At 37.5% G+C, this 72,089-nt stretch overlaps 2 protein-coding genes, 2 long non-coding RNA genes and 1 pseudogene across 4 annotated transcripts; 4 read left to right on the top strand and 1 right to left on the bottom strand.

Moving 5' to 3' along the window:
* Positions 1 to 8,853: 8,853 nt before the first annotated feature.
* LOC148210744 (uncharacterized) lies at positions 8,854 to 10,081 on the top strand (annotated as a pseudogene).
* Positions 10,082 to 19,328: 9,247 nt separating this feature from the next.
* Positions 19,329 to 23,058, top strand: LOC111019911 (uncharacterized). Its single transcript, XR_002602597.2, has 5 exons — positions 19,329 to 19,831; positions 19,970 to 20,070; positions 20,729 to 20,800; positions 22,629 to 22,718; positions 22,827 to 23,058. It is a non-coding gene; the product is annotated as an uncharacterized LOC111019911 (long non-coding RNA).
* A 5,297-nt stretch (positions 23,059 to 28,355) lies between these two features.
* On the top strand, positions 28,356 to 29,006 carry LOC148210743 (uncharacterized). Its single transcript, XM_088125168.1, has one exon. It carries the CDS (start codon positions 28,356 to 28,358, stop codon positions 29,004 to 29,006), a length of 651 nt encoding a protein of 216 aa, XP_087981294.1.
* Positions 29,007 to 38,854: 9,848 nt separating this feature from the next.
* Positions 38,855 to 44,602, top strand: LOC111019897 (putative serine/threonine-protein kinase PBL28). The gene is made up of 7 exons (XM_022296416.2): positions 38,855 to 39,396; positions 40,429 to 40,452; positions 41,079 to 41,519; positions 42,272 to 42,387; positions 43,054 to 43,314; positions 43,868 to 44,068; positions 44,534 to 44,602. The coding sequence occupies exons 1-7, from the start codon at positions 38,952 to 38,954 to the stop codon at positions 44,600 to 44,602; spliced, it is 1,557 nt and encodes a 518-aa protein (XP_022152108.2). The 5' UTR covers positions 38,855 to 38,951.
* Positions 44,603 to 66,929: 22,327 nt separating this feature from the next.
* On the bottom strand, positions 66,930 to 69,394 carry LOC148210742 (uncharacterized). The gene is made up of 4 exons (XR_015791840.1): positions 68,857 to 69,394; positions 68,569 to 68,753; positions 68,444 to 68,478; positions 66,930 to 67,204 (listed from the first exon to the last, which is right to left on the bottom strand). It is a non-coding gene; the product is annotated as an uncharacterized LOC148210742 (long non-coding RNA).
* Between the last annotated feature and the right edge of the window lie 2,695 nt (positions 69,395 to 72,089).

Raw genomic sequence — 72,089 nt, 5'->3', positions numbered from 1 at the left:
TAAAAAAAGGAAATAAGTTTTCAAGTTTGTTATCTTTTCTCTCTGTCAAAATGTTACGTGGCTTTCTTCTCCCCCTATTTTCTCTAAGCTTTTTTGACTACAATATTACCGTTGGATTCTTTTTCCTGGTATTTAAGGAGGAGAAGCAGTACAGAGAACAGGGACACACCAGTAGAAAACAAACAGCAAAAATTAGAGTTTATTACTTTTTCTCTCTCTTCAAAGACCCATTTTCCTTTTCCTTTTTATTTTTTCTTTTCTCTCTTTGCCCTCTTTCTCTCTCTCGAACTCATCTTCTTCCTTGGTCTTCTTCCTCCTTCCCACACTCAAACCCCTCTCCCAAATTCACATCCCGACGAGTATATCCTAGGCACCAGCGACCCATCAACTTCCCACGGCGGCAACGTGAGTTGCAGGTTGTGTAACTGCGGCTCCTCTCAAAACCCCGACGGCCGGTGACGCCTTGACGCGAGCTATTCTTCCGGCGACACCAGATCTACACCAGCCACGAAAGGCGACACGTTCCTGGTAGGTGACGAGCGGTGGCGCAATCCCCCAGCGACCACCCCTGTCGGTCCATTTCGGCGACACCCGTAGCTTCCGATGACCGAGACTCCGGTAGCACGACGGCAAAGCCTCCGACACCGGCAGCCCTATCGACGCCATAGCAAACCAGAGAACCCCGACACCGGCACGATAGGACTTCGGCATAGTCGTTCATCTTTTGGGCTACCCATTTTCTGGCTACAGTGGGTTTTGAAAGAGAAATCCTTTCTTTGGAAAAATTTTATTTTAAATAAGGTATATAAAAGATGATTTTATTTTAACTTTTAAACTTGTTTATTAAAATGCAAATAAAGCACAAAAATAAAAGGTCTTTTAAAAATAAGCGGAAAGTTTTTTAAATAAATTTCTGAAAAAAGATAGAAGAGTAAAATTCTTTTTTTTAAATTTTGTTTTAAATGTAACAAGGTGAATTTTAAAATAAAAGTTTATTCTAAAGTTTTATTTTTGTTTTTTTTTTTTTTCTTTCTAAATTTCTTTTTGAATGATGGTGAAAGAACTTGTTTTGGTTTTTTTCTTAAAATAAATGTCTTTAAATTAGTAAATGAGTAAAAATAATTTTTTTTCAAGAAAAGTCTTAAAATTAAAATATTTAGAAAAGGTAAGGTTTTTTTAAAAAATAGGACTCTGTTTTAAAACAAAAATAGATTTTTTTTAAATTAAATTTTGTTTTAAGATAAAATGAATTTTAAAAATTTCAAATCGTTTGAAAACCGTTTATCTTTAAAAGGATTTCATTTAAAAAAATCTTTAAAATAAATTTTTTTTTTAAAAAAAATAGAAGATTTGTATTTTAAAAAAGAAAACTTAATTTATATCTTTAGGTGTTGGCAAAATGACAATAGACTTGTTTGTTATCATTTACAATCCAAGTTTAAGCCCTTTTATGCCCCTTAATTTTTATTATTTTTTAATTTTTCATTTTACTAAATAATCATTTCAAAAACTTCAATGACGAGAATTGGAACCTTCCAGTATTCTCAAGGTGCTTAATTTTTGTAATGGCTTTCGTGCCACTCATACCTATTAATTCATATCTTATTACAAAATGTGAATTAATATAATATGAGACATTTAAAATAAAATAAAAACATTTTTCTTTGGACCAAATAAAATAACGGGATAATTTTTGACAAAATGTGGTACCGTTTTCAAATGGGTGTCGTAGGGTGCTAGCACCTTCCCTACGCTCAGTCGACTCCCGAACCAACAATCTGTTTTCGCAGACCTTGTTTTTATTTTTAGGTAACCAATCACACCTCATAGATGATTGGTGGCGACTCCAAACCCTTATCTCGAAAGAGACCCTTCAACGGATGACGTCGGCGGCTCCGCGTCGCGATGACGTTGCGACAGATGGAACCGAAGTAATGTAGTTATTGATAAAAATTTTACTTATAATGTTGTTATTGACATTTTATCCGAAAGTGAGGATTCTGAACCAAAATCTATCAAAGAATGTCAACAAAGAAAGGATTGGCTTAAGTGGAAAAAAGCAATCCAGACAGAATTAAACTCACCTTCAAAACGTCAAGTCTTTGGACCAGTAGTCCGAACACTAAAAGATGTTAAGCTTGTAGGATACAAATGTGTATTTGTAAGAAAAAGAAATAAAAATAATGAGGTCACAAGATATAAAGTAAGACTAGTTACACAAGGTTTTTCGCAAAGACTTGGTATTGTTTATGAGGAGACATATTCGTCGGTAGTGGATGCGATTACATTGAGATATTTAATTGGTCTGACTGGGTTTGAAAGTCTTGACATGTATCTTATGGATCTAGTCACAACATATTTATATGGATCTCTTGATAATGACATTTATATGAAATTCCCTGAAGGATTTAAGATACCCAAAACATATAATCCAAGTTCTCGGGACTTGTATTCAATAAAGTTACAGATATTAAAACAATCAGGACGAATGTGGTATAATCGCCTTAGTGGATATTTGTTGAAATAAGGATATCAAAATAATCCAATTTGTCCTTGTGTTTTTATAAAGAAATCACAATTGGGATTCGTTATTATAACTGTGTATGTTGATGACTTGAATACAATTGGAACTCCTGAAGAGCTTTCAAAGGCTATTGAATATCTTAAAAAATATTTTGAGATGAAAGATCTCGCAAAAACAAAATTTTGTCTTGGCTTGCAAATTGAGCATTTAACCACTAGTAGAAAGTTGTCTTCCATGACAGTTGTGAACAGTAAAAAAGTTTGGATGAAAAAAAAAACTGTCTTAAATGATGGGAGCCCGTTTTTTACGGGAAAAAACGCTATTTTTCAGATTTTGTAAGTTTTATGACAGTTAAAAACTGTCGCGAAAATCGAAATTTCAATGACAGTGGAAAACTGTCACGAAATGGTGGAGGCGCGATTTTGGAGGAAAAAACGACAATTTACGAAAATTTTCATGCTTTTATGACATTTTATAATTGTCAATGAAAATAAAAAAATTTCAAGTATTCCATGATAATTACCTAGACCATCTTGAGAATGTATGACATACAAAAACAAATGATTTTGAGCGCGTTTCATTTCTGTCGGAAAAATTGCAGCTTTGTTGACGATATTAATTCTTTCGGGATTGTCCGGTCGCATCGAGTATAGATTTATGCTTAATAGTTTCCCCAAATACTCTATGAAACAAGTAGAAAATGATATTTGTTATAGTAGTATGCTTATCCTGCGTAATTGTGCCCTTCCTCTCTTCGGTCCCGAGTTTGAGCCCTATGAATTTAAATTATTTTTTTCAACCCTCTATTAATATATTTTTATAAAAAAAATAATATAAGTTAATTCTAGTTTCACCAAGCATTCCGTAAATAAAATATTTATATTTAAATTATACCCTGATTTTTTTTATTGGAATGAAAGGTAGTCAACTTAATCGAATGGTTAGGAATTAATTTGAATTTAAATTGGAACTAGTTAGGTTCATGAAGTTTTAAATTTTTATAACATAAAATTTTGAAGTTTAGATAGAATTTTTTTTAATTAAATCTTAGTCTTGAGAATTTGTTTTTTTATTAGATTCTTGTCTAAATTTTTAAGAATATTAATAGTAACTTTTTGAAAGAAAATAGAAACCAGTCAATAAAATGAAAAATAAAAACTTAGTAAATATTTCTTTTTGTAAAATATATATATATAATGATAACATATTTAGTTACTTGTGTGAATTGAACGCTCAAGACCACTGAGACTTATGGACACATGTGTACACCAAACACCAACAAAATAAGCTGATTTTATGAAATGTTCAAGTATAATATTAATATAGTAATCATTTTTTCATTGTAGGTAATTGCAATTAAAATAAATTAAATCAAACCACGCCATTTTGCGAACTTCTTCATCTGTTTTCGATGTTCTTCTAAAAAAACCAAAAGTTCATTATCTTCCTCACGCCGTCGTTCAAGATCCGTTACCTAGATGACGCAAATTCACATAATCAATCGCCGACACTACAAGCGATATGAGTTTTTTCCAACGCTTTTATTCTCGACGCTGGGCAAACATCTTTTTCCCGATTAAAGAATAATAGTTGAGACTCTGCCGACTATTGACTAAAATAATCAGGAAAGGAATATATTTTTTACGCTTTTATTATCGACACTGGGTGAAGTTAGTCTTACCGACACTTTTGCCTAATAGTCGAGTAAAATTTCGTTTTTATATATTACCACTCCCGACGACGATTTTTGAAATAGTCGGGAGAGGTTTATATATACCCGACTATTTTATTATATAGGAGCACAAAATTTGTTCTTGATTTTTTTTAATTACCACTCCCGACTATTTTTAGAAAAAAGTCAAATAGTGGACTTTACATCAATATTTTAATAAATTGTTGTGCGCTATTGTTTTTAATTTTTTTTAAATATTACAATTCCCGAAAATTTTCGAAATAGTCGACACATATTAATATTCCTGACCATTTTAAAATAGCATAAGTAATATTTTTATTAAAAATTACAACTCCTGACTCTTTTGAGAAAGAGTCAGAAAAAATGGACTTTCCCAGTAGTTGTCTAGCAATATTGTTTTATTTTTATAAATATTATTCTAAATAGATGGGGAAAATTGAATCTAGCCTATTTAATTTATAAAAGTATACTTTTGTTTTTAAATTAAAAAGTTTTTAAAAATTTTGTCTTTTTAAATAATTATAATTACAAAACTAAAAATTTTTACCATTTTTTCTAAATGAACAATTGGGAAAGGGATTTGAAATCCCTAATCCTCTTTTCTTTTCCCTCCTTGTCTCCTTCTCTTTTTTCCCTCCTTGTCTCCTTCTCTTTCGAAGCCGCCAAGTCAAATGGTCTGTCGTCCGCCGCTTTCGAAAACTGTCCGCTACCGTCGCACTTTCGTCTGCCGTCCAGCGCCATCGCTCCGTTGTACTGCCCATTTCTCACGCTCTTTCCTTCGCCTGCTTCTTCCTTCCTAGGTATTGTCTCAAATCGTTTTCTTCTTAGTTTGGTCTGTTTCTGCTCTACAATTTACGCCCAACTTGCCTCTACTGCCGTCGATGAAACTATGTTGTTTCTGCTATACAATTTCTGCTCTACAATCGTTTTCTTTTTTGTTCTTTGCTTGTTTACCTTATTGATGAAACTATGCTATTTTGTTTTTAATTCATGATAGGTTTTAGTTTATGAAACTTGTGTATATTCAAGGTAGGTGTATTTCAGACCTAGTTTTCGATTTCATACTTCCCTTTTTTTTGAAATTCCAAGTTAGGGCTTTGATTTTGTGTGATGATCCATTAGAGCGTATGAGATCGATTTTCAGTGTTGTTTCTTTGAGATCCTTTTTTTCTTGATTTCATTTATTTGTAAGTTAATTTTAACGTGTTCTGTTGTGGAGGGCCATCATTCATTATTGTGATTAAGCTATTTAGTTAATTGGTTATGGCTGATTGTGAAAAAGCATTGCTTATGTCATTTATTTAATGTCAGGGCCCTATTGGAATTGGTTGCAATTACATGTATCATGTTGAGTAACTTGTCCACTCGTTCTTCTATCTCTCTTATTCTTTCACTCATTTATTGTGTTAAGTCTAGAAATGACTCATGTAACTTGAATATTTGTTATGGATTTTTCTTCATCTTTTTTATGGTAGCACTTGGTTATAGAGTTAACTATGTCTTTTTTATGGTAACACTAAATCATTATAAACTATAACATTCATCAACTACTTTAAATATAGGGACTTAACTATGTCTTGGCCCAGGAATCTAGCTTAACTAATCATGTTAAGTATTTCTAGAATTTGGCTTACCAATTATGTTAAAAGTTCCAACTTCTAGAAATCTAAAATGCGTGTATTTGTCCTGGGTTAATAGTTTCATCTTCTTATGTTGGGAGTCATACAAGACATGTCTTTCTTTTTTCGTCTCTTTTTCTTTATTTGTTTGGTGGTTTGTTTTCATTTTTCTATCTCTCATCGATGGAAAGTTCGTTTCTTATTGAAAAAAGAAAGGTAGGGTTGCAGATGTTTGTTACTGTTGTTATTAATATAGCTTAAGCACAATAATGAATGATGGTCCTTCACAACAGAACACGTTAAAATGAACTTACAAATAAATAGAAACCACAACAGATCTGTTGTTTCTTTGAGGGGTTTTAGTCAGTGTAGCTGGTTTGATCCGATTCTTGTATAGAAATTTGAAAAATATTATCGAACTATTTGGCCTAAGGATATTTTTGGCAGTCCATAATCTTTTTTTCTATCGGTTTTCCACCACTACTAAAACCTTTGCCTATTTCTTAGTTATTCTTACCTATTACCTTGTTATTTTTTTCATGTTAGTTTAGTTCAATTATACCTTATGAGAGTTGTCTAATTGTTAGACTAGCCAAGTTAAATACTCTATTTAGATCTTTGCTAACCTCCATATCTTTGCAAGTTTGTTTGTTTCTAGGAAACTTCTCATTTTAATGACCATTATACGTCATGGTAGTTTCTTTATTGGGATGATCCTCCCTACGATGCCTTTCATTGGATGATCTCCTGCTCTTGCAGTTTGACGACAAGTTTAATCATACTGTCCATATTTGATGCACTTTGAATAAACCTTAAAATTAGTCTCGACCTGTAGTTTCTATCTTTTCTATATTATCATCAGTAAATTGTTTACGTCATCATTTAATAAGTTGCCTAATATTAGGACAATGGACAAATCATGGATGAAAAAAAATAGATTGTCTGAGGATTATGAGTTAGGAGTCGAGTTATTCATTGAATTTGGGTTCCATCATGCAAATGGTTCTAAGGTTATACGTTGTCCCTGCTTGAAATGTGGAAACCGTATAGATAAGGATGCTCAACCATTAGAAATCACTTGTACGAATACGGTATTGATCAGACCTATAGGGTATGTTTCTGGCATGGTGAAGAACATGCACCTAGAACAGATTAGGATAGGTTGAATGGTAAGTTCAATAAGAATCACGAAGATGATAATGATTTGTTCGATGTGATTGACATGGTTCAGACTGTTTATGATGGAATTCACATGTACCGAAATCGTTTGAAAATATGTTTGATAATGCTAAGAACCCATTATACCCTGGATGTAAAAAGTTCACGAAGTTGTCAGCTTTAGTAAGATTATACAACCTGAAAGTACGATATTCATGGACCAATTCCAATTTTTCAGATTTACTATCTGTAATTAGTAACCTCCTACCAGAATTGAATGAAATGCCGAAATCCATGTACGAGGCGAAAAAAACATCGTGTTCTCTGGGTTTGAATTATGAGACAATTGATGCATGTCCTAATAATTGTTGCTTATATAGAAAGGAATACACACGTATGAACCGATGTCCTTATTGTAGTTTGTCTAGGTGGAAATTAAATAAGGATACAACTAAGGAGGAAGAAGGAGTTCCCACAAAGCAGTTGTGGTACTTTTCGATAATTCCAAGATTCATTAGACTATTTAGGAGCTCCGATCATGCTAAGAATTTGGCATGGCACAATAGGAAACTAGATGGGGTTTTGCGACATTCAGCCGACTCTCCCTCTTGGAGGTTAATAGATCACCTTTGGCCGGATTTTGGTTTGGAATCAAGAAATTTATGTTTGGGCCTATCAACGGATGGTGTTAACCCATATGGGGATAGGGACAATAAATATAGTTGTTGGCTATTGATAACTACAATATATAACCTTCCACCATGGTTATGCATGAAGAGGAAGTTCTTGATGTTGACCATGTTAATTTCAGGACCGAAACAACATGGGTACGATATAAATATATATCTAGCTCCGTTGATTGAGAACTTGAAACTTTTGTGGGAAGATGGAGTTCAGTGTTATGATGCGCACAAACAAGAATCGTTTATTCTAAAAGCTGTCTTGTTGTGGACTATTAACGACTTTCCAGTATATGGAAACTTATGTGGATGCACTATGAAGGGTTATAAAGCTTGCCCGATATGTTGCACTAATACTTCTTCAATACGATTGGTTCATGGGAAAAAAATGTGTACATGGGACATAGAAGATTTTTACCAAGATATCATCCATACAAAAAACAAAAAAAAGCATTTAATGGTAAGCAAGAGCGTGCAAATGCTCCGCAACCTTTGTCGAGAGATGCTATTTTTAGAATACTTACTGACATGAACTTCCCAAGGGGCAAGAAAGACGACAATAAGTTGAGTTGGCAAACTGCCAATAGGTATTGGAAGAGAAAATCTGCATTCTTTCAACTCCCATATTGGAATAAGTTGCATGTCAGACATTGTCTGCATGTAATGCATATCGAGAAGAATGTGTGTATGAATATCATGGAAACATTATTGGACATTCCAGGAAAAGGTAAAGATGGAATAAATGCTAGGCTTGACCTGGTTGAGTTGAATATTCGCACTGAACTTGCATCAGTAACGAAAGGGAAAAGAACTTATATACCTCCTGCCTGTCACACATTATCAAGCGAGAAGAAAAGAACTGTATGTAAGACTTTGTATGATGTCAAAGTTCCTGAAGGGTACTCCTCGAACATTCGAAGTTTTGTCTCTTTAGAAGACCTGAAACTCAACCAGTTGAAATCTCATGATTATCATGTTTTGATGCAACAACTACTTCCAATCGCGCTACGCTCAGTTCTACCAAAGCATGTGCGATATACTATTATCAGGTTGTGTTTATTCTTCAACCGAATATGTTCTAAAACTGTGAATGTTGAAGAATTGGATAAATTGTAAGATGATATAGTGGGTATATTATGTCTATTGGAGAAGTACTTCCCACCTTCATTTTTTGATGTAATGGTGCATCTTACTATTCACCTTGTGAGAGAAGTTAAACATTGCGGGCCTGTCTATTTAAGGTGGATGTATCCATTTGAATGATATATGAAAGTATTGAAAGGATATGTGCAAAATAGAAATCGTCCTAAAGGAAGTATTGCACGTCATATATAGTGAAGGAAGCTGTTGAATTTTGCACTGAATTTCTTTCTGGACTAGATGCAGTTGGACTGGGCTCTCGAAACAATGTAGAAGAGAGTCTCCGTGATAGACCTTTTTCAGCTGGATCATACGTAAAGCCGAGTGTTGAACATCTAAAAGAAGCTCATATTTATGTATTGGAGAACACTGAAGAAGTGGAACCATATCGAAGGTATTAAGATTTCAATCTCTTAAGTATATTTCAGTTGAAGATTTTCATAACACTCAACATTTGTTGCAGACAACACATGAAACACTTGAAAGAGGAAAATCCAAGTAGGTCAAATAATATGAAGTGGCTTCAGAATGAACACACCAGAAGCTTCGACAACTGGATACGTGATAAGGTGAACAATGTCCATGATTCAGATATCTTATACACTTGATAGGCATGCAGTATAATCAGATGTGTCTTTTTTTTTCCTTTCCATAGGTGATGAGCGAAATTACAGACGGTAAATGCATTTTGGAAACCTTGCGCTGGATGGCTCATGGGCCTAACCCAGAGGTTAGGATGTATGACGGCTATAGGATGAATGAATGTTCTTATAGCACAAAACAACGTGACAATATTAGAAGTTTTCAAAATAGTCGGGTAAGCTTAGTTGTCACGACAATTCTAGTGTCTAGTGCAAAAGTTAAGAATCCAATAGTTGGAGACATGTCATTCTATGGGGTCATTCAAGAGATATGGGAGATTAGCTACAACACATTTAAACTTCCACTATTTAAATGTGGTTGGGTTGAAAACCACAACGGTGTTAAAACAGATGAACTTGGATTTACACTAGTTGATCTGAATCGTATTGAACACACGTCAGATTCATTCATACTGGCATCACAAGCTAGGCAAGTTTTCTATGTAGAAGATCCAAGTGATGTACAATGGTCAATCGTAGTGACACCCCCACTTAAAGACTTCAGTTACACTTATTCTGAGGATGATCTTGATGATTCTTCGCTGCACTATACTTCAATCTCGAAGGACACACCATCAACTGAAGTTGATGAAAATAGCTCACTATATACAAGAGAAGATTGTTAAGGCACATGGGTTGATATTTAATTATGTATTGAGTACGTATATACAATATTTTATAATTTTTAATTTGTTGTTGTGTAAATCAAATGCTAACACGTGTGAACTGTTGTCTTTTTGTTTTCCGTAGGCAATCGGCTCAAGGGGATATACTAGAAGGCCTTGTTTTAAATTATTTTGTTATCATGCATCACTTTGTTCACATTTAGACTATATTGAGTTCACGTATTCTGTTTACATTTGTTGTTTGCCAATGTAATATTAGTAATATTACTGAGTTTTTATTTTATTGTCTTATTTAATGTTCAATTACTATTATAAGTTATCTTTACATTGAATTCTTTCGGTAGTGCAATTTTCCAAGTAACTAAAGAGAATTTGTACCAGAACGACAGAATGACAGATGTAGGCGAAACCAGCAAGACGAGGAAGAAGTGTGGACCTACGGGGTTGCACGAGATTACACGAATTAGTAGCGAAGGTCACCGGCGGGTTATTAAGTATAACGTGAAAGGGCAACCGATTGGATATAATGTGACGAAATTGAAGACTTTTATTGGAATAAGTGTACGACACCATATTCCCATAATATACGAAACATGGAAATCGGTTCCATCCGAGACGAAGGAGAAAATCTATGACTTGATACAGGTATCTTTATAATTTTTTAACTAGTTATACTTGGTTTACATATGAACACTTATGTTAAACGATTTGTATTGGCCATATAGGATGGATTTGTAGTTGATCATAGAACCAGAAAAAATGTAATTCAAGTGGCTGGGATTGCTTTTAGAAACTTTAAGTACAGGCTCACAAAAAAGTTTATTAAGCTATTCATAAACGATCCAGATAAATTAAAAGCTCCTCCGGAAGACTACTCGCATATTTCGCAAGAACATTGGGAAGTGTTCGTGAAATCTAGATTGACTGAAGACTTTGAGGGACGGATAAGAATATGGATACTTTGAACATCATTTATGTATGTTCTATATCAAAAAATGTAGTACATTGATGCATTAACACCTTTATGCAGAGACAAAGTGAGACGAACAGAGAAAAGTGTAAAAAGCACGTGTATAACCATTGCATGTCGTGGAAGGGTTATGCAAACCTTGCTGAGGAATTGGTACGTTATATATTTATTATAACATTTTAAGCAATACTTATTAACTAAATTTAACTATGTGTGTAGAAAATTGATGCATCACATGAGAGACCATCAGATCGTTGCATCTTATGGAAGAAGGCTCGAACAAATCGCGAGTGGAAGATTGTGCATGGACCGACACAGAAAGTTGTAGAGCGCATAGTAAGTGTTATATTAATGGTTAAGCACGAATAATAATTGTTTGAACTTATATTTGCTGTTACAATTATATGATGATCTCATGATAACGCAAGACTTGGAAGAAGAGAACGTAGACAGAGATGGGGATTTGTTATCCATCGCACTAGGCAGTCGGGATCGGCCCGGACTTGTTAGAGCAGTAGGTCGGGACATAACAAAAACCCAGTACTTCCATAATCCAACCAAACACTCACCGCCCCCAGTAAGAAAGAAAAAGGTGGACATCGAAGAGTATTATTGAATGACAGCTCTTGTGAAACAACTTCAAGCGAAACTGAAGAAGCATGAAACAGGTTCCCCAAAATCAAAACATGGAACGCCGGCTAAGAAGACTCCAAAAAAATCTCCTAAACCGAAGCGTACCACACCATCTAAAAATGCTCCAAAGAAACCTCCTCGGTCGAAGCATACCACACCATTTAAAAATGCTTCAAAGAAATCTTCTTAGTCAAAGCGTATCACACTATCTAAAAACGCTTCAAAAAAATCTCCTCAATCAAAGCTTGGTACTTTATCGAAGCATGAGCGAGATGAAAATGTTTTAAAAAAATGAGAATATAGATGAGGTAAATGTTTATGTTTACCAAGTTTTCTTATAAGAAATGTAATACACGTAGTTACCAATACTTAAATGATGTTACTTTATGTGTCCACTTGAAGATATTGGACAGGGAAGAAACTTTGGAGTTCAAGGTAAGTGTTCACTAGCTTTTCAATTTAAAGAAACAAGAAATATAACATTGTTAACTGCTTATAAATATTGTTTTCGATACAGGAGGGAACTCATTGTCGTCTGGCACTTGGGTCCATCGATAATGTTGTCGCTACGGGCACTATATTTGAATCTGGGAGGAATGATGGAAATGTGAAAGTGTCCATAGACGTGGTGGTTGATGACGACTCTCGACTTCCAATTCCGACGCATGGAGGAAATGATATTCTCTCGCAAGAAATAGGTTCACATATATTATGGCCACAAGGTCTAGTCATATCCGATAAAGAAAAGGTAACATCTCGTAGTTGATTGTAATAATTCATTAGTTCATCGTTAACAACCATATTATCTTGAATCGAAGGAAATAAAACATTAGAGGGAGTTGTTCAGTTTGGCAACTGGAAAATCTCCAACACAACCTGCGCCCGTTAGTCTAACATGTTTAACTCGTGAGATAAACTACCTTGGAAGGGCAATTCAAATGATTATATCGAATGATGTGTTCGGTCATGAACATAAGTTGTTTATCATGGTGGAGGATGTATAGAAGTTGTTTCATATGGAACCGACAACTACTTCGTGCATTGATGCCTACACAACGTAAGCTAATTGCTTTCAAGTTGATTTTCTATTGGTTGTAGAGTACGTTATGTTAATCAATATATTGCTTTATTAAATACTGAACTTTCAACGCCTTTGTGTAGGTTCTTACATAGATCGTTGGGCAATGAAAATGAATAAAGTTCGTACAAGTTTCTGGATGCTGGGGCCACTTCTATAACTAATATGTCTAAAGAAAACCGCGTGCAAGTATTGACTAAAAGATTATCAGAATTGGAGTTGAACCACCTGCTGTTGTTTTCATATCATTCCGAGTAAGTTTTCGTATTGGCCATAGATAAATATTTCGTACGTGCCAATACGTAATTATTAACTTGAATTTGTAGAGATCATTGGACGTTAATAATGATGTCTCCCGCAAAGAATATGACATATTTTCTTGACTTGATAAGAAATCGCCTGATAGACGATATTGTTAGTGTCATCACCATGTAAGTGTACTGCATGCCTCCTCATGTAGTATTGAATATTTCTTAGAATATATAATGATGAAATATCTTATATGAGTCACTTGGTGTAGGGTTGTAAAAAATATACAGAAAAAACCATTTGCTCTGAAGTGTGTACCGATAAAGCGTTTTTCGAGTTCAATTATTTGTCTAGATATATATGTAACTTATTCATTGCAGTGTATTATTTATATGTTATATTCACAATTCCCAAAACAACCGAATGCAGTAGAGTGTAGATACTATGTCATGCGGTTCATGCGTGACATAGTATTCGCTCGTAACACAACAATCCTAAAATGCGTACGTATATAACATAGTGTGAATATTTGAATAATAATATATATTCTCATATTGCATTGTTTTGACTTTGATATAAATATGTATAGATGAAAGAGGCACCGCAGTGTTACACAAATGAGCACTTGGATGTGATTAGGAGGGAGTTGACAGAGTTCATACTCTCGCACATATACTTTTCGTAGTATATGTGCTATCTAACCCAACATTAAAACCAAAGTATAGCAGTTGTTCATATTCTTTTATTTTCAAATATGTACTATTTTCTTGACTGAATTTAAATTGTTGCAATGCTTGTAAAACTATTTGTTGGTAGGAGGTGTGTTTAATGTGCAAAACTTCTTTCACTTTAGTGGCTAAGTCAGTGAGACTATATTGATCACTTTGAAAGAAGGTAGATACCCTTTATATATAACTTATTGTGTCCATCTACTCTTAAAAGTTGCTCTATTCTTGATATAATTTTTTAGTTTAGCTCAATATAATTTTTGAGTTTAGCTCTATCTTTCACAATCCCAATTTCAAGGTTTAATGTATATTAGTGTGCGTCGATGTTTCAATGACCTCCAATAAAATCAACTATGAATATGGATCAAGGTTCAAATCTCGCATCTTGTCTCATTTATTTCTTTTTTATCCATTTGTTTCTTTATTCTTTCCTTGTTAATTTCTTGATGTTTGTTGTTTAAACTTCAATAAGACTATCATTTAATTTCACTAGTAGCAAGTTGGTCTTCCATGACAGTTGTGAACAATAAAAAAGTTTGGATGAAAAAAAAATTGTCATAAATGATGGGGGCACGTTTTTTGCACGAAAAAACGCTATTTTTCAGATTTTGTAAGTTATATGACAGTTAGAAACTGTCGCGAAAATCGAAATTTCAATGACAGTGGAGAACTGTCACGAATGGTGGAGGCACGATTTTGGCGGGAAAAAATGGCACTTTACGAAAATTTTCAGGCTTTTATGACATTTTATAATTGTCAATGAAAATAAAAAAATTTCACATATTTCATGACAATTACCTAGATCATCTTGATAATGTATGACATACAAAAACAAATGATTTTGAGTACGTTTCATTCTTGTCGGAAAAACTGCAACTTCGTTAACGATATTAATTATTTCGGGATTGTCCGGTCGCATCGAGTATAGATTTATGCTTAATAGTTTCCTCAAATACTGCATGAAACAAGTAGAAGATGGTATTTGTTATAGTGGTATATTTGCTTAGCGTAATTGTATCCTTCCTCTCTTCGGTCCCGAGTTTGAGCCCTATGAAATTAAATTATTTTTTCAATCCTCTATTAATATATTTTTATAAAAAAATAATATAAGTTAATTCTAGTTTTACCAAGCATTCCGTAAATAAAATATTCGCATTTAAATTATACCCTGGTTTTTTTATATTGGAATGAAAGGTAATCAACTTAATCGAATGGTTAGGAATTAATTTGAGTTTAAATTGGAACTAGTTAGGTTCATGAAGCTTTAAATCTTTATAACATAAAATTTTGAAGTTTGGATAGAAATTTCCAATATTAAATCTTAGTTTTGAGAATTTGTTTTTTTTTATTAGATTCTTGTCTAAATTTTTAAGAATATTAATGGTAACTTTTTGAAACAAAATAAAAACAAGTCAATAAAATGAAAAATAAAAAGTTAGTAGATATTTCTTTTTCTAAAATATACATATACATATACATATATATACATATACAAATATATATATATAGTGACTTGTGTGAATTGAACGCTGATGTAACGCCCCGAGTCCCTCAGGTTAGTTAGTCTCGAATCAGGAGATTTTTCATTTAATTTTCAAAGTGAATGTTAATTGAATTTATTTACATTTATCGGGCTCTAAAATCCAATTAAATTAATATTTACCGGATCCCGTGTGGTGGGTCTTGTTTAGGAGGGGGGTAGATTTCTTATCTTTGGGCTTGAACTTATTGGGCCTCCTTTGAATTATTTTGGTTGTAAAACAAAGCGAAAAAAGAAAGAAAACAAAAACAAAACCCTAGCCCAAATTCCTTCTTTTCTTCTTCCTTTCTTCTTCTTCTTCTCCCTAGGCCCCCCCCCCCCCCCCCCCCGTTCTTCTTCGTTCCCAATTCCCGCCGCCCCTCCCTTCGTTTTCCGGCAGCCCCTCCGACGCTCGACGCAACACCGGTGCTGCTAACCACTCCGACCGGGACGACGACTCGTAGCAGCGACTGACGAAGAACCACGCGCGGCGGCCGGCGACTGAATCTGAAGCAACAGCAGCAAGCGGCGCGACCTCGACGTTCTGGCAACCTGCAGCAGCGACGGCGCGTTTTCCCCAGCGACGGCAACGAACCAGCGTAGCTCCTCTCCCTGGCAGCACACGGCGGCGGCCCAGATCTGCGGCGGCGCACGGCGAACGGGTGTACAGCGGCGAACCGGCGGCGGTCGGCTGCTACGATCTGACGGACAGCAACTCGAGCGACGGGATTTGTACGTTACAGCAGTGTTTAAGACATTTGGCGGTGACCCACATCCGTTCGAAGCTCGACTTAGGCTACCCACACCTTGGCAAGCTAGATCTAGGTGACCCACATCCATACGAAGTCGGTTTTGTGGTAATGTGTCATTCGAACCCTTTTAGAGTTGAATTTCGGAAGCCAAATAGGTTGTGTAATGTGCTGTATTTTCTGTTTCGGTGTGCTTAGGTGTGGAGTCGGCGCAACATTTAAGGACGTGGTTGTGTGTAAGTAGCACGGGGGCGGGTGCGTGCGTTGATGTTTGTTATTTGGTTGCCGATGTGCTGTTTATGACGTTTAATATTGGTTCTGATACGTTGTTCTGCAGTGTAACTCTCGTTTATGTTGGTTTGTATGCCTGGGTAGTGTTGAATGTCCGTCGGTCATAATAGTGGGAATTTTGTATTGATGAGCTGTTGAGATCTGTTGTAGAATGATGTATGTTTATAGGGAATGTTCGTTAAAGTGGATTTATTTTGGGAATGTTTGTTGTCTGAATTTGTATGAAGTGTTTGGCGTGTCTCATGAGTCGTTTATTATATCTGGCAATGATTATTGGATATGGACGTTGGATATTAAGTGTTTGGATGAATTGTGTTGGGCTCCAATCGTTTGCAATTTGTTGACTATGCTTTGTTATGACTAAACTCACTGTGGCGCGGTTGTTAAGAATTGATACGTTGTGAAAGCATGTTTGGTTTATTGTTTTGCTATTAGAATGATGTTTATGTTGTGGAAGCATGTTGAATTGTGTTGGTGAGCTGAGAGATGCATTGAAATCATACTAGTGGTGGTGTTGTTGATGGGCGTTGTGGTGGTTGGAGTTACTAGGGGAGTAGTACTGAAATCTTGGTTGGAGGCTAGAAATGTTATGTGGAGTTATGAAAGTTATGAAGTGAATGAGTGAGTGTCAGGGCCTCGGGTATAAATAGTCGAGGGCTGATACGTCACTAATTGGGTATCGAAGCCTCGGGTATAAATGGTCGGGGGTCCATGCGAGGAGTCTTTCGAAAGGAGAACTATTGGGGCCTTGGGTAAAAATGGTCAAGGGCCAATAGTTGAAAATACATCGAGGCCTCGGGTATAAATGGTCGAGTGTCGATGCGCTAGTGTCGGGGCTCTGGGTATAAATGGTCAGGGGCCGACACTACCAACAGAATGACATTGGAAAGCTTGAATAGCTGAGGTGAACATAGATGTATTTGAGGTGTTAGGGAGCCAAGTGGACGGTAGTTGTTTTTATATGATTGTGGTTAGCATCGGGTCTTATAGAGCATGTTTATGGTTGAATGTATAGTGTAATAGTAGAGCATGTCTATGGTTGTTCGCATACTGTAATGATAGAGCATGACGATGTACGTTTCCTTTATAGTTATGAGCATGATGTTTGTGTGTGCTTGGTGAGGGCTACTTACGGAGTATATTTTATATACTCACCCCCCCCCCCCCCTTCTACAATGATTGTTTCAGGTGAAGGAGTCGTGGGTGACCATGGTGATGGGACGGAGGAGACATGACGAGTGAGGACCATAGGCTGCTTAGTTATTCCTGTTTAGTTTAAGTCATTGGTTAAGACCTTATGTTGTGGCCAATAAACGGTTTATTTGTATTTGAATAATTGTGAGATTTCTTTTTCCTTGTGGTTAGTTTTGCTTCAGGATAGGTGCCTATTTAAGTTTTATTCCATTTGTTTAGTTTCATATAGATTGAATAATAAACTTGCCTCGTGAAGTGGTTCACGAATGTTGTTGAATGTTATTCCATGAGATTGATTTATCGTTAAATTGATGAGGATTGAAACTTGATTTTATAAGTTTGTGTGCATAGAAAGTTGGCAAGATGTAGTCGGGGTTAAATTTGATTATTTGGGTAGTTAACGTGACCTAGAGGTGTGCAGAAAATTCTGGGTTGTTACAGCTGAAGACCACTGAGACTTATGGACACATGTGTACACCAAACATCATTTTTATGGACACATAATCGATCGCCGACATACAAGAATTATGAGTTTTTTCCAACGCTTTTATTCTCGACGCTGGGCAAACATCTTTTTCCTGATTAAAGACTAATAGTCGAGACTCTGCAGACTATTGACTAAAATAATCTGGAAAGGAATATATTTTCAACGCTTTTATTATCGACACTGGGTGAAGTTACTCTTACCGACGCTTTTGCCTAATAGTCGGGTAAAATTTTGTTTTTATACATTACCACTCCCGACGATTTTTGAAATAGAAGGGAGAGATTTCTAATCCCGACTATTTTATTATATAGTCGGTCAAAATTTATCTTAATTTTTTTAAATTACCACTCACTACTATTTTTAGAAAAAAAATTGGAATTGTGGACTTTACACCAATATTTTTATAAATTGTTGGGCGCTATTGTTTTTTAATTTTTTAAATATTATAATTCCCGACTATTTTTGAAATAGTCGGGACATATTAATATTCCCGACCATTCTAAAATAGCGTCGGTAATATATTTTTTTTAAATATTACAATTCCCCCGACCCTTTTGAGAAAGATGAGACTTCTAATGTTAGGGAAGAAGATATTGAGAAAGATGATTTGTGTAACATCCCAAGTTTTCGAGTTATTTTTATTTTAAGATTTAAATTGTGCATTTGGATTTTCCCTTGAGGATAATTAAATTACTGGATCTTCTAATTTAAGAGATCTATTTTTGCGTAAATTAGAACTTAAAGTCCAATCTCTCGTTAGATTGAGATGAATTAAGTTTTAAATTTTTTTTAAAGTGATTTGTTTTATTAAATCTTAATCCAATGTTTAGGGAATTCAATTTTTCCTTTTGTATTTCATGGTTGGGTTTTGAAAGTTAATTATTTTTCCCAAATCCTTTTTAGAGTGGGATTTTTTGTAACATAAAGAATTATAATTTATTTCAAATTTATTCTAAATTATTTCCTTTCATTTCATTTTGTTTTTTTTTTTCATTTTATTTTATTCTGGATTGACGTGAGTTTGTTATGAATTTTAATTCTAATTGTTTTGGTGTTTCCGGGTAACGCCCCCAGTTTTCAGGTTAATTTCTTTTTAAGATTTAAATCGAGCCTTTGGATTTTTCCCTAAGCAGTTAACTTAAATTCTTGGATTTTTCTAGTTTTCGAGTTCTAAGTTTTTGTAAACTAGAATGTAAAGTTAATTCCCTTGTGGATTTAGGATATTGGATTTTAAAATTTAGTTAAGCTCTCTTTTAAATTTTCCCAAAACCTTTTTAAAGAGAGTTTCCTTTTAATAAAAAGATTAGGAAAAAAATTTCCTTTAATATATTGGGATATTCTATTTGGGAAATAAAAAGAAAACAAAAATAACCCTAGCCCATCTTATTCTCCTTACCTTTCCTTTCTTGCCCTAGCCGCCGTCACCCCCCACCCCCTCGTTGAGTTTTCTTCTCCGGCGACCACACGTTCTCCATCAACGGCGCGACCCCTCAGCGGCCCAATCTCCATCGACGCGACCAGCAGCGGCTCGGCGACTCGGCGACCCAATCTCCATCGACGCAACGAGCAGCGGCGCGACCCCTCGGCGACCCAATATCCATCGACGCGACCAGCAGCGGCGCGACCTCGGCGACCCAATCTCCATCGACGGCACATTCTACTCTGCGCCAACGAATCTATACGAAGCAGCGGCGGCGTTCAATTTGTGTCAGTAGTGGCAGCGTTCCGGCGTCGTTCTGCTCAGCAGTAGCGTCCCAACGGCAACCCACGAACCTCGAACACGCGCGCCATCCTCAATGTTCCTTTGGTGACTGACTCGACCCGCGGCAACTTCTGAACAGCTCGACTTTAGGTGCGTTTTCTTCCTTTGCCTTTGACCCATACCAAAACGACGTCGATTTGTGATACCCACCCCCTTCGGCGTTGGTTTGACGCTTACCCACTCCCAAACAAAGGTCGATTTGAGCTAACCACACCTATTACTGTGTAGGACCAGCAAGTTCGAGCTCTTTTTGAACTTAGTTTTGTAGTGGCGAACCCATTCCACATCGACCCCCCAAAGACCCAAATTGATTCAGCGAGATTTAGCAGGTATTGAATATTAAGGTGTTAATGATGCGTTAGGACCCTTTGGTTAGTAGTTCTTACTTGTCCATATTTGCTCTTGAACGTATAAGTTGCTTGGTTGTTTGGTTGTTTGGTTGCCTTTAAACTTTATACTACACTTGCTATATTGTTAATGAACGGTTGGATACACATGTTGGTTCTTGTTTAGTTCTGAACACGTGGGATTGAATACTGTTTTCTGGAATTGATGGATGTGTTTCTCAATGGTGTTAACTAAGTTGCTTGCTTGGTTGTGTTCCTAAGAACTTATTGAATATTTGTGATGAGGTTGTAGGGCTGAAGCATGCTGAGTTTATGTTGGTGGTTGTGGCTTTGAAAGATTGTTGTTATGTTGGTGGTTGTGGCTTTTAAAGATAGTTGTTATGTTGTCGTTTACTTGGTTGTGTTTGAAAAGCATGCTGAACTTTTGTAAGAAGCCTGTTGGATATATGTTCGTCGTAGGAGAGGTTGTGTTTCGTTTTGAAAAATTTACATGTTTTGGTTATGGAAATATGTTGGACTGTTATGAGCTGAATATTGGCCGTTCTGAGATTGATGATGTGCTTCGGGCTAGTTGAGTTCATGGTTTCAACAAGAAGGTTTTGTAATTAATTTCTCATCATGTTATTATTTCATAATATAGGCTTGGTGCAGTCGATGTCAAGGATTTAGAAGTAAATGTCTACCTAATATTGAAACTTTGACAACAAGACATGTAAGTGCTTTCATTCTTCTCAATTGAATAATTATTGGTATGAGTTAATGTGTAATTGATTATTTTCCCATTTCATTTTTTATCTTTTTTAGGTGGACTGAATGCATAGATGTAATTGTTATGCAATCTTAGTTCATGGAAGTTATGGTTTTTAAACATAGGCTAACTTTCACCTTAACAATTTTTTGTAAAAATATTGGCTGCTAGTTTTATAACTCTAAAGCATCTGTTGTCTAGTATTGTTTCATTAAGAAATGTTAGAGTTTACAAATCGTTCCATACATAAGGCTGCCTACTAAACTATCATATGGAACTAACAAATGGTTCTTCAATTTCATATGATGTAGAAGGAAACTGTCATGTTGACAACTTAAAATGTTGGGCTAATGTAGTTTTAACTGTCTTAGCAGACTCCAAATGGAAACGTTTTATCACCTTGTTCAAGTATTCAGCCTGTGATATAAACAATATGAGTTTTTTGGACAACCTCTACGAAGCTCCATACCCAGAATTTTCTTGCCTTGGCCCAAGTCCTTCATCTCAAATTCACGTCTAAGTTCATATTTTATCTTCTCAATCTTGCTTTTATCTTTAGAAGCTATCAAGATGTCATCGACATAGAGGAGGAGTAGAACAAAGACATCACTAGTAATAACTTTCTTATATATAAAACAATCATAATAATTTTTCTTCAATCCCTTTGCTATATTTACAAGGAAAATGAGTGGGGAAGAAAGAAAAAAAACAAGTGCGTGTATTTGCTATATTTTAGGGAATATGAAATAGGAATAGGAATAAGAATAGGAAGGTTTATATTTTTTCCATTTTAGTTTAGTTAAATTATACCTTATGAGAGTTTTCTAATTGTTAGACTAACCAAGTTAGATACGATATTTGCTAGCCTTCATATCTTTGCAAGTTTGTTTGTTTCTAGTAAACTTCTCCTTTTAATGACCATTATACGTCATGGTAGTTTCTTTATTGGGATGGTCCTCCCTACGATGTCTTTCATGGAATGATCTCATGCTCTTGAAGCTTGACAACAAGTTTAATCATACTGTCCATATTTGGTGTGTTCATATCTTGTTTCTGGTTGTCTTTCTCTCCCATTTTGGATACTTATGTGGTCTCTTTTGTCAATATCGTGCATTGATTTTAGGATTGACTTGCTTATGTAAGATTGTGCAAATAGCCAATTACGACTTAGTGTTTATATGTGTCATGCATATAGTATATTGTATCGTTGGATAATTGTGTGGTTTAAAGTTTAGTTGGATAATTGTGTGGCTATCCTGCAGCAAAGATAGCCAATTAAGACTTATTGTTCATATTTGTGTCATGCATATAGTTGAAAGTCTAGTTGGATAATTTTTTGGCTATCCTGCAGCAAAGCTAGCCAATTAAAGTTTAGATAAGTAGATTGTTTTTGTTTGTTAGTGTTCAACATCTATGTTGTTCCTAAATCAGTTTTATTTGGGTAAAGTCTTTAGTATTTTGAGAATTTCAAAAACCGTTTGATATTGTCTTTTTGCGTCTTTGTTTTTGTGAAAGTAGGGTTTTGTGTGAGTGATTTGAAGGAAAGAAAAAGATCTTAGGTGCGTATTGTGATTGTTAGCTCTCTGACACTACATAAAGGCTATGAAAGTGTGTTGATTCCGAAGGTCTGAAATATAATTTTCTTTTCTACTATGTTGACCTTTACAATGAGTAGAAAGCGGAAGTAAACTCAGTGTAAGAGATTTGAAAGTTTAGGTTTTCCACTTTTGTGTATATTTGCCGAAGTTAGATTCGTGTTTTCTTAATTGTTTGTTTTGAATATGTTGTTCAGCATGTGGGAGCGAGGGTTGAAGGAAGCAGAGTCGAGCGTTTCTATAATATATTAGCTACATTTTGTAGTTTGACCTTTCACGTTTACACGGTATGAACTCTAACAACATATAATAGTAATATGCTACCTACATTTGTTGTAGTTTGACCTTTTGCATATACTATTGTGAAATATTTGAGGTTTTCGTCCATTGCTTAGGTCTTCCAAGAAGAGCCTGGAGAACCATGGTAGGTAGCTACTTGGAATATCTAAAAGATGACTGTTGGACAATTTTTTGTTGGGTTAGTAATTACTTGGTATAGTTTGTTTATGTATGGGGTTGATGGACATGAAAAACCTTCGTTAATGTATATATAATTTACTATATGTATACACTTTATATTTGTAGGTGGGTTGGTGTACTAATGGATATATGTTTTTGTATGTAAAATACGTCACAATTGACAGGTACAGGTACAACTACGGAAAGCGATTTTTAGAAACATTTCAAAACAAGTTTATATGAAAAGTTACATTTATAAATGTCAAGAAAATAAGTTTCGTGACAAAAAAAACATTTAAAACCGTTTCTTGACAATTAAATTTTGACATTATTAAGTATATCATGATAGTTTTAAATTGTCATTGTAAACCTTTACGTGACATATATCGAATGTCATTATTTAATGTTGCATGACATTTTTAAGTTGTCATTATACAATTTTTTGTGATTGTTAAAACTGGCAATACTGACTATTAAAATTATTGCTACAAAAGTTTTCATGATAGTTATAAATAATCGTTAAAAAAAATTTACGACAATTTTTAACTATCGTTAAATACTAGTTCATGACAATTTATAAACTGTCGTCTTTAGGTATTTATTGACAGGATGACAAAAATATTTGATTGTTTTAGTGACACTTAAATTGTAATTAAACGATTTTCCGTGACAATTATTAATTGCGATGAAAAATCTATTCATGACAAATTGTAACAGTAGATGAAAATGCATTGATGACAAGTTTTCAAATTTGTCATCTTCTCCTCTTTCTTGATGCCTTAATAGATGACAATTAGATAATTGTCGTGAATTATGTTAATGACAGAATTTAGCTGTTATTGAAGGCCAACTTTCTACTAGTGAGCAGATGAGATATTTGTTCATCAATCGACTTATACGTAAAAGGTTTTAAAAATATTTTATATGGACAAAGCACATCCATTGAACATTCCAATGAAAGTTCGTTCACCTAATGTGAAGAAAGATATATTTCGACCTCGAGAAGTAACGAAGAACTTCTTGGTCATGAAGTATCATATCTTAATGCAATTGGTGCATTTATGTATCTTGCTAATAATACAAGACCAGAGATATAACATTTTCAGTTAATTTATTAACTAGATATAGTTCTTCTCCAATAAAAAACATTGGAACGAAGTCAGAGGAACAACTGATAAGAGCTTGTTTTATTCAAACAAATTCAATTTTGATCTAGTTGGTTATGCACATGCCAGATATTTATTTGATCCACATAAACCTAGGTCACTGTTGGAGGCGAATCCTGGCTTGCCACGTGTCATGATCGGAAAAGTGAGCCGGGTGGACACGCGAACGAAATGTAGAAATTGACTTCAAAACCCTTAGGTCGGCAGTAAGGGTAGGACCTGCAGTGCCGAGCCGACCTGAGGCAAAGTCCGTAACAATGTCTCTTCCGAACCCGACAACACGCCGCGATTTTAGGGTGTGTCAGAATCCCTGTCGGGCCCAATTTCTATAAATAGAAACTCTTGCCTTAAATGCAAGGTACAAAATCCTAAGTAGACTCGGCAAGTTAGCTCGGACTAGAACTAACTTGCTCGTCGGAGTGCTAACTTTGTTTTGCAGGTCTCAAAAGTGCTCAGGGAAGGTGTGGGACCGTTGGCCGTAGTTCGTCCCGAACGTACCGATCTAAATTGTATCCGAGCTCATCAATTTCAGGCTCAAACATCTGGCGCCGTCTGTGGGGATACGACACATCTAGAAGTCAGCCTCACCTTTTGCAATCTGAGCCAATGGCCCAAACCCGCTCCCAGCAGTCACGATCTCAACTTTCGCCTATCCGCTCTCTGATGAGGGATGCTGTCACTTCTCGAGCCCATCCTCGACTCACGTACTCTCAGGTGGCAGGAACTCCCGTCGTCAAACAACGACCCTAGGCGGGGGTGGTCAAGGAGAATGGCGGTGGGCCGGCCACATCCGATCCAATAGCAGTCCGGGACTTCCACCTCGCCTCAGATCAGTTCCCGCCACTGCAACCTCAGAGAAACGGGCTGCCGCCCCGCGCACCTCGCCTCCGCGATTGGGGAAACACAGGTGCACGCTCCGGGGCAAGTGCCAATGCGAGCGTGGACCCCGTCATGGTAGCCGACGTGATCGCCGAGCTGAGGGAAGTCAAGGCAAGGCTCGAGGCGGTCGAAAGAGGCAGCGAGGTGTCTGGCTCTTCCGTCTCCAGGGATCCCATTCGAGGAAAGGGACCGATGCATCCTACCCAAAGAACGGAGTATCAGTTCCGACCTCGCAGGGAGGCTCGAGCTGGAGCACCCTCGCGAAAGCCATAAAGGGTGAGGACAGGCAGTGCCCTGGAATCACAGGTTCGTGACCACCCTCAGCAGGACAACCGGGTCGAGGGCCGGCGCCTGAGGATCAGACCAATTCGGACTCCCTTGGCATCTTTCGATAGCTCCAACGCCCATCAGGGCCGAGGTGACGAGACGCCGAGGCGACGAGTAGTGGCACCTAGAGATCGGGAGTATCTAGTTGACGATGAGGAGGAAAGCCCAGAGGTCGACGTTCAAGAGAGGTCCTCCCACGCTGACTATACGTTCCGGTCTGAAGTGGACCTCCTCCGGGATCAGTTTCAGAGGGAGATAGAAGATCTCAAGCGACAGTGCAAGCCTGTAGATCCGCATCGCGTGGCCGAGCAAGAGGAACCGCCTTTCTCCCAAGCGATCCTGGACGCACCTATCCCACCGAGGTTCAAGGCTCCGGTCATGAGTTCTTACGACGGGTCTGGAGATCCAATCTCCTACGTAGAGGTGTTCGAGGGGAAGATGGATTTCCTGGCCGCAAGCGATGCTATGAAGTGCCGAGCATTTCAAATAGCCTTGGAAGGCTCGGCAAGATTGTGGTACCGACAGTTGAAGCCCCGGTCCATCGATAGTTACCAACAGCTGAGAAGGTTGTTCATCAACCAGTTCTCAGCTCGGCAGTTGTTGAAGTTGCCGCCCTTTCACCTCGGAACAGTAAAGCAACGGGACAACGAGTCCCTGACAGAGTACGTTGCTCGATTCATGGACGAGCATGTCAAAGTGGTAAGTTGCACCGATGACATCGCCATGATGTACTTCACCACGGGCTTGAACGATAGGAACTTGACGATAGAGTTCGGAAGCCGACCGCCGGCCTACCTGAACGAGATGCTTGCTAGAGCTCGCCAGTACATCAACGGCTTGGAGTTGTGGAAAGCCAATGGAGCTCGGCGAAGCAACCGTGGTAAGGATGGGGACCAAAAGTCCCCTCCTCCCAAGAAGCAGCGCAGCGATGGTTGGGGCTCGTCTCGGCGGGCCGACGACGATCAGAGTAGAGGCCGCCGAGACGAGAAAGACCCTTCAGGCCGTCGAGGACCAAAGTTCGACAAGTTCACTCCGCTGAACGCCTTAATCACGGAGATCTATGCGATGGCCGAAGATACCGACCTGGAGGCGCTTTTCGCAGCCCTAGAAAAGCTTCGTCGACCTCTAGGGAAACGGGACAAGAGGCTCTACACTGCCGATTCCACAAGGATCATGGCCACGACACTTCACACTGTTTCCACTTGAAGGAGCAGGTCGAGGATTTGATCCGGAGGGGTTATCTGAAAAAATACGTCGGCAGGCGTGAAAAGGCGGAGCCAGAGGGGTCGGCTCGGGAGGACAAGCGAGAGAAGTCGCCCCCGTCGAGATGGAAGGAAGATCTTCCCACCATTATAAATACCATCCATGGGGGCCCGAGTGGGGGACAGTCGGGGCAGAAGAGAAAAGCTCTGGCTCGGGAGGCGGCACACGAGGTCTGTACCTCGTACCCCAAGGAGCCTGCAATGCCGATCTTATTCGACGACCAAGACGGCGAAGGAGTGCACATGCCCCATAATGATGCCCTAGTAATCGCCCCACTCATAGATCACGTGAAGGTGAGAAGAGTTCTTATCGATGGTAGAGCGTCGGCCAACATCTTATCGTTCTCGACCTACACGGCCCTGGGGTGGGAGAGGAAGCACTTGAAGCTCATCCCGACGCCTTTGGTCGGTTTTGCAGGGAAGTCAGTCAGCGCGGAGGGATGTGTCTCGCTCCCTATTACCATCGGCAAGGGAGATCAACAAGTGACAAGGTTGCAGAATTTGTCGTGATAGATCGGAGCTCTGCGTACAACGCCATAATTGGTCGGCCTTTGATTCATAATCTCAGGGCAATTCCATCTACTTACCACCAGGTCTTGAAGTATCCCACCTCGGCCGGAGTTGCGACAGTCCGGGGTGAGCAAAAAATGTCCAGAGAATGCTATGCAGCCGCGATGAAGGGAACAACGACTTGTGCAGCGGTCACGGGCGCGGTAGGGCCGTGTGCCGACGAACCAGAGCCAAGCCGTGGTACCCCAGCTGAAGAACTAGAACTTGTCCCCCTACTGGGGCCAGAAAAGCAGGTCAGCATCGGCAGCAGACTGGGGGCCGAGGTGAAAGAGGAGCTCGTTGGTTTTCTGAAAGCAAATGCTGATGTGTTCGCATGGTTCCATGACGACATGCCGGGCATAGACCCAAGTATAATGGTGCATAGGCTTAATGTAGATCCTAGTTATAGGCCTGTGAGGCAAAAGCATCGGCCTGTCGACGCCGAGCGAAGTAATGTAATTTGTAAGAAGTCGAGTAGTTGCTACGAGCTAAATTCGTAAGAGAAGTTCACTACCCCGCGTGGTTGTCTAATGTAGTTTTAGTTAAAAAGTCCAACGGCAAGTGGCGCGTCTGTATTGACTTCACGAGCCTCAATAAGGCGTGTCCGAGAGACAGTTTTCCCCTACCTCGGATAGACCAGCTCGTCGACGCAACGGCAGCGCACGAGCTACTCTCCTTCATGGATGCGTACTAAGGGTACAATCAGATTCGGATGCATGTGCCCGACCAAGAGCATACCGCCTTTGTTACCGACCAAGGGCTGTATTGCTACAATGTCATGCCTTTCGCCAAGCAGATTGGACGCAACATGGAGGTGTATGTAGACGACATGTTGGTAAAAAGTAAGCAGACGAGCTCCCATTTAGCCAACCTAGCAGAAGCCTTCAGCGTGCTTTGAAAGTATCAGATGAAGCTCAACCCGAGCAAGTGCGCCTTTGGGGTCTCGTCAAGAAAGTTTCTCGGGTTCATGGTCTACGAACGCGGAATTGAAGCAAATCCAGACAAGATAAAAGCAGTCCTCGAGATGGAGGCACCAAGGAATATTAAGCAGCTACAGAGGTTAAACGGTCGATTGGCAGCCTTGAATAGCTTCATATCTCGCTCCACTGACAAGTGCCACCCTTTCTTCCAAACACTAAGGAAAAAGGGTCGGTTCGAATGGACCGACGATTGCGAAGCCGCACTTCGGCAGTTGAAGTAGTACCTCAGCTCGGCTCCCTCGTTGTCAAAGTCGCTGCCTGGTGATGTACTCTACCTGTACCTAGCAGTGTCGGGAAATGTAATGAGCTCAGTACTTATCAGAGAGGCGGAAGGACGACAGAGCCCTATTTACTACACAAGCAAATCGTTGACCGAGGCCGAGGCTCGTTACCCCTGTGTTGAAAAGCTGGCCCTAGCCTTGATAACCTCGGCGCGACGCCTACGACCATACTTCCAGGCACACAAAATAATCGTTTCGACAAACTTCCCTTTGAGGCAGATTTTCTACAAGCCCGAAACGTCGGGTCGCCTGATGAAGTGGGCACTAGAGCTCAGTGAGCACGACATCGCCTTCGAGCCGAGAACAGCGTTGAAAGGTCAGGCAGCTGCAGACTTTGTTGCCGAGCTGACCCCACCCAGGCCAGGGGGCGGTGTCCGTGACCAGTGGACACTCTATGTGGATGGTTCGTCCAATGAGAAAGGTTGTGGGGTGGGCATGCTGCTCCTCGGCCCCGGCAGTCTTCGGTTTGAGTACGCACTCCAGTTTAGGTTACAAGCTTCCAACAACGAAGCCGAGTACGAGGCATTGATAAATGGACTGAAGGTCGCCAGAGGGATGGGCGTGAGGCGACTCCCAACTGATTGTCAATCAGGTTACCGAGAAGTACCAAGTAAAGGAAGCTCGTATGGAGAGGTATCTGGCCAAAGCCCGAGGGCTCCTCGCCCAATTTGAGAACTATGTGATTCGACAGGTGCCGAGGTCCGAAAACTCCAACGCCGACGCACTGGCTCGCCTAGCCTCGGCATACGAGACCGACCTACCATGAACGGTTCCAATTGAAATACTTGCTGAGTCGTCCATCGACCAGCCTGAGATAATGGAGATCACGTCAGCTCGGCCTACATGGATGGACCCAGTCAAGGACTTCCTGGTCACTGGCTCAGTCCCTGCAGATCTGAGCCAGGCCAGAAATCTACGACGCCAAGCTGCTCACTACTTGATGCAAGAAGGCAAGCTCTTCAAAAGGGGATATTTCCTACCATTACTGCGGTGCCTCGACCCAGAAGAGGCGAGATATGTCATGCGCGAGATTCATGAAGGGGTTTGCGGAAACCATGGAGGAGCTCGGTCCATGGCCGCGAAGGTCGTCCGCCAGGGCTACTACTGGCCGACGATTGAGCGCGACACCAAGGAGTTCGCCAAAAAATGCGACAAATGTCAACGCTTCGCGAGCATTTTGAGGCAACCCCCGGAGATGCTGACGCAGATCTCAAGCCCTTGGTCTTTCGCTCAGTGGGGGATAGATCTGATCGGCCCACTACCGATGGGGAAGGGGCAGTTGAAGTTCGCCATAGTAGCTGTAGATTACTTCACCAAATGGGTGGAAGCAGAACCTCTAGCGTCTATTACCGAGGCGAAGGTCGTCAGCTTTGTATGGAAGAGCATAATATGTCGGTTTGGTATACCGAACGTCATCATTACCGACAATGGAAAGCAGTTTGACGGTGCCCGGTTTAATCAATTCTGCCAACAGCTCGGCGTACGACACCTCAGCTCGTCGCCTGCCCATCCGCAGTCTAACGGACAAGTTGAAGCCATCAACAAGATCATCAAGCGTGGTCTGAAGACGAGGCTGGAATCTCTGAAAGGCCGGTGGGCGGAAGAGCTACCAGAGGTATTGTGGTCTTACCGAACCACACCCCGCCGATCTACTGGTGAGACGCCATACGACCTTGCCTTCGGGTCGGAGGTTGTTGTCCCTGCGGAAGTTGGCATGCCAACGCCCCGAGTTGAGAACTTCGACGAGCAGGCCAACAGTGAAGCTCTACTCGTGAACCTCGACCTCCTCGAGGAGAAAAGATCTCACTCCCAGCTTCGGCTAGCAGAATATCAGAACTGTATGGCTCGGTACTACAATGCCAGGGTAAAGGTCAGAACATTCAAGCCTAGCGACCTCGTCCTCAAGAAGGTAATGCAGCATGTCGGAGCACTCGAGCCGAACTGGGAAGGCCCGTACAGAGTCTTGAAAATACTCCGACCTGGAGTGTATTTGCCGTCTGACCTAAATGGGAAACAACTCCCCCACCCATGGAATGCCGAGCATTTGTGAGTTTATTATCAATAAAATGTGTGTAATCCGACGTGTAGAATTTCATTCATTAATGAAAGCCGATCTCCAATGACTTGTGCAAAATTTGACTTTATTTGTTAGAATTGTTACTACTACCGATCTACGTCAAATGAGGGCTGAGGAAGACTACGTGGTATGACCTATGCTAAACGACCTACGATAAGTTGTATTTTTACAAACATGTGAAGCAATGGTCAGTTCGTAGGAACCTGGTTATCCCAAATACACACCGCCGAGCTGAATTGTTCGGCTCGTAAGCCGTTGTGTAGGTAAGAAATTACGAAGGCTTGAGAAACTCAAACAACGAGACCAAAACTTTAATTAAATTTCTCTAAGTAGAGGGACCTCGGAGAGAACAACTCGACTTTGGACGAAGATTGTTTTCATTGAATTTAAAGTTCGATGAAGAGCCGAGGTATAATTAAAGTTTAATTAAATTTCTCTAAGTATATGGACCTCGGAAAGAATAACTCGGATCTAAACCAAACAACGTCATTTCATTAGAATAAGGTTTAATGAAGAGCCGAGGTATGTATGCCTCGGCTCAGTACAGATTTGGTTAAAAAAAAAGAAGAGAGAAAGCAAGAAGCAACGGAAGGCCGAGACGCTTTACTCCTGAGGAGGGTCGACAGGCTTGCTGGAACCCGCCTCGGCACCAATAGCCTCAGCCTCTTTACCAGCCTCGACAGGCCGCTCCACCCAGATGGCCTCGTATTCTTGCTCGACAGCGGCGATGGCGTCCTCCGAGCAAGCGGCGTCGAGCCTGTTGATAGCATAGTAGAAGCCTTTGTCCGCCAGGTCGCGAGCTAGGCCATCAAATTCGGGGAATTCTTTGATTTTCTTCTCCAAGTAGGCCCAGTTCGCCAAATTCTGCCGAGCCTCGTTCCAACCCTTCTCCGCAGTCTCGGCTCGACCCCGAGCGTTCTTCAGGTCAGTACGAGCTTGGGCAATTAGGGCTTGCGACCTGTCGGCCTCCGCTTCCTTCTCAGCTCGGGCCCGGACAACCTCGGCCTCGAGCTCGGCGATCTGTCGCTCATAGGAGGCATTTGTCTCCTCCTCTTTCAAGTCCCGCCCTCCGAGCTCCAGGCTCATCATCGACGCCGAGAGGCAGGCATGGTAGTGTAGCTGCAAAAGCTGGGGGTTAGATCAAAAGAGGTAAAGAAAGAGAAGAAAGGAAGAGTGGGCACGAGCTTACCTCTGCAGCCAGAGCTATGGTCTTTCTCACCGCCTCCACAGGGTCCTCAGGCGCCTGAACAGCTCGCTCCACACGGCGGGAGCTGGAGGACCTCACCTTCGTTGCCGCCTCATGGATGCTGAGGCGAGAGAAGACAAGCTTGAATGGCAGAGGAAGCTCGTCGCACTGCCGCCGACCTAGCTGAGACCCGTCTTCCGAGTCGACCATGATGGGGGGAGGTGGGGATTTGGAGTTGACCTCCTCGGAGGGGAGTGTCTCCCTCACCCTTTTCCTTCGCTGTAGTGGAGTAGTCGACTCCTCGCCACCGATGATGGTCTGCAGAGGCTAAGCCTGAAGGGCCTGGAGTTTGGCCAAGTTCGCCATCCCGGGGGCCGGGACGTCGGCACTGCTTGTGCGATGACGAGCCTGAGAAGGCGCTAGCGGAGCAGATGGGACTGAGGCCCGCTGCCGCTTCGTACTACTCAGCGCGATGAACTTAGAGACCATTTCTGCAAAAGGGACGAGGTTAGACAAGAGGTTGCAATCAATCGAGCTGAGGAGTCAAGGAGTAGTTACCTTCAGGAGCTTTACGTTTCTGCGAGCTGCGTTGCCGAGGTTTGGGGAGCTTCTTGAGCTCGTCTGGTTGATCGTGAGAACTGAGGCCGCTGGAGAAGAGGTGGGAGTTTGAGACGAGTGCTTCACCCCACAGCGCGTACTTTAGTCTCCGACCTTGGGCTCGTTTGATGATCTCCCAAGACTTGTTGTTGATCCTCGGAACGGGGGATGTAAGAACTGCGAAACAAGCCGACATCAGCAACAAGGTTACTCAAGTGAAGAAGACAAAAAAAACCCCCTAGCTCGCGTCTAAGACACTCACCTACATCACCGAACTCTATTGGGACTTGGCAGGTCGGCCCACCCCCTCCGTCCCTCTGAAGCCACTCGCCAGAGACGAAGAACCAACATTCCTTCCAGTTTTTGTTGGAGGAGGGGTTTCTAATCAACTGACCCACGTTCCTCCGAGCTGAGAGGTAGCACCGACCCTCTCCCTCGTTGGAGGCTTTGACGGTGTGGCTTGCTAAGAGCTGGTCTACCGTGAGCCTATCCTCATCCTCGTCCCGGAGGACCCACCACAAAACGTAGGCTCCGAGCACGGTAGACCAACCGTTAGGGGAGAGCTGAGCTGGGGCGAGGTTGACTGCGCTAAGGAACCTTTGTATGAAAGGGTGGAGTGGAAGCCTGACCCCCCTTTGGAACATCTGAAGGTAGAAACTGACGAAACCCGGAGGAGGGTCGTCGAGGTGTTCCCCGATGTTCGGCACCCTAAGCTCTATAGAGTTGGGGATCGAGTAAGTTTTGCGTAGCTCGGCCAACCTACCTACCGAGCAAGATGAAGGGGGAAGCTCAACTACCGGACCGAGGTCAGGGTTTCCCGGGGAGGGGGCTATATTAGGGTTTGCTAAGCTATCCTTGACGTAAGGGTTCCCTGAAGTAGAGGCTAAAGTCGGATCTCCTAAAACGTCGTCTGAATTAGAAGAACTAGACGACCCAGACGACGAATCCCTAGACGAGCTACTCATCGCCAGACCTGACTGGGAAGACTTAAAAGAACTATCTGAAAGAAGAATGAGAGAATATCTGACTTTAACAACTGCCGAGGTACACGAAAACTCAAAAGTGAAAAGTGAAAGACCTTCGCCTTTTATAGGACAGTCCGGAGGCACGAGAGCCGTTCGATCAAGGAAGGATCAACGGACAAGATCCGTCCACGCCAGGCTGTCCCCACGACGACGTTTGGGTTCCCGAAGCAGAAGCTAGGGCTGACGACATCCATGACGTCACACATGCACGCGTGGATTCGACCCGTCTCCAGTTAGCTCGGAAGACTTCGCCGAGCCGACCTCCGTCCCGCCGAAGTGGGGGCCAATGTTGGAGGCGAATCCTGGCCTGCCACGTGTCATGACCGGAAAAGTGAACCGGGTGGACACGCGAACGAAATGTAGAAATTGACTTTAAAACCCTCAGGTCGGCAGTAAGGGTAGGACCTGCAGTGCCGAGCCGACCTGAGGCAAAGTCCGTAACAATGTCTCTTCCGAACCCGACAACACGCCGCAATTTTAGGGTGTGTCAGAATCCCTGTCGGGCCCAGTTTCTATAAATAGAAACCCTTGCCTTAAATGCAAGGTACGCAATCCTAAGTAGACTCGGCAAGTTAGCTCGGACTAGAACTAACTTGCTCATCGGAGTGCTAACTTTGTTTTGCAGGTCTCAAGAGTACTCAGGGAAGGTGTGGGATCGTTGGCCGTAGTTCGTCTCGAACGTACCGATCTAAATTGTATCCGAGCTCATCAATTTCGGGCTCAAACAGTCACAAATAGGTTATTTGTTCACATGTGGAGGAACTGTTGTATCACGGCGATCAATGAAACAGACCATAACCGCCACCTCCTCAAATCATGCTGAAATTCTTGCAATACATGAGACTAATCGAGAATGTGTATGGTTAAGATCAATGACTCAGTGCATTTGTGAGACATGTGGCGTTTGTCTTTTAGTAAAACTCTTCGAACAACATTATATGAAGATAATATAGCATGTGCAGCCCAAATCAAATGAGGGATATATTAAAGGACATATAACAAAGCATATTTCACCCGAGCTTTTCTACATTAATGATCTTGAAGAAAATGAAAACATCATTGTGCAACAAATTTGTTCAAAGGATAACTTCACAAACACATTACCTACAACGACCTTTGAAAAATTGGTGCGCGACATTGGAATACGACAACTCAGTAATCTTAAATGATGTTTCCATAAGGGGGAGCAAGATAGATTGTATTATTTTGGATTTGTTAGATTATATTAAATATGTACTTTTTATCCTTCACTAGAATTTTTTCCCATTGGTTTTTTCCTAGTAAGGTTTTAACAAGACATGTTTCATATATACAATGGGCATCCAAGGGGGAGTACTACAAACATTATAAAAAATAGATGCCCAATCTTAGGTATTAAAATTTGCATTTGCTTATTTTCTCATGATAAATGTGCATGTGTCTAATCCCCAAATGCCCATATGTTCAATCTCTAAATGATCCGTGTGTTTGGTAGATACTCAACCTTAGTGTCCATTCCTTTAAACTTCATGGTTTCTCAATTGCCTATAAATAAGAGTAATGTGTAGCTCATTAATAGACACAATTTGGTGGGAAATTGCATTTGAAAATTTTTGTGTATTTCTTTTATAATTTGATATTTTGTTCATTTGCGTTTTCTCCTATTATCCATGTATTCAGTGTGTTTCGTTCTGTTCTTCAATTTAGTGTCAACTCAAATAATCAGAGCACAAAGAGGACTTTTATATGTAAATATTCTACACAATTTTATGTCTTTGCCTAGACTTATCTCTCGAGGACTGGCCACATCTGACAGACTAATAGGAAACATTTAAAAAATAACGTAATTGCTAACATCAGCGGTTCGGATTTTCACATTAAAAAAAGTCTCCAAATCCGTACTCTTATGCTTCCTTTGTAATTAATTATGTGAAAATTTATATCAACACCAACATACCTCAGCAGACACCTCCTCTTTTTTGAGGCCGGACGTTCAAATTCTCACGCCTCAAATTTATTTCACTAAAACAAATTATAAAAATCTAGAATTGATCTTAACAAAATATTATATATTATATATATATATAAAAGCCTAAAAAATTCAACTCAGGCTAATAGGATGTGAGAGGGCATCTAAAATTTTTTATATATGAATATTGTTTACTGTGTAATCTGTCTCATAGGTATGAAAATTTAAAATGAAAGGGTTGATAATACCAAGAAGATTTCATGTCCCATAAGCATCATTCATATTATAATGTTTAAAGAAAATGTTCCATTAGAGCTATTAACCGTAACTAAAGAAATAATTAATCGTTGTTTCTGGCTTTTGTAAATGAAAATTTTAAGTTCTTAATTTAATGAAATTGTTCGTGGAAATATCATGAAATGTCGATGGATGTTTCTGAAAAAAATTATAAAATAAGAAAAACATAACAAATATATAAAATAAGAAATAAGCATTTACATTTTATTCTTTTTAAATAAATTAAAATTTATTGATATTAATATAATGTGTTTATATTGGTGATATTATTTTATATTTGTTATATTTTATCAATTTTAATGTGATATTATAGAAATGTCAATTCATCTCATTTATAGACATATAAAAATATTTATGCGTGGTTGGAAATTTAATAGGATCACACGGACTGAATTAAATGTGTCTTGTCAAAACTAGGGATATTTGTACAAATTAAAATGGATACCGAGTTAAAAATATAATTGACCGTAAATTATATATACTAATCACTAGTTTTGGTACGGATTCCATTTATTCTTCATATCTATATTGAATATTATTTTTCATATTTATATTACATTATTGGATTGTTATTTTTTTAAGATCTAATTATTATTTTTAAATCAAATTTTGGTTTAAATTTCATTCACGGTATTATCCTATTTTGATCCCTAAACTTTTTAAATATCTATTTTAGATCCTAAACTTTAAAAATTAGTTATTTTAATTAATAATCTTCTCAAAATATCTATTTTAGTTTCATTACTTTTGTTTTGTTTTATATCCATAAGTGTCTGGGCAAGGTTATGAGTATTTCGACTAATCTGACGGGCCAACCGTCTGACCCTACAATATTTGGTGTCGGGAAATACATAGAAATTACTAATTCCTAAGGTTAGGTGACCATCATGGATTTAAACTCATTTCCAACCATAATCCCTTTAAACCAATTTACTTTTAAAGATTAATTATTTTGGTCCTTACCATTATTCTCTTATTTAATATCAATTCATCCTATTGCCACCTCGACCAAATCATATGTGTCCAGACCAAATAAATATATTTAAAGTTCAATTCGTTCTACAATTGATGATACAAAAATAACGACAAAAAGTAAAATATCTCTTATAATAAAAGTAAGAACTAAAACAAATATACATTTTGAAAACTCAATAAACAAAAGTAGAAGCTAATAACCGTGAAAATTAGAAACTAAAATAGAGGTTTTAAATTTTGAAAGATCAAAATTGTATAATCTTAATTAAAAGTTTCGTACATAACAATGTCCATAAGAACTTTTGTCAAACGATGGGGAAAAATGAAATTGTATGAGATTGATATTTTCAAGGGCATTAGTGGCCAGCTTTCCAAGTTAAAAGTAAGACAAAACCAGGAATATGCCTTTAAATTTTATTACTTCGATGTTCACTAGGGTTTCTCTAAGCTATAAATAACAATTCCCACTCTCATTTACAGAAAAAATTAGAATCTTAAAGTAGAAAAATAAAAAGTTAGTTCTGTAAATATATTAATTGTTTTAATTAATGTTCTAAAGTTTTGAATTATGAGAGTAAGGTGTTTCCATTTCTTGAAGGAAGGCTTCTTCGTTGTTACAATCATAATCATATTCCATCAGACTTCTTCTCTTGAGGCATCATCGCAATCACCCAATGATCCATTAGGTCAGAATCTATTTTCGTTTTCTTTCTCTTTTTGTTTCTTATTTTGAGGTGTTCATGATTCGAATTATTTGGTTGAGTTAGCAAACTTTATTGGCTCAATTGTACAAATTTAAGTTGAAATTTTGTTCAATTCAAACATCATACATCTAATTTAATGAAAGACTTAGGTTGGTTTGATTTGAGTAAATTATCTTAGATTTTTTTTTTAAATAATGAAGTAATTAGTTTGCTACACATTTGGTTTTTTGTATATTCAAGCATTGAATTTAATTTTTTAACTCAAATGCATTTCTCATCTTATTTGAAGTTCATATTGAGAAGAAGTTATTCTCCAAAGACTTAGAAAATCTATCCTATATATAAAATGGGCAACTTATCCCTATTTTATCCCTTTAATTTAAATATTTTCATATTTAGTTTTTGGATAATTTTGCCCTTCAATGTAAATTTTTATCTCTCATGCATTCCTTCTCTTGGTCTCCCACGCTACTTCCCAATTTTATTATTATTTTTATTTCTTTCAAAATATTTTATTTTCATCCTTACCGTTCAATTTTCTCAGGTTAATTTTCTCTCTCTAAAAAACTCTTCGAACGTTAGAATACAAATAGTTAAAATATGTATAGTTTCACGTCTTTGTTTCTATAAATTAATTTAAAAAATTATAATTTATTTTTAATTATAATTAATAAGAAATTTTAAAAGTTTCCTAACTTTTTATTTTCAACAATTATATAGAGTGTTTTTGTTACTCTTTATCGCAACTTTTTCTTTATCAAAATTGGAGCTTGTTTTCTTTTTCAATATGTTTTTCTCCTTTGTCTTGTATTTTCCTATATTTTAGGTAGATTGTTTGATTAAACATTTAACTTTTTTAATTATTTTTTTCCCAATGTAATGTTGATAATTGTAATTTTAAAGAATAATTTATTACCTACAATATATAAGTAATTTATTCAAAAAGCTTAAGAGATGACTAGTTGCTGTTTTTTTCTTTTTGTTATTTTCTTTTTCAATGATTCAAATAAAAATCAAAACAAAGTTTTATTTTCTTTTATACATGGTCATGTTTAGGAAAACAAAAGATGAAAAAAATCATGAATATGTGTTTTTTGTTTTAGAAAAAATAGAAGTAATTTAAGTAAAAAGAATTAATTAATTTTTATATTTTTAAACATTAGAACTATGAAATTTTACGTGCACAACACGTTTTTCTTTCTAGTTATATTAAAATGGTAGTAGGATGATAAAAATATAAAAGGAATTGTTTCAATAAAATAGAATTATAAAACCCATAAAAAAAAAAAAAACTTTAGTCTCATAAATTTATAATTCAAATTTTTAAATCTGGGATAAATAAAACGGAGGCAATTACGCCGCCTCTTTCCTTCTTCACTATCATGTCAGAGGAGATTTGTCGTAGGTCAAAATACAAAGGGGAGGGCAAAAGGAAGAATAATAATAAATAAATAAAAACAAACCTCGTTTCATAACCTAAGGTATATCATATCATATCTATACCTCAGATATATTATTGGTGTATATATTAAGACTCATAATCTAATCTCTTTTTCAATGTATATTAAGTCAGTTTTTTTCAATGATTTGGTTGGTTGATTTGAAACATATATATAATTGAGTTATGCTTCGATTGGTATTAAGTCGTTTGAATTGGGTTTACAGGCAATTGCATGCTGGATTTCACAACATATCAATACGAACCCACAGGCGTGTGCACAAGCGCAGACGACGACCGAATAAACTTATGGGACGCGTTCTACGCCACCCGCTGCTGCCGCAACGCCCTCAACGCCATCTCCAAGGCCATGGCGCTCTACGTGAACCAAACCAACCCCAATAACCTATTCCTCACGCAGCAGATGTGGGCCAACTGCAGCAACCCCTTCCCCCTCCAGCCCACCATCTCCCTCCAGGGCTGCGCCCTCCAGAACCTCTTCGCCGGGAGCAGCCGTTGCTCCACCGACCTCTTCATGCCCACTCTCCTGCAGATGAAGCAATACCAGGTTGCCCTCGACGACTGCTCCGGCTTCCGCATCGCTGGAGGGTTCGATCAGGTCTGTGGCAGCTGCATCGAAGCCGTGGCCGCGCTCAGAGGGGCTCTCATGGATGGCTTTGGCATACGAGAAGAAAATGGGAATGAAAACGCCGCCTGTGGGTTCGCCGCCGTCGTCTCCGTCGCGGCCGGGAAGATTGGGAACCGCTCGGATTTTGATAGCTTCTTCCAATGCCTGCCTGCCTTGGACAATTTGAGTAAGCTACTTTGTCACAATTTTTTTTTTAATTTAGGTTCTTGCTAGTAAGTCGTCCCTGTTAGTTATTAAATAAATCACATGGAATTATAGAGATAAACGTGGGAAGGAAGAGAGAGAAAATAAAATAAATAATGAGTAATTTTATCTTTTTTTAAAATAATATAAAACTTAATGAGTATGTTTTCTTATCAAGTTTTACATTACCCTTCAACTTGAGTTTGATTTGGATTATAATATTTTTATAATATTATAAACTTTGTATTGTATTTTAAAAAATATTTTTTATTTTATTTTATACTATTTATGAAAATGTTACTTTTTCTAATCTTGTTTTTTCCTGAAATGTGTTTTATATAATTTCCGATTTAAATCATACCCGTTATTATCAAGTTTAATTTATTTTAGTCTCTTAATTTTTAAATGATATATTTTAATATTTTAAACTGAATTTCATGGTAGTTCTTGAATTTTTAAAATATCTATTTTATTGATATTTTTATTTTAAAAATCGATCATTTTGGTCCTCAATTATATTTTATCCTTAACTATTTAATTAACAATGAACAGCATAATTATTTTCAAAAGGATAAAAAAAAACTAACAACATAATTTCAAATATATGTATTATCTCACATTAACGCGCACATGTACCGAAGTCACGCAGCTTGGATGAGGTCTCTGGGGTTGGGCAAATATTAGATGCAAAAAAAATAGCAATGCCTAAATTCGTATCTTTTTTTCAAAGTGCAAGACTAAATTATACATTTTGAAATTTGAAGGAATACAATAGTTGATTTATTCCAAGAAAAAAAACGAAAAAAAAACACTAGTTACGGATTTAAATTACCAAAATTTAAAAAAGGAAAAACAAGAATTTTAAAAGAATATAATATAACAATCTCATCTATTTGACTCATTCTTAAAATTTTGTTTACATTTTGATATATACAAGGGAATGCTTTTAAATAGTTTCATAAATACAGAGCTCCCTGTTCTAATCTTCATGTTTTTTTCCCTTGGCTTCTTGCAGGATCCGGCTACTTGAAAATTAGAGGTAAGGAGTTGGCATTATTCTTTACCATTAAATTATAAGCTAAAATCAAAAGATAAAAATATCAACAATAATAAATTAGCATTTCATCCCTAAGATTTTAAAACTTCATCTTAATCTCAATATTTTGAGATTTGTTATTCACTAATATACATATATTCTCTCAATATATTCTCTCAATATTTCAATTTGATTCTTGTGATTTAATTCAATTTTATAAATTTATTACGGACTATTTATTACCTACCTAAAACCCGCAACTTTTCCACTTTTCTTAATTAATCCTAAACCCTAATATCCTAAACTAACACCATCAGACAAATATAGAACCATTTCATTTCCTTTAACTATGTAAATAAAAAAAATAAACATGCAGTAATGTACTCAATCGGGCAATAATAAGGGCAATTAGGGAAGTTTGATTAAATCATAAGCATATTATGTTATAACTTTTAAAATAATCAAAAAAATCAAATTGAAACTAATTTAAAAAAACAAAAATCATAGGACTTGAATTGAAATTTGTAAAACCATACAAACGTTAAAAAGAATAAGTCATCACCTTTTCTTCTTTTACTGAGTCCAAATTAATTTGTTCCAACTCCTCAAATAATTTCCCGGTTCGACAGATTCAGTAGCAAAGGCCTTAGTGGCTGCAGTAGCCGGAGTGCTGGTTCTGCTCCTCATCATCCTCCTAGTAAAGCACGCGAGCAAGAAGAAGAAGATGGCCAAGCCGTGCGCCTCAAACGACACGTCGACCTGGTCGGGGCTGTACCGGTTTGCCAAGGAGGAGATCGAGAGGGCGATGAACTTCGGGAGCGAGAAGACGAGCCTGGGGCGGGGCAGCGCCGGGCAGGTGTACAAGGGAATTCTGCCGAGCGGGCAGCTGGTGGCGATAAAGAAGATATTTCAGAGCAATACTTCGGATTCATTCATAAGAGAAGTTGAAGGGCTGTCTAGGGTTCGCCATCCAAATCTGGTGTGCCTCTTGGGATGCTGCATTGATAATGGGGAGCAATATCTTGTGTATGAGTATTGCGAGCAAGGCAACCTGGCTCAGCATCTCTTGAGTAAATATTACCTCTCTTCTCTTTTCTCTTGTCAAAAAATTAACTTTTTTGGTTCATACATTTTTATTCTAAACTTTCAATTTATTCTATGCACAAATATTGCAATCTATATATATGTTTACGCCTTTGGATAAGGTTTTGTTATAGAAATTGTTTAAAAATATATATTCTCGATCAATTAACAGGAATCTAATATTTATAAAATATGTTTGATAAGACTTCGAAGAAAAGATATTATTTCAGGAGATTGAGGTGTTTTTGAAGAGATTTATTTAATGATTGATTTAAATGATGATTGATTTTTTGGGAGAGCCGTATGACATAGAACTTGATGACATTTCAAAGAAGAGCAAGATTTTAATTGAAATTTTGGTGTTTTGGGGAGATTTGTTTAATGGTTGAATTTGTGCCATCATCGGACTAAATTTTGTGTAAGCCTTCATTTTTTTTTTTTTGGTTGAAACTAGTGAGGTCTAAAGAGATTTTTAAGTTGCTTTTATGATGAAATTAATGGGTTAATTAATGTAGTGGACCTCGAATGTAAGAGAAAAAAAACTAGAACATTTATCTATGTTTATGGTCTAATTTGATGAAATTGTAAGTTCAAGGTAAAAACGATTAACCTTCGATTTCATGAGTAAAACTTTTTTTTTCTCTCTTTTTTTTTTTTATACTATAAGTTTCTTATGTCAAAGTAAAATTACGAACCTGTTAAACTGTACATTTTAAAAATATTATGTGGATATTTTCAGGAAAAGACACAGTGCTAACATGGGAATTAAGAGTGCAGATTTTGAGAGACTGTGCCCTTGCACTGAGGTATCTCCATCAATATGTAGATGGCTGCATAGTCCATAGAGATATTAAGGTATCACATCTTAATCTCATTTATATAATAATTTCTCTTCATGTTTCAAATCTTACAAAAAAATTTAAAGTAAAAAATTATGTTTATGAGTAACATGTTTACTTTTTTAGAAGTAGCTAGAAATTTTTTTAAGGGAAAAAAAAAGAAGTCAAAACACTATCAAACGTGTCCAAAATAATTATCAAGGAGCGAATAACAACATTGCTTCAACTTTTTATTTTTAAGGTATATTTATTAAATGAAGTATTTACGTAAATAGCATAAAATAAATGCGTAAAATAGAGCATAAAATTTTAAAAATTTTACAAAATAGCATATATAAATGTAATGTAAAACGTAATTATAAAAAAAAAGTAAAATTTATGCTATAGTACTTGAGAAAAGTGAAAAGTTGTCTCATTTTTTAAAATACCTATTAAATTTATGATATATCTTATAATAAATGATTAAATTTACCATAATTCATCGGTTAAACTTCTCATAAATGAGTAAATTTACACTAACCTATCAATTTAAGTTGTTTTATTAATTGGTGATTTAATCATGTTTAAAATAGTATCATTGTCGGAAGTTGGATATCTTGTGTTCAAACTCATTTCTGTTTATTATTTGTATGGTTTACAAATTTACCAACAATGTTTTTTTTTCCCTTCTTTACATTGGCAGCTAACAAACATACTTTTGACTGAGAAATTGGAGCCGAAATTGTCGGATTTTGGGTTGGCAAGGATGTTGGGAATGGATGAGACAAAAGTTTTCACAGATGTTAGAGGGACAATTGGGTATATGGATCCTGAATACATGAGCAATGCCAAGCTCACTTGTGCAAGTGACATTTATAGTTTTGGCATTGTGGCTCTTCAGCTCTTATCAGGTCAAAAGGTCATTGATTTGGATCTTGATGCAAGAGATCAATTGACAAGAAAGGTATACATATAATTAACCACAATCCATTTATATACCCTACCTTTCAGTAATTATCATTCTCGAAATTCTTTTAGGGTTTTTGTTCTAATCTAAATACGAGATGGAACCATTTTACAATATGTTTCTTGTTTAGGTAGAAAACTTTTTTAAACTTATCAACATGACGTAATAATAGATTCTAGAAATAACCGTACCAAATTGTTGATTTATTAATTTCTATCACTATTAATTTAAGAGAAAAAAGTCTTAAATATGTGAATTTTTCTGAGAGGAGGTTGTGTTGATTTGCTTTGCCCTACGACTTGTAAGGTCGTTTTGCAAAAGGGAATTGATCATGATTGATAAGCTTTAAATTGATTCATTAGGAAGTCTCGACGTATACCTAAGTGATAACACAACCGCCATTTTTGACACGAGGAAAGAAAGAAAACCAAACCAATCCGAACCTGCCTAGTTACACACCGAATTCGAGAATGGATATATATTGATAGCGAATATATTTTAATGTGTAGTAGTAACTAAAAAGTTTGGGTGATTATATTGAAAAATACAGGCCAAAGACGTAAACATGGGGTTGAGACCACTAAGTGATTTTGAAGATCCAAGGCTGAAAGGAAACATAAACAAAGCAGACTTCGAATCCATTTTACAAGTGGCTGTTCTTTGTGTGGCTAAGTCAAGCAAAGGCCGACCCACAATCGACATTGTCTTCGAGGAAATGGACAAAGCATGCCACAATACACATGCCAACTCGGTAATTTCATCTCTTTATGAAATATTTGCAATATAGCCTCATTTTATGAAATATTAGCCCTGTGGTTTTTTTCCCTTTAAAAATTATAATTATAATATTATTTTTCTAAACTCACTAGTTTTTTTTGTGCCTTAACCAATTAAACTATGCTCCAATATAATCAAAATATAATAATTTAAAAAAAATATATTAAAATTTTTGACTAAACAGATAATTCTATTGTGTGTGTATATACAGTATTACTTTTTTCATATAATCACCCAGAGATTTTAATTGAAATAATAAAAATAATCACCAAATTCATGTATGTATTCTACTTTTAGCACATTTTTCATATATATATATATATATATTTTAATGTTTGAACCCTAATTACATTAAATTTTTATCTAAGATTACTCATAATCCTTAGCTTAAGACTAGATTAACCCTAGAATTTTGCTGTTATTACGTTTTGGATCGCAGAGGGCAAAGCAACAGATGAACTCGCCAGCAACCTCATTGTCTAGGCCATGGGAGGTGATTCCAGTTTGACGACTGAATAAGCTTCTTCTACAATTAGGGTTTTAAATTACATCCATGAAAGGAAAAAAAAAAATCTGGTTTTCCACAAGTTGTTAGTTTTGCTGGTTTTCTACAATTGTTTATTTTGTGCCGATTTTTTTAATAATATAAAAAGATATAACTAACTATTAAAATATAATAATTTGCAAACTATTTTTAAAAATATTGTTGTTTTAATGGAAGAGAGAACTTTGTCCAACACATAGGAGATGATCTCTTCAAGAAACGACCTCCATACGTGACTTTATTATTATTATTTTTTTCTGAAAAAAAAAACTAACCCCTATGTCGTTTCTCCAAGAGACAATTTATACCAATTTTAAATTTCTATTGATTTTAAATAACATATCTTTTTGTTGGGTTTGTAAAATAGTGCAAACAAAATCTCACATTAGTTAGAGAAAAGAGTAATCTATGATCCATGGTATATAACAAAAAAAAACAAGTTGGCTACATAAGGACATGTAGTACCACGTATGGAGGTTCTCTCGAGACACCCTATCGGCGGCAATTGAAACAAACAATATTTCTAAAAATAATTTGTAAATTGTTATATTTTAATAATTAATTATATTTTTTAATATTAAAAAATCCCACAAAAGTTTGTATATTATTCATAATATATATATTATATACATATAGAAATCCTAGTTACGTACTTTTTTTTTTCTTTTGAACGGTTTCTATTTATGAGCTTAAGGATATATATGTATAAAAGGAATATATTGATATGAAGGAAAGATCCTCTTTTCATAGGTGAATTTTTAACTTTCTTGTTAGCTCAAATGAGAGGTGGAGAGTTTAGATCTATATAACGTCTAGAAACGATTTATGATGTTACAATTAATTTAACTATGTTTTGGTGGGTGAAAAAAATTTTAAATTTACTTTCTTTGCTTTAAAGCTTTCGAGGGATAATTTGTTAGGGGAAAGAAAGTTATTAACCAACCTTGTTGAAATTAATTTAACATAATAATTAGTTTGTGTGTCACAGAAAATTAAAGAGTCGAAATATTTGAGCTATTATTAAAGAAGATGCGAGTAGATTTATTCTTGAATGGATGTTAATATGCCGATCAAGTAATTCTATTTCACTCTATGGATCTTCCTTTTATTTGATAGATATTAAATTCATTAACAATTATATATGCCTCGATTAGTTGCTAAAGTCAGCATTCACAATTATTTCTTGAATAGAAAGGTTAAATATTTTTGAATCCTTATTTACTAATCCCTAATTAAAATTCAAAAATGTGCTAAAGTCAACACAGCAATTTGCTTATCAATACATTCCACCCCCGGTCCATCAGATGAAAAATGCTCGTTAATAAAGGTCTTACCAGAACAATCTATAGAGATCTTTTTGCACTAGTCTACATGTCACTTCCGAATCAGTTTCAACTACTAACTTCTTACATCCCAAATTTCAAGCTATCTCCAAACCCGTTAGAGCCGGTAACGTTCCTATTTTTTGTTTATCCTTTCTAATTTTCTTAATAAATATAAGCATTTTGCAATTAACTATGTTTCTTATTTCTCTTTTTTTTTGAAACATTCTCAAAATTCTATAGAAAGTTTCGAAACAACCAAAACAAGTTTCTTCTTCTTGTTCCCATTTCCAATTTTTGTCCAAAATATAAATAAAAACATTATTTTTCATACTTGAATTCATATATGTTGAGACCATACCATTCATTTTTCTTTATTAAAATGAAGAAACAGGACAAGAAATAGAAACGTTACCAAACGAAACGAACCTTTAGTATCCCCAAATTTCAACAATGATTGCTACTGTATACCCAGACTTTGCTGAAAACCATAAATCCGCTTCCCATCCGAATTTCTTATAATACCCCCCCCGCCCCTCCTAGCCCCGGGTTGCCATGTGATGATCCGTCAGTATATAATTTCAAAAACCCAGATGGTGGAGGAGACCACCCAATGTAAACCAACTTTCTTGCTGGCTTCTTTGAGAGAGGCACCATCGTTTTCCAAACTTGCATAAAATTTTCCGTTGTTCTTCGGACCATAAACACAGGGTTTTCTGGGCGTTCTGAACTTGCTGCTAAAATTTCCTTTTCCTCCACGACCATAACAATCAACAACAAACCGCAAATAATGCGGGCCAGCTGGAAGAAGGTGGGTCTTCCAAATTCAATAATATCCACTACTGCAAATCATAGTTGAAAAATTGATTAACTAAATTAGGAGGCACAATATCATGCCAAACCTATTGGGATTTAATGCAGTCTCTAAGCGCGTGTAAAATTGATTCTGTAACTTGTGGGCACTGGGAGCAAGCATCCGATGTACAAACATGGTGCCTCAGTCTCTCCAGATTAGTGAGACGCCTACCATGCCCCACTAACCACAGGAAATATCTAATTCGATTCGGCCCTCCCCAATTCCATATTGCCTTCCATAGGTAATTTATCTGAGGGTATTGGCCTAGAGATATACGATTTTTGTAAGTAACCGCCACTGAATAATTCCCATTCTTTGAGTCAATCCAAATAGGATAGTCAGCCATATTGGTTGAACTAGGCGGTGATTTTATACTCGCAATATGTAGTATCTGTTGGGATAAACACTTAATTTTATGGACCTATTATCCCCTCCTAATAGGAAATAACAACTAAAAATAATAATTCAAACAAGCACAGGACACAAGTAATTTTAACGTGGAAAAATCCCATCAATGTGAGCAGTGAAAAACCATGGACCGAAGTCAAAATCTCCACTATAATCAATAATGGGCTACACCAAGTTCTCCCTAACAACAACTAGAGGAATACAATAATAATATCTGGAGACAATAAATCTTGGCAAACAAGAGAATAAATCGGACAAGAAAATTAGAAAGATCTCACTTAGAAAGTGGCACCAACTATCCACTGTATCTGACTGTATGCAACTCCAAAAGAAATCTCCATTGTCCAGATTGAAGACCCTCGTGTTGTGAACACGGTATCAAAATTTCACCTCGATCGGACCACAGATCGACCTCCAATCGTGCAAAAATGCTACTGTACGAAATGAGTTTCTTTTCTCTTTTTCTTTTCTGTTTTTCCTCCTCGATCTGCGTGAAAAACTCTCCATAAGGGAGTTATTCTAGTGTTTATTTAGGTGATTTTATGCAAATAATTGTTAAAGTGTATCGGTTTTGGTATGCAATTAGCATAGAAAAGATTAGAAAATGGAATCCGAGCTAAAAGCCCCAGGTCTTGAATGTTGTAGCTAAATAATGCACTAAATGCCCTCATTTCTGGTGTAAATGCACAGGTTTGGAAGTAGAAAAATAAACACTAAGGGATTGTTAAATCCAGAAAAGAGTGACCAAGACATTTCAAGGCAGAGCAGACAAAAGCTGGAGCGAATAAGCAAAGCTGGAGCATGGATTCACTGTGCAGTAACAACCCAGACACGAGAATTACAATGTCGTGCAAATTTCAGCTAGGTGCCCTAAAAATGGGACTCAATATAAAAGGGGCATGTTGCCCTAGCCGCCACACACATATCCCAAGAGAGACAAAAATTGAGAGCTCAAAAGACTAGAGGAGGGAATATCTCCATTTTAGGGGGCGAGAACTGACGACAGAAAGAGGAGGCTCACCTACTTCGACGAGCTTTTTGCTTCTTATTCTCTGCTTATTTTTGCTGCTTCCCTGAAATGAGTTGTATTCTCCTTTCTTCTATTTTGTTTTCTTCGCCCATGTTGAGCTAAACCGTATCTTAGGGGAGATTTATATGCTCTAACTAACTTGATACTGAACCTCTAGTTGCTGAATCTATTTTTAAATAAAGATGTTTTGTATTTCTTCATTCTTGCGTGACATTGTTGGTCAGTCTGTCATGTTTGCTAGCTTCTGTATTGACCCGAGAGGGCTTATAGGTGTTGATTTGCTTTATTTGTGATTAGCGCTTTTCTATAGCTTTAGGGATACTCAGAAATGGGATCCTCTAATCTTGCCTAGAGCTTGCGTTTATTGCTTGGGTATTTAGCAACGAAAGTTGTATTTACTAATGTTTGGGGTGTCTTGGAAGGGAACCGAGTCGAACTGGGCATTAATAGATGTTAGGAAGCTAGAGGGTAGGTAGATAACCTGTGAAAGTATGTCGAATCTCCCCCACTTTTCCATACTCATTAACTTCCCCTTTCGCATTTTGTGTCGTTGCTTCGTCTTATATCAAGTCTATGAAATTTGTCTGTTGTTAAGATTTGTTTACTGCTTTGTTTATTATATTTTTTTAGTTAGGACACAACACTCATATTTCTTTGTTTTTACACATTTGGTATCTGCAAACATCGTTTAAAATATTATCCAAAGTCCCTGTGGATTCGACCTCATTTCGTACTACAATCGGCAATTTCGTGTATACTTGTACGTGTTGTCAGCAAGGTTGTGTGGACGCAACAGTCATCTTATGAAATAGCAATCTATTAATTAACGGCGTTACATCTAAGGATTGGCTGTTTCGTGGTTCGGTCATATACAAACTCATTGTATAGATATCCTCATTCGTATGTCTCCACACGAACGACTTGGATCGAGTCGTCTATAACATTTGCAAAGTGGGCCGTAACCATAATATTGCCAGGATAAAGTACCCAGCCTTATCCATATAGTATAGACCCTTTAGGTTATTCCCGGGACATTATCCATTTATATATCGAGGGTATATCAAATATATACCCTGTATATATACTGTCCCGGTTACATGACAATAACTTTGGATATTTAGTTTATTGGGTTTAGACAATGCATTGCTATGAATTCAACAACAAATTGACTGAAAAAAACTTTATTGAATATAAATTTATTTTTAAATAAATACAAAATACGAGTTTAGGACAACACACCTAACAGACTTTCGATTATCTAAATCTCCTGACATATATGAATCAGTGTAATCGGCAAGCACTAACTTTCCCCAAAAGTGAGCTTCAAATTGGAGGTACCCCGCAAATATCTCATAATCCACTTTACTGCCTCCCAATGTTGTTTTTTCGGATTGGACATAAACCGACTAACAACACCAACAACATAGGCAATATCCGGTCTAGTACACACTGTGACGTACATCAAACTCCCAACTGCTGAAGCATAGGGAACTCTGCTCATCTCTTCCTTCTTTTTATCTATAGAAGGACTCTGCTTGCTACTCAGTTTAAAATGATTGGATAAAGGAAATCTTACTTCTTTAGCCTTGCTAAGCAACTTCTCTATGTAATGTTCATGAGACATACACAGTTTCTTGGATGCTTTGTCTCGTGCTATACAAATTCCAAGAATCTTCTTCACTGGCCCCAATTCCTTCATGGCAAAAGATTTGTTCAACTATTTATTCAACGTGTCAATTCTTGAAATATTTCTGCCAACAACCACGATATCATCAACATAAAGTAACAGTATAATAAAGTCATTATCAGAAAACTTTTGCACAAATACGCAATGATCGGAAGTAGTCTTTTGGAAGCCTTGCTCCCCCATAACTGACTCGTACTTCTTGTACCACTAGCTCGGTGCCTATTTCAACCCCTAAAGACTTTTATTCAATATGCATACAAGATTCTCCTTGCCTTTATCCTCAAATCCTTTCGGCTATTCCATATAAAATTCTTTATCTAAATCACCATGCAAAAATGCAGTCTTGACATCCATCTGCTCAACCTCTAAGTCAAGGCTTGTTGCCAAACTCATAACTAAATATATAGAAGACATCTTCACAACAGGAGCAAAAATTTCATCAAAGTCAACACCTTTCTTCTGACTGAACCCTTTGACAACTAGTCTCGCTTTGTAATGCGATCGTGATATGTGTTCTTCTTGTTTCACTCGATCAACTCACTTATTTTTCAGTGCGGTTTTTCCTTTAGGCACTTAACAAGGTCAAAAATGTGGTTTTCATGCAATGACTTCATTTCATCTTTCATGACCTCCTCATAACTCCCATGCTCTCTCCCATCAGTTAGTAACACATACTCATCAACTGGATACTGTGTGGAAGAATGTCGATTTCTAGTAGATCTTCTAAGTGAAACCTCTGTAGGAACTTCTGTTTCCGACAACTATTCATGAACATCATCTTCTACCTCAACCTATTATAGACTCTGTACTGTACCATCAAACTAATCATTCTGAACCTCATTCTCAATTTGTATAGCAGGTTGTGCTAAAGGAACTGAATCCAAGTCAACCAAATCATCACTGTGCTGAAACTCTATTTTATATGTCTTCTTAATTTCTTCTATGGTCTGGTCTTCAACAAATACAACATCCCGACTTCTTATGGGCTTCTTTTGTACTAGATCATACAATTTATAACCGAACTCATTTTGGCTATAGCCAAGGAACACACATAGTCTTGTCTTTGTATCAAGCTTCGATCTCTCATCTTTAGGAACATGTAGGAAAGCTTTTCACCTAAAGACACGCAGGTGATTATATGATATCTCCTTATCTGACCAAATTCTATTCGGGACTTCAAAATTCAAAGGAAGACATGGCGTGAGATTCAAAACAAGCACAATTGTGCTTACTGCTTCACCCCAAAACGATCTCGACAACTGTGATTGTGAAAGCAAACATCTCACCCGCTCAACTAGTGTTCTGTTCATTCTCTTAGCTAGCCCGTTCAACTGAGGAGTCTTTGGAGGTGTCTTTTGATGTCGAATACCATGGCTTGTACAATACTCATCAAAAGGTCCACAACTCACCTCCATTGTCGGTCCTGATGCACTTCAACTTCTTACATGTTTCTCTCTCAACAAGGACATGAAACTGTTTAAACACTTGTAACACTTGATCTTTAGTCTTCAACGTATAGACCCAAGTTTTCGTCGAATGATCGTTTATAAATGTCACAAAATATGATGAACCTCCAAGTGTTTTTGTCTTCATAGGATCACATACATCAGAATATACCAAGTCTAGTATATTGGCTTTCTTGAGTGTTGAGATGCCTTAAAGGAAACTCTAGTTTGTTTCCCTGCTAAGCAATGAGCATATTCAAATGCGCATTCTTTATACTAGAACGATGATTCTGTTGGGTGTGTTGCCCTAAACTCGTAGTTTGTGTATTTATATAAAAACAAATGTATATTCAATAAAGTTTTATTCAATCTATTTGTTGTTGAATTCATAGCATTGCATTGTCCAAAATCCAATAAATCAAACATCCAAGGTTATTATGATGTAACCGGGACAGTATATCTACTTGGTATATATTTTATATACCCTTGATATACTAGGTATATTTTTGATATACCCCTGATATACAAGTTGATAATGTCCCGTGAATAACCTAAAAGGTCTATAGTATATGGATAAGGCTGGGAACCTTATCCTAGCAACATTATGATACGACCCAATTTGTAAATGTTATAAAAGACTTAATTCAGATCGTTCTCGTGGAGACATGCGAGTGGGGGTATCCTATACAATGAGTTTGTATAAGATCAGATCGCGAGATAGCGAATCTTTAGATGTAACGTCGTTCACTGACAGATTGCTATTTCATAGGATAACAAGGCAACTCATTCTCAATCATGAGTGAGTTATGGACTCCTGCTCGTAAGAGCTCGTCATTTGATCTGTATGGGTGAGAGTGGCCTCAGTCGCCGAGACCGAGTGGGGAGCTGGGAACATAACTTCCCAAGATGGAATTCACTCCTGCTCGACTTGAGGGAGTAGATGAGTGTTCTCTTAAATGATGACTCTGAGACTTGAACAAGGGGCCCCGCCCTCTCACTGACCCGAGAGGGACTTCCGGTCCTTGGTCGAACCATAACTGAGTTGTTCAGTAGAGGAGCAGTGGTATTTATAGAGTAAGATGTAACTCAGGGGTAAAACGGTAATTTGACCCAGCTTGAGTTACAAGCACTTATGAAGGATTGACTTGTCATTAATGGCTGTATATCCATGGACACGAAAACATTCTATAGTGAGAAGAGTGCAACTGCAGGTCTTTAATGGAGTGACCCGTAGTTAACGAATGCTGATTAACTCGGTCAATGAGTTTGACCGATTAATCTCGTATCGTTGGAGCTTTTGATCTGTAGGTTCATTATGTCCTCTTGCTAGCTCATAACGGGTAAAACAAGGATCAAGTTTTTGGAAGAATTTGAATCATTCAAATTACTCAAGGGAATATATGTATATTGATACATTATAATATATAGTTAATTCGAAATTAAAACTATATATTATGAGAGATATTATTTGAATGAGTTTCAAATAAAAATTAATATGAATAAGATTTATATTAAGACTATAGGTTAAAAATAATGTGCATAAGATGTACATTACGACTATATATTATACGAGAGAAATGCTATAGAATATGATTATATTTTTGTAATAAATAATTAAGTGTTAATTATTTATTTGATATTATATATATATATATATTAATTGTTAATTAGATTAATAATTAATAATTATTTATTAATTAATTAAAAATATTAGTATATATTAATTAATAATATTAGTATATATTAATTATAATTAATATTTAACTCCCTTACATTTTAGTAGGGGAATGGGCAGTTTAATGACGTGGGGGTAAGTCCCCACGTCATATGGTTGGGTTTCTTATGCAGAAGAGTTCTGTTGAAAAAAATAACAGAACAAGAAAAGAACTCCCAAACAATTCTGTTAAGCACTCTCTTCTTCATTCTCTATAGATACATATCGAACGCTCCCACAAGCGTGTTCTCAGTACCCAAAGGATAACATGGAAGGTCTATTGGTGGTGTTCGTTGGTTTAATCCATTGAAGAAGCGTTCTTCAAAGGTAAGGGAAACATTTTTTTCCCCTGTATTTACATTTGCACATAGGGTTTTGTTTCTCAAAATTGGTGAACGAAGATCATTGCTTCCGCTACGGGATTCACATCCCATCAATTGGTATCAGAGCGGTGTTTGAGTTATGATTTTTTTGGGATAAAAATTGGTGTTCTTGGTTGGTGTTTCCTTATTTTAGAAATATGGGATTGCGGGTTGGAAATTTTCTGGTTTTTGGCATGTAGATAGCAATTTCCTTCTTGATTTGTGTAGCAAAAAATGCTTACTGCAAGTGTACGGGTCAAGTTTTAATAAAAGTAGTAAGTAATTACCGATATCGTCCACTAGATCAGGTTTCTAGTCATTCAAGTACTACAGATAGTATTGTTCGATTTTATATAGAGAAACAACGAGGAATTTCTTTTGACTCACAAAAATCAAATAACAAAGCGAATAAAAAACTCTAAAGAAAACTCATATGGAGAACAGATCCTAGGGAAGTGATTTCACCAACCGAAGCTACAAGCGAACAAATTAAACATGTCAAGATTGAATATGCAATTAATCTATAAGTCAAGAAATTAAGAATCAAACATGTCTCTCCCGAGCATAATTAATTCTCCCACTTATTAAGAAACCAATAATCCTTATCTAGTTTCATTAACAAGTAGGACTTTAAATCTTAGTCTTTTAACAACCTCTAAGATAATTCTAAATCTTCCGATCTTAGAACTACCCCAGTCATACATTCAGGTTCCAATATAAACCACCTCTCCCGAACGTAAGATTCAGATTTAGCAACAATTAATCCATGATCAAGAGATTAAAAACATTAAGTGAATAAATGCACAAATAGATTTAAAACAAATCAATCAAGACAATTGTTAATAAATCCAACTTATAAATCCAACGGCTACGTCAATCCTTAGAACAAGAAGATTAGCTACTCATGTTCACAAAAATACAATAAAATCCCACAAAGAATTTCATAATAAATCTAGAAAGGATAAAGGAAAGGAGAGACACTAAAACCATAGTGTCAATTGACCATCCTCGACTCAATCTCCACGATCACGAGCCTTCGAAAATCGTCTCCTCGCCCTTCTTGCTTCAAATCTCAAGGCAATCCTCTCCAAATTCCAATTCTCCAATGTGAGAATCCCCCAAAAGTCCTAAACAACAGCGCACTCATATTTTACTTATGTGAGGGCATCGCTACAGCGCCACGGCGCTGTCCCAAAATTGTGACGGACAAGCAAGTTTGTAGTGCCATGGCGTTACAAGACAACGCTGCGACACTGTCATCATGGAAAGAGGCCCAAGCTTTGTTTGCAGGCACCATGGCACTGTGTACTAGCGCTGTGGCGCTACTTCTTCGGGAATTTGCTCTCAATTCTGACCTGCAGGCGCCATGGTGCTACATGATGGCGCTGCGGCGCTGATGTGGCTGAATCAAGCTCCTTTTTTCGCTCTACCTTTCTTCTCAATTGATTGCTTATGCTCCAATTCTTTCTAATGCCTTGATCCTATAAAAACATCATTATGCACGTAAATAAGCCATAAATGACTGAAAATTGTTAAATAATTTCCACATGAATATTATGAAATGTGGTATATAAAGTACACTATCAAAATACCCCCAAACTTAGCTTTTTGCTTGTCCTCAAGCAAACAAAACTAGTTAATAACCACTAAATCCATGCAGACAACTGACACCTATAACACACTCATCCCTGAAAATGTCGTAACTCAACATACTGACTCCCTTTCCTAAACCCTTTCAACCTTTTAAGCTCCAAAAAAATATCGGTAAGTCAATCACACATCCTACGAGATCATTCCAGATGACAATCAAGAGATTAAGTAGTGAAGAAAATATTTTGAAAAGTAAAAAACTCAAGCATCTCATCAACTTCTTGAAATCAAAAGCAAAGACTCGACACTCTCACAAGATTTCACTCAAATCTCTCAACATATTTTCAAGGTGTTTTAACTCTCAGAATCAGAACAAAGCACAATATTACCATAAGCATGCAAGTGAATCAAATCTCCCCTCTCAAATATGAATTGAATGCACAAAATCAAAGGGACTTTGATAAAGGTTGTAACGGGACTTAGGTAAAGGTTAGGTAATAGGAATTTAAGAGGCTCAAAATCAAGACAAAGGAGAAATTAGGTTGCATGCTAAATACATAATGTACTGCAGCCAAAGAACAGTGATTATAATGCACCATTGAACACTAACACTCCTCGAGAAATACAAGAATTTATTGCTCCTTGAAAGATAATTCTCTAAATGATTTCTCTACATTACTTAATAAAGAAGAGAGAATACGCTTATATCAGTTTTTTTTTTCTTTTCCAACCAAACTTTTTTTTTCACTCAAATCTCTCAACATATTTTCAAGGTGTTCTTGTTGTGTTTGTACTGTGCAGCACCATGGCGCTGCCCTTAGGCGTCAAGGGCTGTCTCGGGTGTTTTTCAACGTGATTTCGTTGCTTCGATTCGCGGTTCGAGGGCGATTGTGAGCATTTTTTTTTGTCTTATTTTGCTTTCTTAGGGTGCCAAAATCCAATCCAACTTTGCTATTTAATTATTTTATGCATTATGAATGTGTATTTTAATTAAATGTAATGGCATATTGTATGCCATATAGTTTTAAAATTCCACCATAGGTTACATGCATAATATGTATGTTTGATATATAGTATGTATGTATAATCATGTATCATATAGTTATAAATGTTATAATGTATGAATGCATGTTTTATTTTCCTGATTAATATAAGTGTTGTGTTAATTAGTTGAAAATAAAGGTGCATTGAGCATGACATTACTTTAGTTAATATAATCGTTATATTAATGTATGTCGTGCATTTTTATAGTTTTAATTTCTTAAATTTTATAAGTGTTATAAAATTTAGTAGATAGAAATTAAAATCTATAATAAAGAGGTGCATGCAAATATAGGGTCTAAGTTAATTAATTTTAAAGGGGTTTAAAATTAATTAGACCTTAGGTTATATCTTCTAATATGATTAGGGGGTAGTCTTTTATTTTGTTTTAACTAGGTTTAAAATGAAATGATAAAAGACTAAATATAAAATATTGCATTTGAAGGAACTCTATTTAAGCAAGGTTCTGTCTAAGGTTGAGGTACTTATGCTGAACGTAAGGGAACACAGACCTGGGAACCGACCTGGGGGTTGAATTAGTCAATATTTTATATACATGCAATAATGTTGTTAGTTTAGTTATATTGGGCCGACTAAAAATTCACTTAGTTAATTTCACTTAGCAAGAATTTATCTAAGTAATATACCATAGTCTTAGAATACTAAGTGGGAGCAAAAGGGAACATGTAATATACCACGTATATGTTTGATATACAAGGTATATATAACATATTTTTCTATCATTCCCACGTTCTCCTTATATTCACACTGTGAGTTCCATGCTCGGCCTAGTGTAGTCCTGGGCGCGGCCTCCCTACATAAGGTGTTTGCATGGTTCAATATCGAGGTGTATAGAGATAGTCATCATAGTAAGTGGGAGAAGGACGTGTGACAACACATCCTGCGGTGTCCGCCATTGGTTTGCACCGTGACATTTCAAACATTACCTGCGTGTTGTCTTGGTGCGACCATCCCTATGGAGGGTTCATTGTATGGAATCAAAACCAAGGCAAACTTCAGAAATGGATAAAGGTCTCTTAGGTTTTGCTCCAATACTTTCCTTCCCTACGACAGGATTATTGAGGCGGACCTCTGAGGTCTTAAAATGGTGGGTCACACTTACGGAGAGTTGTTAAGTTAGTTAGCAATTTCCTGACCAAATAAACGATGACTAAAATTTATAAGAATAAGATTTATTCTAGTGTAAAATTTAGTTGAGAACATCTCAATTCAGTGAAAGAGTTGTTGTCTGCCCTACGGTAGCTGTTGCTCTAAATCACTCAAGCGTCGTTGCAAAACAATTTTGTTAGGGTGCTTAATTACTTTTGCTAAAATATGATTGGGTTTAAAGATAATTCATGAAACTAATATAAGTTTGTTTTTACTTTCAGCATGTATACTTCTATTATTGCACTCCTAGCCGCAGAAAAACTTGACGGCGAGAATTACAAACAATGAAAATCGAATCTAAACACTATACTCATGATAGATTATCTTAGGTTCGTCTTGCAAGAGGATTATCCTCAAGCTTCTGCGCCTAATGCCACTGTGGCAGTGTGCAACGTCTATGACAAATGGATCAAGGTTAATGATAAGGCTAAGGTCTACATCTTGGCGAGCATATCTGATGTGCTTGCTAAGAAGAATGAGGACACGGTCACCACTAAGGAGATCATGGTCTTGCTGCAGAGCATGTTTGGACAACCGTACTCACAGGCTCGACACGAAGCCCTTAAGTTCATTTATAACTCCCGCATGAAGGAGGGCTCATCAGTGCGAGAACAAGTTCTAAACCTAATGGTCCATTTCAATGTGGCGGAGTCGATGGGGCCATCATAGACGAGTAGACTTAGGTCAGCTTTATTCTAGAATCTCTTTTAAAGAGTTTCCTGCAATTCCGCAGCAATGCGGTTATGAATAAGCTGGGATACACTCTTACCACACTTTTAAATGAGCTACAGGCTTACCAGTCTCTTACGAAAAATAAGGGACGAGAAAGGAAGGCAAATGTTGCCACCTCGAAAAAGTTCCACCGAGGTTCGACCTTTTGAGCCAAGTCTGTGCCATCCTCTTCTGGAAGTAAGACTTTCAAGAAGAAGAAGGCCACTGGTAAGGGGCCTAGACCTGACCCCACTACTGCCACTGCTAAGAAAGGCAAGACTAAGGTTGCAGAAATAGGAAAGTGTTTCTACTGCAACATGGACGGGTATTGGAAGCGCAACTGCCCGAAATACCTAGCCGAAAAGAAGAAAGCCAACGAAGGTAAATATGATTTACTTGTTTTGGAAACATGTTTAGTGGAGAATGATGGCTCCGCCTGGATATTGGATTCAGGAGCCACTAATCATGTTTATTCTTTGTTTCAGGGAATTAGTTCTTGGAGGCAGCTTGACGCCAGATAGATGACTCTCAAAGTCGGAATGGGAGAGGTCGTCTCAACTGTGGCGGTAGGGACGCTCAAATTGTTTACAAACAAGAATATGTATATATTACTAGATAATGTGTATGTAGTTCCTAAAATTAATAGGAACTCAATTTCAATTTCTTGTTTGCCAGAACATTTGTATTCCATTTCTTTAATTTAAATGAAGCATTCATTTCAAGAAATGGTGTCAATATTTGTTCTGCTTTGCTTGAAAACAACTTGTATGTGCTAAGACTAAGCATAACTAAAGCAGTTTTAAATACTGAGTTGTTTAAAAAGGTCAAAACTGAAAATAAAAGGTAAAAAGTTTCTCACAAAGAAAATACCTATCTTTGGCACTTAAAATTAGGTCATATTAATCTCAATTGGATGGGGAGGATGGTTAAGAATGACATTCTAAGTGAGTTAGAAGACGATTCTTTACCACCGTGTGAATCTTATCTTGAAGAAAAGATGACCAAACGACCTTTTACTTGAAAATGTTATATAGCCAAAGGTGCCCTAGAACTTATACATTCAGACCTTTGTGGTCCAATGAATGTTAAAGCTCGAGGAGGGTATGAATACTTCATCTCTTTTATAGATGATTATTATTCAAGGTATGGTTATTTATACCTAATGCAACATAAGTCTGAAGTATTTGAAAAGTTGAAGGAGTACAAGACGGAAGTTGAAAATCAATTAGGTAAAACCATTAAAACACTTCGATCCGATCTGGATGGAAAGTATATGGACTTGAGATTTCAAGACTATATGATAGAATATGAAATCACATCCCAACTCTCAGCCCCTGGTACACCTCAACAAAACCATGTATCAGAAAGGAGAAACAGAACCCTGTTGGACAAGGTTCGATCAATGTTGACCTATGCTCAGTTGTATAACTCATTTTGGGGTTATGCAGTGGAGACTGTGGTTTACATTTTGAACGTAGTTCCATCGAAGAGTGTTTCTGAAACACCCTTTGAGCTATGGAAGGGTCGTAAAGCTAGTTTATGTTACTTCCGCATTTGGAACTGGAACCTCGTTCAAAAGTAACTGGAACCTCGTTCAAAAGTATGGTTGGACACACATGCTCATGACTAATCCAAAGAAACTGAAACCTCGTTCAAAAGTATGCCTATTCGATGGTTACCCTAAAGAGATGAGAGGTGGTCTTTTCTTCGATCCACAAGAAAACAGAGTGTTTTTATCGACAAACGTCACCTTCTTGGAAGAAGACCACATTCGAGATCATAAACCACAAAGTAAGGTAGTGATAAATCAGATTTTCGAGGAGGCTACAAATATGTCAACAAGAGTTGTTGATCTAGCTCGCACTTCAACAAGAGTTGTTGATGAAGCCAGCACATCATGTTAGTGACATCCACCTCAAGAATTGATGGTGGATCGACGTAGTGGGAGGATTGTATTACAACCTAACCGCACGTGGGTTTAACTAAAATCCAAGTTGTCGTACCTGATGACGGCGTCGAGAATCCATTGACCTACAAACAGGCAATGGAAGATGTTGACAATGACAAATGGGTCAAAGCCATGGAGCTAGAAATGGAATCTATGTACTTCAATTCCGATCAAATCTTATGGTTTTGACAAAAATGTTGATGAGCCTTGTGTATACAAGAAGATCGTCAACAACACTGTAGCCTTCTTAGTGTTGTATGTGGATGATATCCTACTCATTCGGAATGATATAGGATACCTCACTAATATAAAGAAATGATTAGCTACTAAGTTCCAAATGAAGGATTTGAGAGAAGCTCAGTATGTTCTTAGCATCCAAATTCGAAGGGATCGCAAGAACAAAACGCTAGCCCTGTCTCAAGTAACTTATATCGACAAGATGCTTGTTCGATATTCTATGCAGAATTCCAAAAAAGGTTTATTTCCCTTCAGGTATGGAATTCATCTGTCTCAAGACCAATATCCTAAGACATCTCAAGAAGTTGAGAATATGAGACGTATAACCTATGTTTCAGTAGTGGGCAGCCTGATGTACGTTATGCTGTGCACTAGGTCTAACATTTGCTATGCCGTAGAGATGGTCAGTAGGTATCAATCCAACCCAGGATATGATCACTAGACTGCTGTTAAGGGTATCTCAAGTATCTAAGGAGAACGAGGGACTACAAGCTCATGTATGGAGCTAAGGATTTGATCCTTATAGGATACACTGACTCTGACTTCCAAATAGAAAAGGATTCAAGGACATCCACATCGAAGTCAATATTCACTCTTAATGGAGGAACGGTAATTTGGCGAAGCATCAAACAAGGATGCATCACAGACTCCATGATGGAGGCTGAGTGTGTTGCAGCTTGTGAATCAGCAAAAGAAGCGGTTTGGCTAAGGAAATTCCTAATAGATTTGGAATTCATTCCAAACATGAACTTGCCCATCACACTTTATTGTGATAAAAGTGGTGCTGTGGCAAATTCTAAAGAACCTTGAAGCCACAAGAGAGACAAACACTTTGAAAGGAAGTACCACCTTATATGGGAGATAGTGTAACGAGGAGATGTGATCGTCACAAAAATCGCTTTGGAGCATAATATTACTGATCCTTTTATGAAGGCGCTCATGACTAACGTGTTTGAGGGCCATGTAGAAAGTCTAGGTCTACGAGCTTTGTAATATTAGTCTAGAACAAGTGGGAGAAATGTAATAGGTATAGTGTACACCCCACTGGAGTTTAGTTCTAGTGCGAGTTTGTTGGGTGTGTTGTCCTAAACTCGTAGTTTGTATTTATGTAAAAAAAAATGTATATTCAATAAAATTTTATTCAATCTATTTGTTGTTGAATTCATGGCATTGCATTGTCCAAAATCTAATAAACTAAACATCCAAGGTTATTATGATGTAACCGGGACAGTATATCTACTGGGTATATATTTGATATACCCTTGATATACTAGGTATATATTTGATATATCCTTGATATACAAGTGGATAATGTCTTGTGAATAACCTATAGGGTCTAAGTATATGGATAAGACTGAGTACCTTATCCTGTCAATACTATGGATACGGCCCACTTTGTAAATGTTACATACGACTCGATCCAGGTCGTTCGTGTGGAGACATGCAAGTGGAGGTATCCTATACAATGAGTTTGTATAAGACCGGACCGTGAAATAGCCAATCTTTAAATGTAACGTCGTTAACTAACAGATTGCTATTTCATAGGATGAATAGGCAACTTATTCTCAATCCTGAGTGAGTTATGAACTCCTACCCATGACGGCTCGTCCTTTGATCTGTATGGGTGAAAGTGGCTTAAGTCGCGGACTCAATATTCCTATCATTTTGGGGACAAGACTGAGTGGGGAGCTGGGAACACAACTTCACAAGATGGAATTCACTCCTCCCCGACTTTAGAGAGTAGATGAGTGTTCTTTTAAATGCTGATTCCGAGACATGAACAAGGGGCCCTGCCCTCTCACTGGCCCGAGAGGGAATTTTGGTTATTGGTCGGACTATAACCGAGTTTTTCATTAGAGGAGTAGTGATATTTAAGGAGTAATATGTAACTCAGGGGCAAAACGGTAATTTGACCCAACTTGAATTACGAGCACTCGTGAAAGATTGACTTGTCATTAATGGTCGTATATCCATGGACACGAAAACATTCTGCAGTGAGAAGAGTGCAACTGCGGATCTTTAGTGGAGTGACCCGTAGTTAACGAATGTTGATTAACTCGGTCAATGAGTTCGATCGATTAATCTCGTATCGTTGTTGCTTCTGATCTATAGGTCCATTAGGTCTCATTGTTAGCTCATAGCGGGTAAAACGAGGATCAAGTTTTTAGAAGAATTTGAACTGTTCAAATTTCTCAAGGGAATATATATATTGATACATTATAATATATAGTTAATTCTAAATTAAAACTATATATTATGAGAGATATTATTTGAATGAGATTCAAATAAAAATTAATATGAATAAGATTCATATTAAAACTATAGGTTAAAAATAATGTGCATAAGATGTACATTACGACTGTAGGTTATACGAGCGAAATGCTATAGAATATGATTCTATTTTTGTAATAAATAATTAAGCGTTAATTATATATATATATATATATATATATATATATATTAATTGTTAATTAGATTAATAATTAATAATTAATTAATTAATAAATATATATTAATTATTATTATTAATTAATAATATTAATATATATTAATAATAATTAATATTTAATTCCCTTGCATTTTAGCAGGGGAGTGGGCAGTTTAATGACGTGGGGTAACTCCCCACATCATGTGGTTGGGTTTCTTTTGCAGAAGAGTTCTGCTGAAAAAAACTACAGAACAAGAAAAGAACTCCCAAACAATTCTCTCAAGTTCTCTCTTCTCGATTCCCTATAGATCCATATCGAACGCTCTCACAAGGGTGTTCTCGATACCCAGAGGATATCATGGAATGTCTATTGGTGGTGTTCGTTGGTTTAATCCATTGAAGAAGCGTTCTTCAAAGGTAAGGGAACATTTATTTTCCCCTGTATTTACTTTTGCACATTGGGTTTTGTTTCTCAAAATTGATGAACGAAGATCATTGCTTCCGCTGCGGGATTCACATCCCATCAAATTCCTCTTGGCCAAAATCATCAATCCCTTCTCACTGATATGATTGAGTCTCTTATGTCATAATTCAACACTTTTTTCATCATCCACTGTATTTATTACATAATCTATAACCATTGCTTGTATCAAATACAACGAGGAACACTTCCTTTGTCAAGTAGAAGGTATTGCAGAAACCTTTAGCTACAATCATTGAGCCTTTATTAAGCTTCCATTTGTCATTGTAGAAGTTATTGCATAAACCTTCGTCATCAAGCTTACCTGTGGAAATTAAATTCATGTGAATATCAGGATATGTTTCACATTCATCAAAACCAGCATAGTGTCATTTTTTGTCTCCAAGTGCACATCACCAATACCAACGGCTTTTGTTGATCCATCATTACCCGTCCTAACACTACCGAAGTCACCAGATGTATAGGATGCAAAGAAATCCCTCCTGGATATAGCATGAATTAACGCGCTACTATCAATCACCCAATTGCTCTACTGTGTAGCTAGATTGATAACATCAACATCAAATAAGATAAGGAAATCCTCGGTAGCTACAACAACTCTATCTACATCATTGCCATCATCATTCTTATCTTCCTTACCTTTATCGTTCTTATTTTCTTTCTTCAGTTGTCGATAATATTTCTTTATATGTCCTTTCATTCCACAATATAACGCTCAACATTGGAAAACCAACCACTCTTACTTTTGCTTCTATCTCTACCCCTTGAACCTTTAATCTTACTTCTCCCCATTCTTTTAGAAACAAGAACGTCTGACTGTGATGAAGAGTCCTGTGATTTTCTTCTCATCTCTTTATTTAAAACACTGCTTTTCACCATGTCGATACTTATTACTCCATTTGGGACTGAGTTCGATAATGAAGTTCTGAAAGTCTCCCACGAGTCCGGTAATGTACCAAGAAGCCATAACCCTTGTATCTCATCCTCAAACTTGATTTTCATTCCAACAAGTTGATTAATGATACCTTGGAATGTATTAAAGTGATCTGACATATGTGTTCCATCTTGATTCTTCAAAGCCATCATTTGCTTTATCAGAAACAATTTTATTATTACCAGTTTTCGGGACAAATAACGACTCAAGCTTGTTCCACATAGTCCGTGCATCTGTTTCGTCTCCAATATAATTTAGAATATTGTATTCTACCCAATGTCTAATAAAGCCATAAACTTTTCTATGACATATTCCTCATTCTAAATCAGTTTTATCTTCAGGCTTCTCAAGTTAAAAAATAGGAAGATAAAAATCCTTCACATATAAAACATCTTCCATCTTTCTTTTTCCAAACTTGATAATTTGAGTAATTTAAAGTCCCTATTCTAGTTGTACTAGTTTTCATTATTCAACACAAGGCCTAATTAAATTTTAACTTGGCTCTGATAACACTTTGTTAGGATAAACACTTAATTTTGTGGACCAATTATCCCCTTTTGTGTGAACCTAATAGGAAATAGCAACTAAAAATAATAATTCAAACAAGCATGAGACACAAGCAATTTTAACGTGGAAAAACCCCTCAATGTGAGGAGTAAAAAACGACGGACAGAAGTCAAAATCTCGACTATAATTAATAATGGGCTGCACCAAGTTCTCCCTAGCAACAACTAGAGGCATACAATAACAATATCTTGAGACAATAAATATCGGCAAATAAGAGAATAAACGGGGGAGGAAAATTAGAAAGATCTCACTTAGAAAGTGGCACCAACTATCCATTGTATCTGATTGTAGGCAGGTCCAAAAGAAATCTCTATCGTCCAGATTGAAGACCCTTGTGTTATGAACATGTTGTCAAAATTTCACCTCGATCGGACTACGGATTGATCTCCGATCATGCAAAAACGCTATTGTATAGAATGAGTTTCTACTCTTTTTCTTTTCTGTTTTCTCTCCTTGATCTACGTGCAAAAACTTTTTCCTCTCTCTCCGTTGCCTCTTAGTAATATATATATATAACCTAAAGCATTAATGGCCGATGTGGGCCTTAAAGTTGGGCTTTTCACACAATGTGAAAAAATACCCAACAGTATGGCATATTGATTATTTCAGCTGCCATCCTCTAATATTTAATCTCGAACTGGTATGTGAAGTTTCAACTTCTGAAATATCCAATTCACCCCCACCCTCCAAAAGGTTCCTGCCATGATCTAACCGTTAGTCCAAAATTTGGCTTTGCACCTATTGCCAATGCCCCATCCTAACCATCCATTAATTTCATTCCAAGCTCCCACCATTGCGTTCCACAACCATGAGTCGCCTTGTTTTGTTGAAAGCTTCCAACTATTTTTCCATCTACTCCTATATTTATTGATCAGTATTTATGCCCAAAGATCATTTGGCCTAACTAGCAACCCCTACACGAGTTTCCCAAGTAGCGATGTGTTAAACTATTTAAATCTATGTAAACCAAGGCCTCCTTCAAACTTGGATCTTGTTATCATATTCCAGTGAACTAAGTGTATCTTGCTTTGTGAATTTGTGTGACCCCAAAGAAAATTTATACACAACTGGTGAATTGTTTTGTGCAAATGGCCACCGAAAACCACAAAATATGCATCGAATACGTTAGGATGGTTTGAAGCACCGAATGTACCAAAGTGGTTCGACGTACAGAGACAAAGAATTAGGTGTCAACAGATTAACTCTATTGATCATACTTTGAAAAGTTGAAATACGAACTCTCCCATGAATTATGGGGATTCTTAGGTATTTTCACAGTTTAGAAGTTGTCTTAAATCCTCCAGCAATTTCAATATGGTTTTGCTTCTCAAGTAGTACATTCTTTGAAAAATGAATTACTATTTTAGAATTATTCACTTTCTGACATGATGGTTTACAGAATTTTCCAAGTACTAGACTCAGTTCTCCTATTTGTTCTACTGATGCTTCTACAAATAAGAGGATATCATCTACGAATGTTAGATGAGAGATTGGGGGTCCGTGGGTGCCTAGTCGGATTGGTTTCCATCTACCAGCTTGACTAAATCATTTATACAATGAGATAGGCGCTCTAGGCGAAGTACAAAAAGAGATGTGAAAATGGAAGACCTGGGCGAATGCCCCTTTTCATATTGAATTTGCACGTGGGTTCCCCATTCCATAACATTTGCATTGACAAAGAAGTCAATTATGGAGTGCCCTCTAGAAAGTTCCACAATATTCTATCATAGGCTTTCTCCAAATCCACTTTAACTACCGTGAAGCTTTTCCTTCTTTTAAGTCTTATCCATAATGTGAATCAATTCCTGAGCAATAACGATATTGTTCTGAATATGTCTCCCTAGAACAAAGCTAGTTTAGTTAGGGGAAACGATATCTCCTAAGTAATCCCTAAGCCATAACACAATAATATTAGTAATGAGCTTATATGAAATGTTGCATAAGTTAATGGGTATGGATTGAAAAATCGATTCTGGTTGTTCCACCTTTGGAATAAGGACCAAAAATGTGGCATTCACAATATCAATCGATCTACCATTTTCCAAGATACTTTTTCCAAAACTCACTACAGTAGGGGCAACTATGTCCCAATTTTGTTGGTAAAAGATTGCGTGAAAACCGTCTAGACCGTCTGAACTATGTTAATTCTTGTAACGCCCCAGGATTTTATATAACATCCTAGGCAACGCTAAATAATTCAACTGGCTAACCTTAACTCTAAACACGAGATAAGCAACTCCCTGGGAAAATAATTTAAATGGAATAAAGCTTCGACTCCCATACGTTTTATCAGAAATATAAATGTCATAAACTGTCAGGACTTCACCCTCCGTGGGCAATTTAAAAACAACAACATCTCATATTCGCCTCAGTGGCAAAAATTCTTAAATAAATAAAAACAACCGTACACCTAAACTCCAACGACAACAACGACGCGTTTACCAGCAACATCCATAACAAATAAAGTAGTTCTAAAGAATACAAAATTTCCTCCGCGGTTCACACCTAGCAATAACATAAATCTCAATGCTACTCGTACCCAACAACCCTTCCCTCTATCCTCACTAACTAAGCTAGTGATCCTTCCTCGGTCAAGCCCTCTCCACGTCATCACCGCGGTCGACCCCGTTCACACCTGAAAACATATAAGGGTACAAAGGGGGGTGAGTACATAAGGTACTCCGTAAGTAGCACTTCCTAACTCGCACAAAAATCATGCTCACAATCACGACATAAAGAACAAAACAATAGCAAGGCAATCAAATGAGCAGTGAGAGATAGCGAACAAATAACTTGACATTTAGAACAAAACAATAGCAAGGCAATCAAATAAGCAGTGAGAGATAGTGAACAAATAACTTGACATTTACATACAACAACCAAGCGTCGAAACTACCAAGACCACAACCCATGATTCACTAGCCCTTGTCTCATAGTACTAAACCTTCCTCTGCACCCCCCTTAACTTCTCGAGGCATGACGGCTCTTGACATTTATTCCCAAGTTACCGTGCCCTCTCCTTTTACAGTACTTGATGTTCGACCTTGCCATTTATTCCCAAGGCCTAGCACCACTACTTCGCAAGCACCACTCTACTTTTATCCCTTAAGCCTAACTCCTCGAGTCGCATTGGCCTTTGATATTTATCCCCAAGGCCTCAATATTCCTCTACATAAGCTTGACGTTCGGCCTTGCCATTTATTACCAAGGCCTGAACTGTGCACCGGTCCTTGCCGTTTATCCCCAAGGTACCGATGACTTCCCAGCGTATTGGTCCTTGACATTTATCCCCAAGGCCCCAATACTCGTTTACAGAAGTTTGACGTTCGGCCTTGTCATTTATTCCCAAGGCCACTACTCAAGGCTTTGAACCTCCAAGCGATTTATATGCATTTTCAGGTCAGAACCCATAGTTAACGGACTATCAACCCGTCCCTTTACCCTTCACCCTTCACCACGTCACTAACCCTCCCATGACCACCTACAGGTAAGTTTCCCACATTCTAAACCACTGCACCGTTCACAAGCATGCTTTTCCTCGTAATGAACAAAATACATCTACAACTCGCAACCAGAACAATATAAACTAAATTATCAGTTTAACAACGCGAGCATTTCATTTACATCACATTTGCAAAACGTCATGAGCCAGTTACTTCTAACTACAACCATTCAGAACCTACTAGTCACCTACATCAATATAAAAAAACAGGAAGCATGTTTCCTCAGAAGTGTTCGATAATAGAAAGACGACAAAAATCAAAACTAACAATCCCTACGTGCTCAATTAAATTATTTTTAACAAGAAAAACAGCATCAAAACCATTCCGTTAACGCTAATTAATGCACACACTCGCCCCCTGGTGCTACTTACACAACCACGTCTTTAAGTTTGCGTCGATCTCACACCTAAGCACCAAAAACAGAAAAATACAGCAATTTAAATGTACTGTTCAGCCTTTGAAAAACGACTCTACGAGGGTTCAAAAGGCTCATTACCGCAAAACGACTTCGTGTAGGTGTGGGTAAATTAGATCTAGCTTGCAAAGGTGTGAGTAGCGTAAATCGGGCTTCGAACGGATGAAGATAATCGCCGAACACCACCAAAACACTGCTGTCCACATTTTTGCAGCAGCGAAAAGTGCCCAAAACGACCTCCAATCACTTCGTTTTGATGTCCGTTACTACAAAACAATTTCGCTTAGGTGTGGGTATTCCAAATCGGTTTCATTTGGATGTGGGTAATCCAAATCTAACTTCGAATAAATGGGGTCAAAGAAAAGTTACCGGGTTTCACGGATCTAAGCTATTCGAGGTTGTTAGGCTCGTTGGATCGGAGAAGGGATGCCGCGAAAACAGCCTCACGTGTATCGATGCCGCCTGCAGCAGCCTGAACATCACACGCCGCCGCTGTCTGTCGCACGCTGCCGCCGTCTGCCGCTGCCCAACACCACGCGCCGCCGCTGCCCGTCGCACACCACTGCTGCCCGTCGCGCGCTGCCGCTGCCCAATGCCGCGCTGCTGCTGCCCGACGCCGCACCTGCTGCTGCCGACGCCCGCGCTTGCTGCTGTCCCTTCGTCGGTACTGCTTCGTCGGAGAAAGAAATCCGGATGGGGGGCTGGCGGCTTCAAACGAAAGGGGAGGGTGGAAGAAGATGAGGAAGGAGAACAAGATGGGCTAGGGTTGTTTTTTTTTAAAATCCCCTTTTCCTTTTGTTTTGCAACATAAACCCACTTGGGCTAGTTTCTTTTGTTTAAGGCCCATTTACCCAATCACACCTTGTTAACAAAACCAATAATATAATTTCGTAGTTGATCCAATGGCCCAGAGCAAGTGCCACATAGCGGAATCCGTAATAAACATAACTTAATAAATACTACACGCTACTAACTCACCACTAAATCTGTAACAATACACACTAGCCGAGATGCCACACTAAAATTAAATAAAGATCACTGATAAATCAAATAAAATAAATCAATAAAAAATGAAATAAATCAATAAATCAATAAATAAAATCCATTTTGTTATAAAATTTCCCGGAACTCGGGGCAAGCTAACCTGAGTAACGCGGGGCGTTACAATTCTTCCTAAAGGAGTATTAAGTCAAGTTCATTACTTAGGTTGTTCTCTAGCTTGAAAAGAAAGGAATTGCGGTTCTGAGAGATTACTCTTTGGATACCAGCCAGCCTTACTAAGATAGATTTATTTATTTTCATAATGCTATGAAAAACCTCTTTATGCAAAATAGTCAATTTGCTTTGGGCTATTTCGAGACAAATTGGCAATTATTCTAATGTAGACCAATAATTTCTAAGGAAACTCTTAAACAAACTATGTGTTTTCCAAGCTGCCAAAAACCTAAAAGGCCTTTGTATTCGAGGAACAACACAAAAACTAGACGTGTCTAGCAGAATAGGGTGGTGGTCTGATTTGATCCGCGGTAAAACTCGGACTGAGGATTCTGGAAAGGCTAACCACCAATTCGAATTTGCTAGACACCAGTCCAACCTTTCGAAAACCCATCTATAACCTGGGAAAATCGGACCTCTCCAAGTAAATTTAGGTCCCAACTTCCCAGGTCCATCAACTAACATCTATTCATCATGTACATGTTCATAAAAGGAATGGCTAAACTTGGGTTAAAAGTTGCCCCACCTAATGTTTCCTCTTCCATTAGAATTTCATTGAAATCCCCTAGTAAAAGCCAAGGCTCAGAATTTGTAGGAGTGATTGACTCCATGAAATCCCATAATTCTTGTCTACGGTTCCTTTGTGGACTACCGTATATAGCAGTAAACATACCCAAAAAGGAGTTTTTAGTTATTTGAAAATGGCAGGCCTGATTACGGCAATTAATTTCCATTAAAGAGACCCTACTTGCTTGACTAGAACACCCAAATACCTCCTTTAAACCTTGTGGCCTCAACCCTGGCACAGGAGAACCTAGAAAAACGACTACAAACAGACTCAACAATTGTCCCACTAATTTTTTACGGGATCGAATCCCAAGCGGAAACGGTTGATCGCTTGTGATTCAACTCGTTATAGAAGTTATACATTACCGGTTTTCAAAAAACAAAAAAAAAACAGAACAATTCTATTAAAAATGGAGGTTAAGCATATTAGGAGGAAGAAAACAACTTACATTTGTAGACCATTAACGACCCTCATTCCTTGAGCACAGAATTTGTTCAGACACAGAAAAACGAACCTAAACACACGAACCAAATGTTAGACACTACCACGAAGTTACCTTGCTATATCTTTAGGATTAAGAACTGGATTGTGGGATCTTAGTTCTTTGAAAGGAAGCAAATGAGAATTGTAATGGTAGTGAATGAAAGAGAGCCTTTCGTTTTTACAAGGAAAAACCAACAACTCAAAAACACAGACTTTTTGTGTTTTTAACCAAGGAGGGAGGAGAGAGAGGACCTCCCACTCCCATAAAAAATGCTGAGATGTGGGGTTTGATTAATTAATCAAATTAATAAATTTAATTAATTAATTATAACATCTATATATAATTATATATAATTAATTAATTAATTAAACAAATTTCATTAAACCACATTTAATCAAATCAATTAATATTTAAATCATATTCAAAAATACATTTCCCTCGTAACTTATAGTACTTAATATGAATCTAATTCACATTAAAATTTAACATATAGTTTTAATATGAATCCAATTCACATTATTCTCTCATACTATATAGTTTTATAATGTATCATCATACATTATATAAAATTGTCTCATACACAATTAACTTAAATTCTCTTTAAATCAATTTGGACAATTCAAACTCCTTCCAAGATGTAATGTTATTAATTACCTTTTACGAGCTATCAAGGGGACTTAATAGACCTATAGATCATAAGCTCCAACGTTGCGAGATTAATTGGTTAAATTGATTAACCACCTTAATCAACATACATTAACTACGGGTGCTCCACTAAAAAACCCGCAACTGCACTCTTCTCACAATAGAATATTTCTGTGTCTATGGATATTGACTATTAACGACAGGTTAATCATTCACGAGTGTTCGTAACCACAGATGGGTCAAATTACCATTTTACCATTGTGTTACATCTTGTACCTTAAATACCGTTGATCCTCTAATGAACAACCTGATTATGGTCCGACCAATAACTGGAAGTGCCTATCGGGCCAGTGAGAGGGTGGGGCCCCTTATCCAAGTCCCGGAGTCAGCACTAAAGGGAACACTCATCAAATCTTCTAAAGGCTTCAAACCAAAACATCGGGGTTATAGGATGATAGCATATCACGAAGAACAGTTTTAAAATGAGGGCTTCAAACCCTTCTACAATTCCAAGCTAAAAAATAATTTAAACTGATAAAAAGTAAGATTACTTCCCTATAGGGATGACCCCTTCTTGAACATTTCCCAACTCTAAAATCCTGCTGTTTTTTCTTTTCTGACCCTTCGAAGTTTAATGCTTGAGTTCCCTTCATGGACCCGTTATTGATTATTCTGAAACAAGTTTCCAAT

The sequence above is a fragment of the Momordica charantia genome (assembly GCF_013281855.1).
Source record: "Momordica charantia cultivar OHB3-1 chromosome 6 unlocalized genomic scaffold, Mcharantia_2.0 BLBB01000006.1, whole genome shotgun sequence".
NCBI classification, from domain to species: Eukaryota; Viridiplantae; Streptophyta; class Magnoliopsida; order Cucurbitales; family Cucurbitaceae; genus Momordica; species Momordica charantia.
This window is presented reverse-complemented; position numbering and strand designations above follow the sequence as displayed.

Excerpts from the sequence above, each read along its gene's own strand:
- LOC148210743 (XM_088125168.1), top strand. The coding sequence starts at position 28,356 with ATGAGCTCAGTACTTATCAGAGAGGCGGAAGGACGACAGAGCCCTATT.
- LOC111019897 (XM_022296416.2), top strand. The coding sequence starts at position 38,952 with ATGGCGCTCTACGTGAACCAAACCAACCCCAATAACCTATTCCTCACG. Across the intron at positions 41,520-42,271 it reads CCTGGCTCAGCATCTCTTGA|GAAAAGACACAGTGCTAACA; the intron begins GTAAATATTACC and ends GGATATTTTCAG. Across the intron at positions 42,388-43,053 it reads TAGTCCATAGAGATATTAAG|CTAACAAACATACTTTTGAC; the intron begins GTATCACATCTT and ends TTACATTGGCAG.